Below are 72,089 nucleotides of genomic sequence, written 5' to 3'. Positions count from 1 at the left end.
TAATAACACTCACTTATTGTCTCTGGGCGTTCAGACGTCATCTCCGGTCTTCTCTGAAACGAAATCACTGTAAAATCGCTGTGGACGTGACTAGAAATTACCAAAGTCTCCCTGCTTCCCTCCTCTCCAATCTCTCAAAGCAGAGTGAGCTGTTAGTGTCAGAAGTGACAGGTGGAGGTCACCTGACCCTGACCGACCAATCACTGGAGACTTTCTTCATTTACTTGCACTCCGGCTAAACTGCACGATTTGTGGCTCACAATGACTTTATATTCCTAATAAATTATATATTTTCCGAAAGCAGAGACTCTGGAGAACACATTGATGCTAGTTTCAAATTTTTATCTTACAGCATACTAGCACAGCGGTTTAATAAACCCCCTATTGTTAGTAAAAAAATGTATATAAGTTAGTTTTGATGTATACAAACACTAAAAAATTCTCATTGTTTGATGAAATATAAAAGATAAGGTTGAGCCAAGTACAAACCCAACATGTCAAGCCATAAAATTGAAATGGCAACAAACTTTGATACCCCAAATTATCCATAGGTGATGCTTTAAAGGGCTCTTTGCAGGTCATCAGTTTTGTCTTTTTAGATCTGTCCTAATAAAGAAATGGTTTTATCGGATGGCAGTCATTCCTCCATCCTTAGATCTAAGCTAGACTAGCACTTGATAGTCCTGGCAGACAAGGGTGGACCAGCCTGGAGCAGTAGTTTTGGTGTTCTTCAGTTCACAGTTAACCATGAATGATGGCCCTAGAATTGTTCTCTCATTCATATTTAATATGTGTGATACAATCAGTTTTTCTTTGGCACACTCTACATACGTGTTTACATTTGTATGTGCATGCACTTATGTAGACGGTGGGGGGCATTACCCCTTGGTGACCAAAGGTAAAACAAATGTTAATGCCTGAACACCATTTTGCAACTTTGGCAAGTGTTAGTACAACTGTACATATCGGTGCGACTACTTATTGTATCCAGGTCCATTATACCATGGTGTATTTCAGGACAAATGGGGCTTTCTTATAGTGGTAAATGGTAATGGATAGCTCCTGATTTTTATTTTTATTATCAAAGGGAAACTGATTCAAATTATTTAAAAAGAAAAGCAAAAACTTATTTTTAAAAATTTAGCTTTTGTATTTTTTGCTATTACCATGCTTTACCACCAAGAAACAACCCAAAATAATATCTCCTACTCCTGATGATCGCAGCGATACCACATATGTGTACATTATTTGTTTGTACCTGTAGTACAGCCCATAGACAACAGTGTGTATTTTGCTTTTTTTATCCTACCTAAACAGTACTAATTAATAATTTTAAAAAAAAAATTATTTTTTAAATCCTACTTAAAATATACTGTCCTTGACCTTTTACCTTTACCTTAACCCTAATGCTGACCCTGGCATTGATTTAGATCGTACCATGGTATAGCTAATTTTTTCTTTGTTTTCATTTTTTCTAATATATTTTCTTTACACACATTTGTTTATTTACTTCTTCCTCTCGTGCAAGAAGAGAAAGATACAATGTATCCTCCTCCCACCTAGAGTAGGAAACACATGATCCACAATAATATAAAAATCCTGGGCACATGCTACATACGTGTTTACTTTTAAATATGCGTGGGGGTGGCGGCTTAAAACAATTTTTTTAATTCATTTTTTTCACAGGAACAGGTCTCTCCACTACGCCATTTCATTTCACTTCTTGCTCTAGTGGAAATGCTAACATTCTGCATTTTGTCGCACTTTCTGTCCCAGTGGCAGTGGTCTGCAGGATGCATAGAGAGGGTGAAGGGTGAATCTCCCCAGATGGGGACACCAATAGAAAAAAAGAAAAAGACAAAAATCGAACCCTTCCCCCAGACTATTTCAGTTTCATTCAGTAACAATGGTTGCTAAAACCAATGAAATGCAAAAAAAAAAAAAAATCCTTGCCCAGAGTAGTACAATATTACTATGGTAACATTGTATTGCTTTGGGCACCATGTGTTGAAAATGGTAATAAAATAAAAAAGTAATAAAAAAACTGAAAAAAATAATTAAATTATTATTTATTTTTACATACTGTCACCAGGTCAGTGTCCCTAATCACCACCACACCACTTATATGATAATACTGGACTGGACTGGTGACAATATGTTAAAAAAAAAAAAATATATATATATATATATATTTATTTACAACTTCAAAAAACTTGCCGTGCCTCTTACTAAATAACTTTGGCTGTCTATTTTCCAAAAATGGGTCATTTGGGGTTATTGGTACTGTCCTGGCATTTTTGGGCCTCAAGAATTGAGATTGGCCATCAGTACATTAGAATTGATTGATTGGTAAATATACAGTGGGGATCAAAAGTTTGGGCACCCCAGCTAAAAATTTGTATTAATGTGCATAAAGAAGCCAAGGAAAGATGGAAAAATCTCCAAAAGGCATCAAATTACAGATTAGACATTATTATAATATGTCAACAAAAGTTAGATTTTATTTCCATCATTTACACTTTCAAAATAACAGAAAACAAAAAAATGGCATCTGCAAAAGTTTGGGCACCCTGCAGAATTTATAGCATGCACTGCCCCCTTTGCAAATCTGAGACCTGCCATTGTCATGGATTGTTCTCAATCATCGTCTGGGAAGACCAGGTGATGTCAAGCTCAAAGGTTTTAAATGCCCAGACTCATCTGACCTTGCCCCAACAATCAGCACCATGGGTTCTTCTAAGCAGTTGTCTAGAAAACTGAAACTGAAAATCGTTGACGCTCACAAAGCTGGAGAAAGCTATAAGAAGATAGCAAAGCATTTTCAGATGTCAATATCCTCTGTTCGAAATGTAATTAAGAAATGGCAATCATCAGGAACAGTGGAAGTTAAAGCAACATCTGGAAGACCAAGAAAAATATCAGACAGAACAGCTCACAGGATTGTGAGAAAAACAATTCAAAACCCACGTTTGACTGCACAATCCCTCCAGAAAGATCTGGCAGACACTGGAGCTGTGGTACACTATTCCACTATAAAGAGATACTTGTACAAATATGGTCTTCATGGAAGAGTCATCAGAAGAAAACCTCTTCTACGTCCTCACCACAAAAATCATCGTTTGAACTTTGCAAATGAACATATAGACAAGCCTGATGCATTTTGGAAACAAGTTCTGTGGACCGATGAGGTTAAAATTGAACTTTTTGGCCGGAATGAGCAAAGGTACGTTTGGAGAAGAAGGGGCACAGAATTTAATGAAAAGAACCTCTGTCCAACTGTTAAGCATGGGGTTGGATCAATCATGCTTTGGGGTTGTGTTGCAGCCAGTGGCACAGGGAACATCTCACGAGTAGAAGGAAAAATGGATTCAATAAAATTTCAGCAAATTTTGGATGGTAACTTGATGCCATCTGTGAAAAAGCTGAAGTTAAAGAGAGGATGGCTTCTACAAATGGATAATGATCCTAAACACACCTCAAAATCCATGGGGGATTACATCAAGAGGCGTAAACGGAAGGTTTTGCCATGGCCTTCACAATCTCCTGACCTCAACATAATTGAAAATCTATGGATAGACCTTAAAAGAGCAGTGCGTGACAGACAGCCCAGAAATCTCAAAGAACTGGAAGACTTTTGTAAGGAAGAATGGGCAAAGATACCTCAAACAAGAATTGAAAGACTCTTGGCTGGCTACTGAAGGAATCAGCCTTTCAGCATTACCATACCGCCATTTTGTCTCTTAGCCTAAGCTCTGCCATTTTAAGATAAGTATCCATTTTAAAACTTAGTACTTAAAGATGAATTTGTGTTTTAAGACTGTTTTTTACTTTCGATAAGAGCCTAAGGTTCCTCTTTTCCCTTCAGGTATAACTTCCCTTTTTCTTTTAGCTAGCACAAGACTGAAAGTCTGCGGTTGGATATATCCTGTTGCAAGATTATTAATAATTATAGCCAATGTTAAATAGGGAAATTGTCTACTTTCTATACTGAACAAAAGGTCATGTTTGACGCACTTAATAATAATTTACATAAATGCCAAATGATTGGGCATGACTGACGTATGTAATATTCTGATTGGTTTATGCATATCTGACAATTGATTGGTTCTTCTATTTCCATGCATTGTTTTAAGTTTCATATATAAGTTTAAACACGGAAGAATAAATTCAGTTCCTTCTGAGATACCACCTTGTGTCTGTGTGCATTTCCTGTGTCTCAGAGGGGGCTCCAGGCCTGAGGACAGACACTGATCAAGGCCAGGGACTGACGGGGGTCAGTGGCTCGAGAGGAACGACAGTCAATTCCTTTCAATTGGGGGCTCGTGTCCGGGATGAGATAATCACCCTTCGGTAAGTAAGATTTTTTGTCATTCTGCCAAATAAGTCTCTTGCCGTTAAGGCTCTGATAAAAATTTCATGCCCTATTGTAGCACTGGACCTCACGTCATAAGACGCCAGTGGCCAGGCGCAGAGTGCTGTGGGAAGCACTCTGGAAAGACCGGAGCAGTTTTGGGAACTGCAAGTCTCTTAAGAGAAGGGACTGAAAAGAGTTTCTTTGAGAAGAAACCAGAAAAAGTCCGGGGTTGATCAGTTCTGTCCTGCAACTCTTTGCTTTTCTTCCTATCGCATAGAAGTATAAGATAATTTGTTTGTGTGACACAAGTGTCCAGGTGGTAAGTGTATGGACCAGCGGTTACTGAAGGTATTGTCAATTTCAGTGTGACATGCCCCACCCCTTCAGCTAAACCTTATTGGTTGATGATCTGGATGGGGTGATTGCGTGGCAACACTGAGTTGGGTGCCTATGTAAATGTCTTGTTCAAATTGTGTTGTAGGCTTATTGTTAGAAAAAGTGGGAGGTAGTCAGAGTCAGGATATTATTAGAAGTATTGTATATCCAGGTTATAATCTCCACTTTTGGTCAACCACTAGAGAAAGACCCAATCAATATCTTAAGTCCAGACATTTTTATAAAGTAAATTGTCATTTGGAAGTTGACCCCTGTCTTTTGGGACAGCCTATAGGACAGATTTGTAACACAGACCTTTGTAAGTGTAAAAAATGGGAAGTGGTCGAAGTAAGGATAAACTCCCCCCCCCAAATGTTGGTGAGATATGTAAAGATTATGTAGCCCGTATCTGTGGGACAGATTACTATCTAGTTAACCCCTGGGTGGATAAATTAGCAGACTGGAGTGAATTCATGGGAAGTGTTGACCCGTTTCCCCGTGATGGGAGTAATGATACTTTTCATATGGATATGATTAGGGGTCTCTGTCTGGGGGATAAACAGGCTTTTCCATGGTATGAGGGAGATCCTGCGTGGGATCAGAAATATATGGCCAGAGGAGGACAAAATTGGTTAGAATTTGCCCCTCTCTGGTTTCATAGACAAACTGGGAAACAAAATAAAGCCAAAGCTAGAAATGTAGATGCCACTAAAAGACATGCATTAGAGTCAGAAATAGACAGACCCACACACCCTCTCATGCCATTCCCTCCCCCATATGTCCCACCTGTCCCACAGCCCACAAAACTTTATCCATCTCTAAGAAGATATTGATTTTTTAGCCAGACATTATGCAGTCCAGCACCCCACTGCACCTCCAGCACCAACACTTCCACAGACCCCTCAAATACCTAGTGCTGTTTACATTTGTACCACACAGCCTAGTACAGTTCAAACTCCCGCGCACTCCCAGGGTGTGGTTCAAATTCCTACCACACAGGGAGTGACAGGGGGAATAGCTGTTTCTTCAACTACTGAAGCAGATGACTCACTTGTTGATGATTCCGCTAGTTCAGGCTCTCTGCTGTTCAGAGCAGCTAATAGTCTAGGTATAGTGGACATGCTAAGTCCATCACACACACGCCATAATACCCAATATGGTATTGATTCCAATACACAACAGATGCCCTTCATGACAATAGGAGACAATCTATTAAAGATCCATTGAGATAGAAGACATAAATAGGATTGTCAAACATTGTCCAAGACCCACTGTTTCTTCAACGGCTACTGTGAGCTATTTGAAGAAAGCATGTAAAGGTAGAAATTACACACAAGAGGATATGCGCCTTATCCTCGATGGAATATTGGGACAAACTTCCCCTTGGAATTGGGGTAATGTTGGGACCATATCCATCTTAGAAGCAGGCAACATTACTGCCACAAATTATAAATTAAACACAGAAGATGATAGGGACAATATGTGGAGAGAGGTCTCAGAAGAAATGGAATGAGCTTTCCAATCTAGATCCTCCCTCCCTACCGCAGTAGCCTGCAAGCAAAAGTCAGGAGAAACTGTGTTAGATTTTTGGAAAAGATTTAATGAGACATGGACACAAGAGGCAGGATTGACATTGCAAGACACCATGCATAGTCTACTGATTCAGACTTTCCTGTCCAATCTAAAACCCAGTGTCATGTTAACTGTAAAACAGATGATTTCTGAATGGCCCACTTGTACCAGAGAACAATTTCAATTAAAATTGACTGAGAAAGATGCTGCCGGATGTCTAGAGATACCCAAGGCGGTGGCCACTCATTTTCAGGAAGATCCTTTTCCCCACACAAACCCGCCGTACAAGAGAAGGGGGGGTTTCAATAACCGAGGCAGAGGCCGGTTTAGGGGAAGAGGGAGGAATAATAGGGGACGGGACACGGGTTGTTTCAACTGTGGGGCTGAGGATCATTGGAGAAATCAATGTCCATATGAAACTCAGGACCACGCCCAGCATAGCCCCTCCCCAGGCCAACCACAAAGGGACCTCCCACAGCAGAATGTGAGGTTTCCTATCTCTTGGCAGACACAATCACAAAATAAATGAAGGTGCCCAGAAGGTGGTATCCCAGCATTCCCGCTTGCCTCTCATTCTTATAAGGAACAACCCCTTGTATCCTTACATATACAGGGCAAATTAATCCCATTTTTGTTGGACTCCGGGGCCACTCGTTCGAGTCTGAGTGAGGATTATTATAAGGGAGAGGTAATGAATGCTGAACCTTCCATGGGAATAAATGGGATACTGACCAAGACTTATAAAACACCGCCTCTTCCAATTTTTGACCCCATACAGGGAATCACTCTGCTAGATCACTCATTCAGAATCATACCCAATTGTACAGTTAATTTGTTAGGGAGAGACCTCCTGGGAGAGTTGAACATCAACTTGAAATCCACAAAGAGAGGTGGTATTGTGGCTCACTCTGCCAAAATGCCAATCATCCCTGCCATGACAATGATTACTAAAGAAGACCCCTCATTTCCTGCTGGAATAATTAATGACAAAGTTTGGGCAAAAAGTGCCTTGGATGTGGGATCCATTTCCTGCACTCCATATAAGGCCACACTGAAACCATGGGCTCAACCTGTGTTTCACAAACAATACCCTTTGTCAAAAGAAAAGGAGGAAGGAATAACGCCCATGGTGGAACACTTTCTCAAGGAAGGAGTTCTTGAAGAGGTGATTTCACCATACAACAGCCCAATAAATCCAGTTAAGAAGCCGGACGGCTCTTACAGATTTGTGCAGGACCTGAGGGCCATTAATGATCTTGTGATTCCCATTGCCCCAATAGTGCCTGATGTACCAACACTCATTTCCTCCATCCCAGCTGATGCTGAGTTTTTCACAGTGATTGATCTGACAAATGCATTTTTTTCAATCCCTGTTGCCAAGGAGACACGCCCAATTTTTGCGTTTCATTACAGGAGAAAGACCCTTGCTTGGTGTAAGTTACCGCAAGGGTATGTAGATTTGCCTGTGGTCTACTCTGTCGTCCTCCAGGCTACCTTAAAGCCATGGACTCCTCGCCATGGTTCAGTTTTGTTTCAATACGCAGATGATTTGCTTCTCTGTAGTGTTAATCGGGCAGCCAGCCAGGGGGATAGTGTAGATCTCATGAACTGGTTATATGAATGTGGTCATAAAGTGTCTAAGAAAAAGCTACAATGGTGTCAGAAAACTGTTGAATACCTTGGTTTTGTTCTCACAAAAGGTGAAAGGAAAGTCAGCCACAAAAGAGCTGCGGCTCTTATGGGTCTGCCCCGCCCATTGACCAAGAAAGACATGCTCACCTTTCTTGGTATGATTGGTTACTGCCGCCAATGGATACCTGACTGTTCCTACTATGACAACATTTTGAGACAAGCCACAGGTTCAGAAATGTCAGATCTTGTGAAATGGTCAGATGATATGTGCAATGCTTTTGTGTATCTGAAAAATGCTATGGTAATAGCCCCTGGTCTTGGTCTGCCCGCATATGATCAAATGTTTCATCTGTATGCTAGGGAAAATTGTAAAACTATGGCAGGGATCCTGGCCCAGGAGCATGGAGGAAAACTCCGCCCTGTTGCTTTTTTCTCAAAAATGGTTCCAGTACAGGTCCAAGGCATGCCTGCGTGTCTCAGAGCACTAGCATCATGCGCTATGGTGGTCCAAATGGCTACGTCACTCACTCTGGGACATGAGACCACCTTACATACCACCCACAATGTGTCTATTCTACTCAAGAATATACATACCCAACACATGTCAGCCCAGAGACTTAGTGGATATGAGGTTATACTGTTGTCAAACCCTAAGTTGAGAATAAAATATACCTCTCCCACTTCAGGTCCAGCTCCAATTTTGAATGCCTTATTAGGCTTAAAGGGAGAGCAGGATGAAGTTGTTCCACAGCATGATTGCCTGGAATTGATTCATCAGGACACCTCCCCAAGACAGGATATGTCTTCTGTGGCTCTTCCAGAGGCACAGAATGTTTTTGTAGATGGCTCTTGCTCGAGACCCACTGATACTGTTTACCATGCAGGATATGCGGTGGTGCAGTTGCCAGATAAAGTACTTGAAGCAAAACCCATCCCATACCAGTCAGCTCAGGCCGCTGAGCTGATAGCCCTTACAAGAGCATGTCAGCTTTTTGAGGGACAGGATGTAAATATTTACACAGATTCCAGATATGCGTTTGGCGTGTGCCACGATTTTGGAATAATTTGGGAAAAGAGAGGAAAATCCATCTCACATTCATCTCTGGTGAAGGCTTTACTCAAAGCCATACAACTGCCAAGATCCCTTGCTATCCTACACTGTAGGGCACACACAAATGAACAAACTGATATTGCAAAGGGAAATGCTCTAGCTGACAAAGTAGCAAAAGAGGCGGCCCTTACCCAGCCTGCCATGATCCAGATGCCAATGCTCACCCCTGAAATGCCACTGTTGGATCAAACATTGCAGGATTTACAGACATATGCTACCTCAGAAGATATTAAGCAGTGGAATGCAGCTGGTGTGACCAAAGATCCATAAACTGGACTTTGTGTCACAGAGGGGAGACCATGCATTCCAAAGGCTAGTGCACCTCTGTTCATCTCACAGTATCATGGAGTAGGTCACAGGGGATGGCAGGTTACATGTGAACTGCTGGATAATGATTTTTTCATTCCTGGCCTTCCCTCTTTGGTAAAATCTTATGTGTCTAGATGCATTACATGCATAAGGAATAACCCAAACAATCCTCACAAGTCACAAGGCAAGACATGAACACCTGACATACCCATCAACACCTTTTACCCACCTACAAGTAGACTTTACACACATGCCAAAGGTAGCAAAAAAGACAAGAATATCTTTTGGTAATTGTGGACATGTTTAGCCGCTGGGTAGAAAACTTTGTAACCACAAAAGAAGATGCCCAAACTGTAGTGAGGATCCTCACACGGGAAATTATTCCCAGGTGGGGATGTCCACTCCAGATTAATTCTGACAACGGTCCAGCATTTGTGGCCAAGGTATGTCAGGAATGTCCCACTCCCTGGGCCAGACAGCCACTCATGGTAGAAAGAGGGGATTTGGAATTGATTCAGGAGGAATATGTGAGAAAACGTATTGAAACTTTGGACAAGGTTGAAAGAAATGTTGCTCGCACCTTTCCTCTTTCTTCACAGGAACCAACTCACTCTTTCCAAGTCGGGGACCGTGTGGTGATACAAGCCCTCCATAGGAATCGGAAGCAAGAGTATCCCTTTGGGCCCCCTACTTCTGTGATCGCTGTCACCAGGACCGCTGTCCTGACTGAGGATTCCAAGGCCTGGATCCATGCCAGTCGTGTAAAAAGGGTGAACCAAGCCCCTAAGAAGCAAGACAAAGACACAGATAGAGAAGAAGAAAAAGGAAGTGAAGCCGGTGTAAAAGTCTTTGAAGAAGATGACCTTTCTGATGCTCTCACAGAACTCTGGGCAGACATTTTGCTTCCTCATACTAGCAACCCTGACTGTGTTCCTCCCAGTATGGACAATAACTAACTGTATTTATCACCCAGATGATTATGGAGTGATTAAGAGTATATGTAATACCCCCATCCAAGCTAATGACCCAGATAATGCAGAACCAGTGCACACACAAAACCATAGTACACAACATTCTAGTGTCAGAAAGAAACGAGGTCTAACCCGCACTAAGAGAAGGATGAGAAGAATGTCAATACAAGATAAGGGATGGGGGTTACAGGAAACACCAGTCTTGACTACTGAGGATGTAAATCAGACCATAGTGTTTACTCTGACTAAAAACCAGGTGTTTGACCCGACTAAAGTTACTTATGATATTGGACCTTATAATGTGTACATGTGTGGGAGGAATAAGCCCTGTGGTTACTGGGAGAATATATGGTGGACAACAGACCCTCATAAATGGGAGACCCAATCAGCTAGAATTCCCCTAGAGGACATAGGCACCTATCAAAGAATCTCTATAGCAAAAGGCCAAGGGAATATCATTTTCACAATAAGGAACCCACAGGTCAGAGATAGTGGGGAATATAGGTTGGGAATAACTGTGTCAGGAACAGACCCCTGGGCCAACCTCATATTACAGGTAAAACCCTCCCCAAGAGTCCATGTCAATACCATAGACAATTCATTCCCCAAAGTTAGGGATCGACTGGATAATGAGGTGACAGGAGTAGTGATGCAATCAGAAGACAGATTAAGCATTGAAACTGGTTACTCTGACAAAAATGAATGGATTGAATGGGTGAGATGGACCACTAAGAGCAAGGGACAGGGAGACTGTGTTTCATGTGCCAATCCCCGCCCCCTACTTGCCACAGTTCCTTTGTTAGAAGAAGAAACTAATATGTCCTGCCTAATTAGAATGTATAAAGATAACATCACTGAGAAGGAATGTTCTGATTTTGTTAAGAAGTTCCCTGTTACCGGATTACGAAATTTACCTTTGGCCTCTAAACCGGTACCAGGAAATTTCACCTGCTTTGAACATGATGATGCTAAGGGTAAAGATTTAGGTACATTTCCACCTAATTACTGTATTAAGACCAACCGCACCTCCGCAGAAGGCTACCGGAAGGAATGGTTTCAGGACCACCGGCAGCAACTGTCAGATGTGTGGTGGCTGTGTGGAGATATGAGACTCAGAGCCAGACTCCCCAGCAGATGGAAGGGAAGCTGCGCTCTGACCCATCTTCTCATGCCTTTCTTTATGATCAAAGTAGAAGATGGGATAAGAAGCTTGCCCATCTTGGAAAAATCCAGATCTAGAAGGTATAAAAGAAATGCACCCAGTGGTTCCTTTGACAATAGAGTTTACATAGATGCTATAGGTGTACCAAGAGGAGTCCCTGATGAATTTAAAGCTCAGGACCAGATTGCTGCAGGGTTTGCCTCTATTGCTATATGGGTACAGCCTAACAAAAATGTGGATTGGATTATTTACATTTATTATAATCAACAAAGGTTTGTTAACTATACTAGAGATGCCCTAAAGGGGGTCTCTGCCCAACTTGATGCAACATCCCTTACTGCTTGGCAAAACCGCATTGCTCTTGATATGTTATTAGCTGAGAAAGGAGGGGTATGTAAAATGTTTGGTTCCTACTGCTGTACTTTTATCCCCAATAACACCGCTCCTGATGGAAGCATTACTAGAGCCCTTCAAGGCCTCCAAATGTTGTCTGAAGAATTGGCTGAAAACTCAGGAGTAGAAAATCCACTAGCTGGTTTATTTGAAAATTGGTTTGGTAAATGGGGAACCCTGATGAAAACTATGCTGATTTCCATAGTAATGGCTGCTGCAGTATTAACTCTGTGTGGTTGCTATTGTATCCCCTGCATCCGAGGTTTAATGCAGAAACTTATTGACGCCACCATTACTAGAACCATGTGGAATCAGTATCTTGATAAAGGACCTACTAAGGGCCCCAGGTACCAACCTGTAAAAAAGGTGTAAGGTCACGTGCGTGACCTAAGAGGGGGTTTGAAGGAATCAGCCTCTCAGCATTACCATACCGCCATTTTGTCTCTTAGCCTAAGCTCTGCCATTTTAAGATAAGTATCCATTTTAAAACTTAGTCAGTACTTAAAGATGAATTTGTGTTTTAAGACTGTTTTTTACTTTCGATAAGAGCCTAAGGTTCCTCTTTTCCCTTCAGGTGTAACTTCCCTTTTTCTTTTAGCTAGCACAAGACTGAAAGTCTGCGGTTGGATATATCCTGTTGCAAGATTATTAATAATTATAGCCAATGTTAAATAGGGAAATTGTCTACTTTCTATACTGAGCAAAATTTCATGTTTGACGCACTTAATAATAATTTACATAAATGCCAAATGATTGGGCATGACTGACGTATGTAATATTCTGATTGGTTTATGCATATCTGACAATTGATTGGTTCTTCTATTTCCATGCATTGTTTTAAGTTTCATATATAAGTTTAAACACGGAAGAATAAATTCAGTTCCTTCTGAGATACCACCTTGTGTCTGTGTGCATTTCCTGTGTCTCAGAGGGGGCTCCGGGCCTGAGGACAGACACTGATCAAGGCCAGGGACTGACGGGGGTCAGTGGCTCGAGAGGAACGAGAGTCAATTCCTTTCAGCTACAAAAAGCGTTTACAAGCTGTGATACTTGCCAAAGGGGGCAGTACAAGATATTAACTCTGCAGGGTGCCCAAACTTTTGCAGATGCCATTTTTTTGTTTTCTGTTATTTTGAAAGTGTAAATGATGGAAATAAAATCTAACTTTTGTTGACATATTATAAGAATGTCTAATCTGTAATTTGATGCCTTTTGGAGATTTTTCCATCTTTCCTTGGCTTCTTTATGCACATTAATACAAATATTTAGCTGGGGTGCCCAAACTTTCGATCCCCACTGTATATACCATGGTTTGTGGACTCTATAACTTTCCTACAGACTAATAATATACAATAATTTGGGTTATTTTCACTAAAGAAATGTAGCAGAATACATTTTGACCTGAATTTGTGAAAAAAGGTTATTTATTTAAAACATTTTATAACAGAAACAAAGAAAAATGCGTGGTTTTTTTTTCAAAAGTTTGTGTTTTTTTGTTTATTTAGCAAAAAAAAACTCAGTGGTGAATAAATACCACCATAAAAAGCACCTTACAGCATCTGTCTCCATCCTGGGGATAATGGGATCCTGCCGACATTGGGGATCCCTGTAGACCTGCTCCGCTGCCTGGAGCGGGGAATCGGGTTCTGTTTGACCCCCATCCGTAGAGCTGGAGGTTCACGGCCTACGTGGCTTCCGAGAGGGGCCACACTATATGCCACGGCTCATATATCCCCTCCCCTCGATGTGCTAGTGTCCTGCGATACCATGGGCAGAGTTGCTTCCCTCTGATGTGGGTTCAGTTTCCACCTAGTTTAAACTTATTCAGTAATATTCAAGAAAATATTTTTCCTAACAAATTCATTCAAGACCATATTGCAAAAATGAATACACCTCAATGAAAGTCTTAGACGCAAAGCTAAGTTTTAGACAATAAAATCCTAATTAACAAGAATTCAACTACAGGTGAGTCTAAATATTCATTAAACAGGTGTACAGCAGTTGATTATAAAAGGGCATTACTTAACAAAGAAAACCCCTCCCATTTCATGCTGTCAGCAATGGCACCACATGGAAGAGAAATGTCACAAGGCCTGAGAAAGAAAATAATTTCTTTACACAAGAAAGGTGAAGGCTACAAGAAGATCAGCAACACTTTACTTATCAGTCAGAATTCTGTATCAAAAGTGATACAAAAATTTAAAAAATATGGAACTGCAACCATCTCACAGAGACTTCCAGGCTGTCCACGGAAGTTGACACCTCGACAAGAGCGTCTTCTGATGAGAGGGGTTAAAGAAAATCTCCATGCAAGTTCATTGCAGTTGTCTAAAATAGAAAGCAAAAACTGGGGCAATTGTTTCCTATGACGCAATATGGCGTATACTGCAATGGCATGCATAGGAATGGCATGCATGGGTGTCATCCACATAGGAAACCTCTCCCATGCACAAAAAATCCTGCCTAGAATTTGCCAGGGAGCATACTCAAAAAGAAGACTACTGGGACTCTGTACTCTGGAGTGATGAGACCAAGATAAATGTTTTTGGAACTGATGGCTTCAAAACTGTACGGTGTTGCAAAGGTGAGGAGTACAAAGAAAAATGCATGGTGCCTACAGTGAAACATAGTGGTGGCAATGTCCTTCTGTGCTGCCGCATGAGTGCTGCTGGTGTCGGGGAGCTGAATTTAATTCATGGTATCATGAATTCACTGATGTACTGCTCTGTATTGAAAGAGAAGTTGTGCACTTTTCCAACATGACAATGATCCAAAACACACATCTAAGGCCACTGTTGCATTTCTGAAGAACAAGGTGAAAGTGATTCAGTGGCCAAGTATGTCTCCTGATCTGAACCCAATCGAACACCTATGGGGAAATCTTAAAAGACAAGTTGAGCATCACTTTCCATCCAGCATCCAGGCTCTAAGAGGTTGTTCTCGAAGAATGGAAAAATGTAGATGTTGCAATGTTGCCAACTTGTTCATTCCAAGCTTAGAAGACTTGGTGCTGTCCTTACAAATCATGGAGGTCATACAAAATACTAGATATAGTAGTTTTTGTTGTGGGGTGTATTCATTTTTGCATCAACTAATTGGAGTAAAACTGAAGATTTTGTAATCTACGTTATACTATTAACCTTACTTTCATGTAATGAGCAAAACAAATGTTACATAAAACTCAGTTTTGCCAACATTTTGGAAATTGTTCTTGTGTTGAGATGTTGAATAAAATCTTACTTTTCAAAAGGGGTGTACTCATTTATGCTGAGCACTGCATATATGGAATGCCTTTAAATTCTCAGTAGCACATAATGGTGTGATTTTATATAAGTTTTATTACAGCCCAGTAAACATCAAATAGGAAAGTCCAACAGTTACTTATGGTGTCATTGAGTAAAAATGACAATTTTCAATTACGGAAGGTGTTGTGTAGTCTTTACTCAGTATGGTCTATAACTGAAAACAACCCTCAACAAAGAGCAGAGCCCACAACCCCAATTACCATGGCACTTTGTTGCCATTTTGGTTTGAAGGTCACGCTGCGGACAATAACCTGTACATGAATCCATGTTTCTAGGAAGTAGCAGAAGTCCATGGCCTTATCACACTGGTGTCCCTGTTTTGGCTCTCCTCACTTTAAGCTCCTTTTGGAGCTCATGATCAGATTCCCGTAATCTCCCAATGTCCAGCATGGGCTCTGTTAAAGGCTTTCCTTCTTTCTGCAACTGAGCCAGAGCAATAGCCCTCAGTAGTGGTGGGTATGGCACATAGCGGACAGGTTCTGGCTCCGGCAGAGGGATAAATTGCTTGAAGTTCTCTTCTTCATGCCGTGGTATAAGACGCCAGTCATGGTACATGACTTTGCTGATCTCCTGCTCTTCAGGCACAGTTTTACCTGGGTGAATGAAGAAGATGACCATCAATATAAGATCATCAAGTCACACTACCTAAGATAGGCTCTGCTTATGATCCTGGATGAGAAATACGCTATATGGCCAAAGCTACAAGGACCCCACTCCAAATAATTGAGTGAATGTGTTTTAGTGAAGGGTACTGTTCATTCTACAATTCTCTAGCATACAAAGACATTTAGATTTGGATGTCAAGCCTACTACACACGGGCCAAATGTCGAGCGGTATTTTGGCATCTTCCAATTTTTATTGGATATTTGGCCCGATGTGGTAGCCGGTCTGTCAGAAGCCAGACGTTCGGTCGGCTTCTGTCAAAGAGGCATGATTGAAGAAGGTCTGCTGATCAGCTCCTGATCAGTGCTCTCAGCCAATGGCTGACAGTGTTGACCGAAGTGTTCTGTCCGGGATGGGGGGCATCCCTGTCAGAACCCAATAGCACAGCAGGGGAGCTCGCTGTACCAATATCGGATCATTAGTATACTATGACATACAAAGCCATCCACAACACTGCCCCAATTTACATATCTGATCTTATCTCTATCACCCAAACCGTACTCTTTGCTCCTCGCAAGACCTCCTACTCTCTAGCTCCCTTATCTCCTCCTCCCATGCTCATCTCCAAGACTTCTCCAAGGCATCACCCATTCTCTGGAACTCCCTACCCAAATCTATCAGACTATCACCTACTCTACTTACCTTTAGGCGATCATTAAAATCTCTCTCTTCAGGGAAGCCTATCCCGCCCTCTGCTAATACTGGAATCCTCTATGCTTCCAACCACTCCATCCCCCACAGTTTTACCTATTGTACCACTCACCCCTCCCTCCTAGATTGTAAGCTCCAAGGATCAGGGCCCTCAATTCCCTCTTGTATTGAACTGTATTGTTACTGTATTGTCTCCCACTATAATGTAAAGCGCTGAGCAAACCATTGGCGCTATAAAAATCCTATATAACAATAATAATTAGTACAGTGGCTCCTCCTGAGCTGTCCGTTTTTTTTCTCATTCAGTGTGTACCAGGCTTTAGTGCAAATAAAAAAAGTATCATGGACAATACTCGATTGTTCCTAAAGACATTCAGACAATTACAATCTGGTGGCAATTGTTCAATACGAATACCCTTAATTAACCTGAGATGTCCAACAAACTCATATGGGTTTGATGGTCAATAAATGTCCGCAAATCGTTAACCATATAGTGTACTTCACTCTCTTTCTTAACTACATGCCGACCGCAGATAGCCGAATGACGGCTTCACTGCGGCCGGCCAGTTCTGAGTGGACGTCATATGACGTCCCCCCAGAACGCGCTCTCCTGCGCGCCCCAGGGGGCGCGCACCCGGCGATCTCCGTGATCGCTGTGTCCTACAGACACAGCTGATCACGTGATGTGGTAAAAGGCCAATCACAGCGCCTTTTACCACCTGATCAGCGGTGTCCAATGACACGCTGATCAGAGGGAAATGCAAGTGCCGGTTCTCGGCTGCACTTTCCTCACGCTGTCAGATCGTGAGGAAAGTACTGCCGAGAACCTGCAGTTGTCAGAGCGGGGATCGGCACCGATCATCAGGGCACTGATGATCAGTGCCCTGATGATCGGTGCCCAGCAGTGCCACCCGCAAGTTCCGCCCACCTGTGCCCAGCAGTGCGCCCACTAGCTCCGCCCACCTGTGCCCAGCAGATCACCCACCTGTGCCCAGCAGTGCATCCACCTGTGCCACTCTGCAGTGCCACCTACCTGTGCCCAGAAGTGCCACCTACATGTGCCCAACAGTGCCACCCACCTGTGCCCACCCACCTGTGCCCACCAGTGCCACCCACCTGTGCCCACCCACCAGTGCCACCCACCAGTGCAGCCCAGCAGTGCTGCCAGTCAGTGCCACCAGTCAGTGCCCAGGGGTTGTGCCAGTCAGTGCTGCCAGTCAGTGCCCAGCAGTGATGCCAGTCAGTGCCGTCTATCAGTACCCATCATCAGTGTCACCTATCAGTGCCACCTATCAGTGCTGCATATTAGTGCCGCCTATCCGTGACACCTCATTAGTGCTGTCTATCAGTGCCGCCTATCCGTGCCACCTCATTAGTACTGCCTATCAGTGCCCTTTAGTGCTGCCTATCAGTGCCCATCAGGGCCGCCTATCAGTGCCCATCAGTGCTGCCTCATTAACGCACATCAGTGAAGGAGAAAAAAATGCCTGTTTGAAAAATGTTATAATAGAAACAAAGAAACTTTTTTTTTTTTCAATTTTTTTGCACTTTTTTATTTATAGCGCAAAAAGTAAAGCGCCCAGTGGCGATTAAATACCACCAAAAGAAAGCTCTATTTGTGAGAAAAAAATTATCAAAATTTCATATGGGTACAATGTTGCATGACCGTGCAATTGTCAATCAAAGTGCGGCAGCGCTGAAAGCTGAAAATTGGCCTGGTAAATAAGGGGGTATAAGTGCCTGGTAGGCAAGTGGTTAAACAGCTTAGTTCATCAATTACTTTTCTACACTGTTTACCAAACTATTCACTGCAAACTCTACAAAGAATTAAAAGGAAACAATAGGGGTTATCTACTTAAACTGGAGGGTGCAAAAGCTGGTGCAGCTCTGCATAGAAACCAATCAGCTTCCAGGTTTTGTCAAAGCTTAATTGAACAAGCTGAAGTTAGAAGCTGATTGGCTACCATGCACAGCTGCACCAGATCCTGAACGCTCCAGTTTTAGTAAATCTATTCCTATGTATATGTGTAAGAATGTATACTAGAATTTGGAAAATTAATATAATGAGTTAGTTTGGCCAATTATTTTTTTTTTTCACATTTCATAACCCCTCATTTGCTGTGGCTTCAGTTTGTGTTGCTTGCCTATGAGTAAAAGGTCGGATGTTGCAATCAAATTTTATGGCATACTCCCTTTCAGATGCTATCATTTGAAGGCTGCACTGGGTTCTAAGCAGTCCTGCCAGAAAGACTTGCTTTTTTTTTTTTTCTTCAATAAAGTCATCTGCAGACAACAGGATCTATGAAAACAGAATTATATAACAAAATGCATCCCCAAGATTCCTCTACATTGATATGTTCCCTCAAGACTAGCTGGACGGGATCATCAGAGAGCATGTACGCACGGTTTTAAGCAAACTCCCACACCCCTTCCTTTATAGAAAACAGTATTTTAGATGTCATCCAGACATTTTTACCACCAACCTTAATTATTAAACTAATTGTAAAGGATTGCTTTTTATTTTTTTTTAACCACTTCCTGTCCAGCTGTTGTATATAAACGGCCAGACGGTGGCAGTACAGGGTCGGGTAAACATTTATAAACAGCCTCCCCGCCCCCTGCTTGTGCGCACTCCCTGGGAGCACTGTGATCTAGTGCCCGCTGTGTCCTCCGGACACAGTGGAACACCGATCGTCGTATGGGACCTCTGTGCAAGGTACCGATCATGTAATCACTGATTGGCCAATCAGTGATCACATGCAGAGTATTAAGCAAGATGTTACTTCTGACATCATTGCTTACTACGTGTGAAATCTGTGAATGATCACAGAGGTCACATGGTACAAAGCTATTCACAACAGCCTTGTACCATGTGACAAGCTGTGACCAATCACAGCTCACACAGTAGTTCTCAATGGCTACAAGAATGCAGCCAGAGAGAAGGAGCAATGATTGCTTTTATAGCCTTTATGGGTGTAAAAGCAATCAGTGTAAAAAAAAAAAAAAAAAAAAAAATCTTCATCACCCCCCACAAGTAGTAGTGTCACCATGGTGACACTGTACTGCTAGGGCGACAGTATGTTAAAATAATAATAATAATAATAATAAAAAAATAAAATAAAAATGTACAAACAAATGTTTAAAAATTATAATTTTGGTTATAAACTAATTTGGGTTATTTATTTATTTTTTTTACTAAAAAGATAAACGGAATAAATTTTGGCCAAGATTTACGATGAAATATTATTTGCAAACTTTTGTAAGAAAAACACTTTTTTTCAAAATTTTGGGACTTTTTCATTTACATAGCAAAAAAAAATCTCAGTGGTGAATAAATACCACCAAAATAAAGCTTTATCTGTTTAAAAAAAATGCTAAAAAATTCATATGGGTACAGTGATGCATGACCGCGCAATTGTCATTCAAAGTGTGATAGCACTGAAAGCTGAAAATTGGCCTGGACAGGAAGGGGGTAAAAGTGTCCGGACTTGAAGTGGTTAAATAACAAACATGTTATACTTAACTGCTGTGTGCAATGGTTTTGCACAGAGCAGCCCCAATTCTCCTCTCCGTGAGTTCCCCTGCTGGCACTCCTGGCTCTTTGCCCCCACCGAGTGCCCTCATAGCAAGCATGCTTGCTTCCGAGCTGGCTCTGTGTGTCCATAGACGCACAGAGCGCGGCTCCTCCCTGGCTCTGATTGACAGCAGTGGGAACCAATGAGGAGGGAGAGAGCCAAGAGAACGGCTGCTCCTGTGCACACTGCTGGATTGAGATTGGGCTCAGGTGAGTACAAGGGGAAGCTACATGCAGAAGGTTTTTTTTACCTTAATACACATTAACTTTCCCTTAATAATTTCGTTGAACTAAAATATTAACATGGATTTCTATTAAACTTTTTACAGTATGTTTTTGGTCTGTTGCTTTTTTTTTAAATTTGTAATGACATTTAATGTACCAGGACCTACCGCGATATGTTAAATAACCCCAGGCTTGCCCATGGTCCATGTTCTGGAAGACACAAACACAAGTTAAAATATGTAAATTAAGATTAAAGAATGAGCACACTGTTAACAAAACCTAGCTAGTTTCATATATTATTTAGGAAAATCAAGCAAGTTGGCAAACATAACCTTTCAAATTTATCCATCCTCCTTCGGTCACCTTAGGTCTTCAGAGTTCTTCAGTGGTATTCTAGAATCCTGCAGCTATCTTCACTGGAGTACATCAAAGAAAACACCCCTCTTTATGTGTGCGTGCTCTTAGCTGACAGTCTTTCAATAACAACTCTAAATTATAATCTGTCCCTATCATAAGTATACACTGGAGGTTTAACTAAAGTTCTGCAAGATGTAGCTGGTACATCTATCATGAAATCAACAGCTCTCAGTTTGTGCTATCTAAACATACACTATATTGCCAAAAGTATTGGGACACCTGCCTTTACACACACATGAACTTTAATAGCATCTCAGTCTTAGTCCGTAGGGTTCAATATTGAGTTGGCCCCGCCCTTTGCAGCTATAACAGCTTCAACTCTTCTGGGAAGGCCGTCCACAAGGTTTAGGAGGGTGTCTATGGGAAGGTTTGATCATTCTTCCAGAAGCACATTTGTCAGGTCAGGCACGAATGTTGGATGAGAAGGCCTGGCTCACAGTCTCCGCTCTAGTTCATCCCAAAGGTGTTCTATGGGGTTGAGGTCAGGACTCTGTGCAGGCCAGTCAAGTTCCTCCACCCCAAACTCAATCATCCATGTCTTTATGGACCTTCTTTTGTGCACTGGTGCACAATCATGTTGGAACAAGAAGGGAACATACCCAAACTGTTCCCACAAAGTTGGGAGCATGAAATTGTCCAAAATATCTTGGTATGCTGATGCCTTAAGAGTTCCCTTCACTGGAACTAAGGAGCCAAGCCCAACCCCTGAAAAACAACCCCACACCGTAATCCCCCCTCCACCAAACTTTACACTTGGCACAATGCAGTCAGGCAAGTACCGTTTTACTGGCAACCGCCAAACCCAGACACGTCCACTGGATTACCAGACAGAGAAACATCTCCACTGCTCTAGAGTCCAGTGGTGGCATGCTTTACACTACTGCATTCAATGCTTTGGATTGTACTTGGTGATGTAATGCCCGGATGCAGCTGCTTGGCCATGGAAACCCATTCCATGAAGCTCTCTACACACTGTTGTTGTGCTAATCTAAAGGCCACACAAAGTATGGAGGCCTTTAGCTACTTACTCTGCAGACAGTTGGCGACATCTGTACACTGTGCGATTCAGCATTCGCTGACCCCACTCTGTCATTTTACGTGGCCTACCACTTTGTGGCTGAGTTGCTGTTCTTCCCAGTTTGTTATAATACCACTAACAGTTGACCATGGAATATTTCGTAGTAAGGAAATGTCACGGATGGACTTACTGCACAGGTGGCAACCTATCACAGGACCACACTTCAATACACTGAGCTCCTGAGAGTGACCCATTCTTTCACAAATGTTTGTAGAAGGAGTCTGCATGCCTAGGTGATGATTTTATACACCTGTGGCCATGAAAATGATTGGAACCCCTGAATCCAATGATTTAGAGGGGTGTCCCAATACTTTTGGCAATATAGTGTATATACTGGAGCAGGGTGGATAAAAATCAATGATTTTTTAAAAAAAAATCTGATTTGTTTTTATTTAAATCTGATTTTTTTTATTTAAAATCGGATTTTTTTGAATAAAATGCTTTTTGAGAAAAATATATTACCATCCAAAGGTTATTCCATCATGAAATAAAGATTAGTTTTTTAATTATGTAGAATAAGGCTGTATATGTTTAATTTTTTTTGGTAAATAAATTCCATGACTACATTCACAATGTCATGCTCTTCCAGAGGTTTTTGTAAGATTATTGGGCAGTTTCTCTGCCTACAAGATATTATCACAGATGCTTGGTTTACTTTTGCAGTTCTCAAAACTGAATTTTACTCAGCGGAGATCACATGCCTCTTCTTCACAGCAAAAATGTTATAACATGAACAGAGTTAAGAAAAAGACCTTAATCCTAACTTCTACAAACCTATGAATACAGAATCAACCCCTTCACTGCTAAGTTTCAAGAAGTTCAGTGAATAGAATAGAAACAATATTTTTCTGATTGTTTGGAGTGGAATAGATCTGCACAAGAAGAAAGTGAAACTAAGTGTGAGGAGGAAGGGGCTGACAGTCTAAGTTTCTTAAAATATATATATTTTGTTTAGCCAAATTAGTTACCAAACATGGATGTTTGTTTAAGGAAATCACATATGCTGGAATGTTATTGTTTCAGTTGAATAAATCTATTTAAATTGTTATTATTAAGGTAATGATTATTTTTCTCCTTCCTAAGTACAACAGAAAAGTTGTCCAAATATGAATGATTAACCTATTAAACTGGGGATAAAAAAACTAATATGAAAAGTTGTTATTCTAAAAATCTTCATCTACTTGCATATTAAAGATATACCAGCAAGAATCAGTCTTTATGTAGAAAACTAGGATTTAAATCAAGCCTTACTGACTAGTGATTTAAATTGTGATTTAACTCAGTTTGATTTAAATCAAATCCACCCTGTACTGGAGTATTTGTTACATCTGAACCTATGTCACCATACAATAAATAATTTACTATAAGAATAGTGATATGTAGAACTGTAGGGAAAATTATGGCAATAGATCTAGGAAGGTTCTATGTATTATTAAAAGAGCAACCTCAATGACCCTTTACCATCCCTGTGTTCTATTTTTGTTCCCCTCCTATCTTGTTAGCAGGGTTACCTTCAAAATACATACTTACACATCCAGCTGATATAGTGTTGTCCTGGGTCAAACCACCGATCCACTGCAGCATTCCAGGTCTTGCTCCACCATCTCATTTACTTACAACATCAGGGGGGAACTATCTATTTTGGGTTCTTGTAGCTGGCCTCATGATGGCATGCATGTTTCACTTCATCAGGGGGCTGGCTGCAAGAACCAGAGCCTCAGCAAGCCCCCTGATGACGTGGCATTGTAAAGTACCCCAAGGCCTCCCTCCCTTGATGCACCAGGAGGGAAAAAAAAAATGAAATGAGGTTCCCATGGCATCACCACAGCCCCATATTACACATGACCCCACCTTGGCTTCTAGCCCACAAAAATGAACACAACATGCAGAAGACGTAAGGCAGGCAAGCAAGTGTGCTGTCTTGTCTACCATGTCCATGTGTGCAGTATCCTTAAGGGCTGATTCACACTAGAATGCTGCGCGGGTTTCGTGCACCGCATTCTGAATGCGCTGCCCTTGCGACCTGCAGTGGGTGTCAGTGCAATATTACTGACACAGTAAACAGAGTGCATTGGCCCACACCACATTGCATGGTACAAAAGTACCATGCAATCCAGTTGTAGTGCGTTTACAAAAGTAGTGCATGCACTAATTTAGGTGCAGTGCAGTACAATTTCAGCCCATTTAAAATGAATAGGCTGAAATCGTACTGCACATAACTGCATATGAATCGTACAGGAACGTGCAGCGCATACCGGTGCGATTCCTAGTGTGAATCAGTCCTTAGAGTCTGATGAGCTTAAATACCATGGTGTGTATTCTGGCTAAGATTGTCAGCGCCACTTTCTACCCTCTCAATTTTGCAGGACGGCGGTCATGATCTTCTGAACTCTCCCTCACCTCAGCTCTGTAATCCACTTTGACCTTAGTAATATTCCAGTAGCAAGGCTCATCGAATTGCTCCAGCCAGGACTTCTTGGTCACCTCTATGTTCTTACATGCAGGGTTTACAAACAAATGGGGCACATTGAGAACTGGCTATATATATATATATATATATATATATATATATATATATAGTCTTTTGGCGCAAGCTACCATTTCAGATTAGTGTTTGGCAGCTTTTTTGGAGGACCAGAAGAGGGTATCTGCAAGGTTAGGCCTTGTGTTCTTACATGTAGAGTTTACAAGCAAATTTGACTCATTGAGAGTTGGCACTATATAAATTGTCTTTTGGTGCTTGCTAACATTACAGATCAACTATTTGCATCATTGCAAATCACACATATATGTCTACATTGCGTTGTTGATTGATCTCTTATTGCGCAGGTCTTCTCCAAGATGCAGGGTCAGAAGGTATGCTGGAAGCTCTGAGTTCAGCTGGGTATACTTACTCCTTAGAGCCACACTCTGTGCCATGGAGCATTACCTGGAGAAGAGAGATGCCTGCTGACTGGACATGTGTAGTAAGTTGTGATTGGAACAGACAACACGTTTTTGTATTAGAGCCGCTTATATTTAAAGTGGAAGGATCAGTCAACTCCAAACTGATATTTTAGTTCTTTGTAGGTGCTGCTGAGATAAAATGCCTGTTAGTTCTTTATATCTCCTGGGGATTCTCTTATTGAGATCTTTGTTGAGCATCACAGGTTTTCACAACTGATGTGGCCATTATGAGATGTCCCATTCTCTCTATTGGGTTTTCATATTTATTCTAGACTGCGGAAAACATAGCCAGAGCAAAGGTGGCCAGGAACAGTCATGGATTATAGCAGGAAGATCTCCCTGTAAGAGCAATCAAGATCTAAGAAAGAAACCTGGGGCAGTCTCAGTCTGCCAGACGTCACCTGCAATAAAATATCCATCTGAGAGGGTTAGTCCTATTTGAGGAAATCTGTACTATTATTATTATGCAGGATTTATATAGCGCCAGCAGTTTGCACAAAGGATGACAGTACAGTTACAATACAAATTAATACAGGAGGGATCAGAGGGCCCTGCTCAGTAGAGCTTACAATCTAAGAGGGAGGGTCAATTGATACAAAAAGTAATAACTGCGGGGGATGGGCTGATAGAGAAAAATACATGTACCGTTGCTAGGAGGGGGCAGGATAAGCCTCTCTTAAGAGATGAGGTTTTTAGGGATTGTCTAAAAGTGGACAGGGTAGGAGATAGTCGGACACATTGGGGAAGGGAGTTTCAGAGGATGGGAGTACCTTTGGAAAAGTACTGAAGGCAAGAATAAGAGGAGGTAACAAAGGAGCTGGAGAGCAGGAGGTCTTGGGAGGAAGGAAAAGAACTGGAAGACTGGAATTTTGAGACTAGGTTAGTGATGTAGCTGGGGGCTGAGTTGTGGATGGCTTTAGAAGTTGTTGTAAGTACCTTGAATTTAATTAGTTGAGTAAGCGGAAGCCAGTGGAGGTATTGTCAGAGAGGGGTGGAGGACACTGAATGGAAGCCAGTAGAGGGATTGTCAGAGAGGGGTGGAGGACACTGAATGGAAGCCAGTGGAGGGATTGGCAGAGAGGGGTGGAGGACACTGAATGGAAGCCAGTGGAGGGATTGGCAGAGAGGGGTGGAGGACACTGAATGGGGGCCAGTGGAGGGATTGGCAGAGAGCGGTGGAGGACACTGAATGGAAGTCAGTGGAGGGATTGGCAGAGAGGGGTGGAGGACACTGAATGGAAGCCAGTGGAGGGATTGGCAGAGAGGGGTGGAGAACACTGAATGGAAGCCAGTGGAGGGATTGGCAGAGAGGGATGGAGAACACTGAATGGATGCCAGTGGAGGGATTGGCAGAGAGGGGTGGAGGACACTGAATGGAAGCCAGTGGAGGGATTGGCAGAGAGGGGTGGAGGACACTGAATGGAAGCCAGTGGAGGGATTGGCAGAGAGGGGTGGAGGACACTGAATGGAGGCCAGTGGAGGGATTGGCAGAGAGGGGTGGCAGACACTGAACAATTGGTAAGAGCAAATAGGAGCTGTCAGTACTAAAGTCTCTTTTGGAAATTCTAGTTGCTGGACTATTATGCTAACCCAAAGGCTTTCAGTACTTTGAGTCAATAACTCAGATTAGATGAGCCGTTCTGATTTTTCTCTGGGTTCATTAGCTAAATTCTTGCCCTAGGTTGGAAGTAGAGATGAGCGAATCGAACCAGGCGAAGTGGAATTCGTTTCGAATTTCAGGAAAAATTCGATTCGTGCCGAATCCGAATATTAGCCAACTTCGGATGCACGAATCGAATTTTTCCCGATCAGCCGGCAAAAAGTGTCCCTGCAGAGAGCTCCACTATTTCTGACAGTTCTCTGACAGTTCCTTCACATTTACAGCGGTTGAAACATTGTATCTATTTGTTTCCATTTAGGATACAGATGTTTTTATTCGGAAACAGATACAATGTTTCAACCGCTGTAAATGTGAAGGAACTGTCAGAGAACTGTCAGAAATAGCGGAGCTCTCTGCAGATACACTTTTTGCTGTACTGGAATACTTCTTCTTTTCATTCTTCTTTTCATTCTTCTCATTCTTCTTTTCATTCTTCTTTTCATTCTTCTTCTCATTCTTCTTTTCATTCTTCTTCTTTTCATTCTTCTTTTCATTCTTCTCATTCTTCTTTTCATTCTTCTTCTTCTTCTTCTTTTCATTCTTCTTCTTTTCATTCTTCTTCTTCTTCTTTTCATTCTTCTCATTCTTCTTTTCATTCTTCTTTTCATTCTTCTTCTTCTTCTTTTCATTCTTCTTCTTCTTCTTTTCATTCTTCTTCTTCTTCTTCTTTTCATTCTTCTTCTTCTTCTTTTCATTCTTCTTCTTCTTCTTTTCATTCTTCTTTTCATTCTTCTTCTTCTTCTTTTCATTCTTCTTCTTCTTCTTCTTTTCATTCTTCTTTTCATTCTTCTTCTTCTTCTTTTCATTCTTCTTTTCATTCTTCTTCTTCTTCTTTTCATTCTTCTCATTCTTCTTTTCATTCTTCTTTTCATTCTTCTTCTTCTTCTTTTCATTCTTCTTCTTTTCATTCTTCTTCTTCTTCGTTGTGCCCCGTGACTGCCCAAATGAGTGAAGTGTGCGGTGATTCTAAGATCGACGGCACTCATCTGCATGTCATACTGACTGACAGTATTATTTCTCTTCCCCAGCAGACTCCAAGGGCATTTAAATTAAAGGTACAGTGTTCTGCACTAATATAAAGGCTCTCTGAAGCCTAGAAACCCTTTTAATAAGTTAAATTCGCAGCGAATAAATTCGCATTGAATCAAATTTCTCCCGCAAATTCGGCGAATCAGCCAAATTGAATTTTTGAATAATTCGCTCATCTCTAGTTGGAAGCTCTGAATTTATTGATGCCAAAAATAGCCAAACAACAAACATTTTCAGGGGAAGGTCAGTAATGAAGGCATCCAGGCTGTGTCAGTACTGGTTTCCTTTATGTTATTATGTTAAAAAGAGAATAATACATTCTAATAATTCATATTTTATGAGAAAAGGTTTCCATTGTATTCTTTTTATGGCACCACCTTTGTGCACAAACAGCAAGCCACTGCACACAATGTAATTCTCACACACTGTTTTCTGTAATTCCTTTTACCTATATGCAGAATACATTTTTTAAACCTGAATGCCAAATGCTAAGCATGTATATAATGTCATCATGTAATCTGGTAAGTATTCAGTAAACTATAATCAATGTATCATAAAACTAGCATACAGTGTTAAAGTGGAATTTCACACAAAAGAGGGAGTTCTTTTTTTTTGCCGCCAACTCACCCCCCAACATGTTTGGTCATACGTTGTTACGTTACGGTCATACTGGGGGGGGGGGTCGAGCGGGTATCTAGTTTTGACAGGTATCTGCTCCCACTTCCACTTGGATCGCTTAGGCAATCCGAGTGAAACTTCGCCCAGGCGATCCAAGAGAAACTTCACCCCCACCCCCCTCTTAACCCGCAACATTTTGGGACACATCACAAGTCCCAGAAAGCTGCAAGACCATTCACAAAGTGCAGCTCAACTTGTGCATGCGCAGTAGGTAGCTGGCTGTGAAGCTGTTAGGGCTCACTGCGCACTTCAATTAATAAACATGCTTGCACCGGGCTGCCAAAGACCAGTGAGTAACCAGCCCAGGTGAGGGCGGCACTTGATCCATGGATATCTAAATATCCTTATAATGAAAGTCAGTAGCTACAGTATTTGTAGCTGCTGACTTTTAATTTTTTGGGGGGACTTTGAAAATCCTCTGACTTGATATCAGCCTGCACAGGGGGCACTAAGACTGAGAGAGGTATTCTGAGCTTATCATGGCTAACACTGGGAGCAGCCTCCAAGGGTGGGAATCAGAGGGATGAGATCATCAGTATTGGGCAGGGTGGATAAAAATCAATGCTTTTTTTAAAAAATCTGATTTTTTTATTTAAATCGGATTTTTTTTTAATAAAATGCTTTTTGAGGAAAATATATTACCATCCAAAGGTTATTCCATCATGAAATAAAGATTAGTTTTTTAATTATGTAGAATAAGGCTGTATATGTTTAATTTTTTGGGTAAATAAATTCCATGAATCCATTCACAATGTCTTGCTCTTCCAGAGGTTTTTGTAAGATTATTGGGCAGTTTCTCTGCCTACAAGATATTATCACAGATGCTTGGTTTACTTTTGCAGTTCTCAAAACTGAATTTGACTCAGCGGAGATCACATGCCTCTTCTTCACAGCAAAAATGTTTTAACATGAACAGAGTTAAGAAAAAGACCTTCATCCTAACTTCTACAAACCTATGAATACAGAATCAACCCCTTCACTGCTAAGTTTCAAGAAGTTCAGTGAATAGAATAGAAACAATATTTTTCTGATTGTTTGGAGTGGAATAGATCTGCACAAGAAAAAAGTGAAACTAAGTGTGAGGAGGAAGGGGCTGACAGTCTAAGTTTCTTAAAATATATATATTTTGTTTAGCCAAATTAGTAAATAAACATGGATGTTTGTTTAAGCAAATAACATATGCTGGAATGTTATTGTTTCAGTTGAATAAATCTATTTAAATTGTTATTATTAAGGTAATGATTATTTTTCTCCTTCCTAAGTACAACAGAAAAGTTGTCCAAATATGAATGATTAACCTATTAAACTGGGGATAAAAAAACTAATATGAAAAGTTGTTATTCTAAAAATCTTCATCTACTTGCATATTAAAGATATACCAGCAAGAATTAGTCTTTATGTAGAAAACTCTGATTTAAATCAAGCCTTACTGACTAGTGATTTAAATCGTAATTTAAATCAGTTTGATTTAAATCAAATCCACCCTGGTATTGGGGGATTAAGTAAGAAAATTGTTACTCTACCGGGACCAAAGAAGAGAATTTTTACCAAAACAACAGCAAAATTATACAACAAGAACACAAACAGTAACACTAGCACTGTAATAATAATATGTTATGAGGCAAAAAGAAGTATGTGTGTGTGTGTGTGGGGGGGGGGGGGGGGGATAAGGAGTGCACATAAGACCTACTACAAATATTTACTCAGAATGGTGATATAATGCCAGCTATTGAGAGCTGCTATCTTGGGGTGTCCTCTCTTCCTCTTAGATTTGGTTCACACCTGCAGATGCAACCAAATGCAGGTGCATTTCCATGTGTGGCATGAATGGCAGCCTGTTCATTTCCATGGACTGCTCTACACACGAGAAACACAGAAATTAAGTTCCGAACTCTTTTCATTCAGCTAACACAAAAATATTTATGGATTTTCCAATCGCTGTTTTTATATTCCAGGATGGTCTGGATCTATGTAAAGGGAAAGAAGAGCAAATGCTGATTCTGGTGGAGCCTAGAGAATTTCTCAAGAGTGTCTTCTATTACATTCAGGTAAAATTTGGAAAGGTGAAGAACATGCAGATTTATATATATTCTGTATCTGCCACCCCTCTCTGCCAATCCCTCCACTGGCTTCCCATTGCCCAACGGATAAAATTCAAAACATTAACAATAACATATAAAGCCATTTATAACTCTGCCCCAAATTACATCACCAATCTTGTCTCCAAATATCATCCAAACCGTACTCTCCGCTCCTTGCACGACCTTCTACTCTCTAGCTCCCTTGTCTCCTCCTCCCATGCTCATCTCCAGGACTTCTCCAGAGCTTCCCCCATGCTCTGGAACTCTCTACCCCAATTTATCAGAATATCGCCTACTCTGCTCACTTTTAGGTGATCTCTGAAAACCTATCTCTTCAGGAAAGCCTATCCTGCCCTCAGCTAATAATGGAATCTTCTACTCCTCCTACCAGTCCATCCCCCACAGTTACTAACTTTTGAACCACTAGCCCCTCCCTCTTAGATTGTAAGCTCCAAGGAGCAAGGCCCTCCTATCCCTCTTGTATTGTTGCTGTATTGTCTCCCGTTATATTGTAAAACGCTGAGCAAACTGTTGGCGCTATATAAATCCTGTATAATAATATACTAATAATAATATAGGGACCCATGGGGCATATAGCTCAATATCCATGTGCCATATGTACAATAATTGCATTTGCTGAGGTCAATTATAATAGATGTAAAAAAAGGTTTACAGTATGTGTCCTAGATTTTTTATTTTTTTGTGCTTAAAGTGTTACTAAACCCACAACAGTAAAATCAGTCTGTATATGCAGTAAATCATGCTTGTTATACTCACTGTGGAACCTAAGGGGTTAATCCTCTGCACTGTGTAAAAATTATGTTTGATCCAGACTTCTCTGATCCTCCCCTTCTACTGCTGTCCCCAATCCATCTGCTGATAGAACAGAGCCTTGGAGACAAGCTGCACATGCACAGTTTGGTGTGTATTGCTAGAGACCTTTTTTTATTTTCTTGGGAGAGTGCATATATCCAGCACAGGGTCAATAAGCACTGTCCAGACAGAGGTTTAGGGGTCATGCAGCCTCATAAGTCAGTCGGGAGAATGAAAACTCCTCCTACCATCTTTATCCAGTACTCTGCTGGACATTGATAGAAGTCTCAAGACTGCTCTACCCGCTGATAAAATAAAAGGTACTTAGCAGTTTATATTTACTAAAATAATTATATTTCCATGTTCTATGTACTGTGGGAGGCCAGATATAGTTAATGCAGGGTCCAGGGTTTAGTAACACTTTAAAGTGGAGTTCTACTCACTTGTCAAAAAATAACTCATTAGCTACAAAAACTGCTGACTTTTAAAAAACAGCCATTTACCTGTCCCTCGGTCCTGTGGTGTGTCTCCCGCAGCCCGTTTCACTGGCCGTCCTGGATTCCAGGAGGCCAGCAGGCCGTCATGTATTCCAGGAGGCCGGCATCTTCAGTGTGGGCACCCAGCTGTGATAGCTTGCGGCTTCACAGCCGGGTACCCACTGCACATGCGCGAGTAGTGCTGCACTTCCTGTAGTCTTCTGGGACCTGTCACGTGTCCCAAAAGACTACAGAGAGGGAGGGAGGACAACTTCTGTTTCCAATCGCCTAGGCAATCAGACCGGAAATGGGAGCAGGTACCTGTCAAATTTGGGCACCCAAAGGTGCCAGTCCTTAATGGGGAGCGGGGGAGCAGTCCTTAAAGCGGAACTTCACCTTTTGGGAGGAGCTCCGCCTTAAGGCTCAGTTTACATCTGTGCGTTTAGCTGCGTTTTTATCAAGTTCCTGTGAGTTATGTGTGGATCAGTTTATTAATTTCAGTGGGCTTCCCTACATGTAGGAATCATGGTAAAGAAGCCCCTGACCCCTGTTAAAAATTATGCCGCATCAAAACGTACCCTGCATTTCAGTATGTGTGAAAACAGACGCATGGGAGTGCCATTAGGAGTTGATAAATACTACTACTACTAATAATAATAATTAATTAATTCAGAAATATTGGCACTGCCACGTGTCTGCCAAAGGACAGCCCTTTTGTTACCATTTAGTAACTTATATAAAGAGAAGTACAGACTCCTGTAGTGTTGGCTCTGAAAGAAGAGGTTGTGTCCTCGAAACGCGTTAGCCAGTTGGTCATCCAGGGTTCCATCGTATGGACTCAGATGTTGTTTGGATCATACACCTTGTTCAGTTTGACATACCTGTGTTATTATGTCCATTGTGAGTATGATACCTATTTTTGTTTCTTTAATACATTATTTTAAACGATAATGCACTAGGTCGGTGCGCCCTTTTTCTGTTTCTCCATTTGTATCCAGTGTATTCGGACCACCCCGGTCTGTTGAGGGCAGCAAGCAGTGCATATTCCAGAAAATTCCAGAACATTCTTATTAGGTCTACTGAGTCCTTTCCTAGCGCAGGAGTAAAGTGTTTGTTGTACAGGATGTTTTGCGTCAGGAAAGCGCACAATTTTGTTCACAACCAACAGTAGTGTGAATCTTACCTTAGAGAGACTTGAAGTAGTAAAATGTTGCTAAATGTCTATGTATATTTCAGTTGTTTTCATTTTGGGAGATTATACGTGGAAGTAGTTTAATTACAAAGGAATATGTAAGAAAAGGCATGTACTGTAGATGGATATAGAAAAGATATGAAGTATACAGATAGAACAAAGGGGAAAACAAGGGAGTGATGCGAACTGAACCCACATTTTCTTCCACTCAGGCTTTAGATCACCTGAGCAGCCATTTTTTTTAATAACAACAAAAAGGTACTTTTTTTACTCAAAAGAATGTCATGGTAAAATGTTCCCATATTGATTCATGTGCTTTCTAATTTGTAATGATAGATCCGCTTTCATTGGTATTAAAAGCATGGCATGATCGGGGTGGAGGTTGTGTTTAATCCTTTCACTGGAAAAAACAAGCAAAGGCCTGCATCTGGCCCCCGGGACACAGTTTGGAGACCACTGCCTTAGTCTATAAGCTAATAGCCACTACGCTGATCATGAACTTATGGCAGAGTGGTACCTGAGACTCTCCTAATTCATGAAGGGCCACAATCAGCAGCTGCCGATCATAACCAGTGAAAACATTGCCAAAGTGGTCTGGGTATGTGAGGTGAAAAAATGGACATCGGGCCCAGCAGTGAAAAAGTTAATAACAGCCTTGTAAGATCTAAAGTAGCTGATCCCTCTCCATTCCTGGCTCCTGAAAACGCCATGACTCCGACCTCTGTGTTTGGAATAGATAGGAAGTGTTCTGGAAAGAAGATCAAGTTGGCTGTTTTGGGGCTACATGATTATAGAAGGTAAGTTGGATTACAGACTGCAACTTTCATTAACCACTTGCCTACCGGGCACTTATACCCCCTTCCTTACCAGGCCAATTTTCAGCTTTCAGCGCTGCCGCACTTTGATTGACAATTGCGCGGTCATGCAACATTGTACCCATATGAAATTTTGATCATTTTTTTCTCACAAATAGAGCTTTCTTTTGGTGGTATTTAATCGCCACTGGGCGCTTTACTTTTTGCGCTATAAATTAAAAAAAGTGCAAAAAATTTGAAAAAAAAAAAAGTTTATTTGTTTCTTTTATAAAATTTTTCAAACAGGTATTTTTTCTCCTTCACTGATTTGCGTTGATGAGGCGGCACTGATGGGCACTGATAGGCGGCACTGATGGGCACTGATAGGCAGCACTAAAGGGCACTGATAGGCAGTACTAATGAGGTGGCATGGATAGGCGGCACTGATAGACAGCACTAATTAGGGGTCACGGATAGGCGGCACTGATATGCAGCACTGATAGGCGGCACTGATAGGTGACACTGATGATGGGTACTGATAGACGGCACTGACTGGCATCACTTCTGGGCACTGACTGGCGGCACTGACTGGCACAACTCCTGGGCACTGACTGGTGGCACTGACTGGCAGCACTGGTGGGTGGCACTGGTGGGTGGCACTGGTGGACAGCACTGGTGGGTGGGCACATGTGGGTGGCACTGGTGGGCACAGGTGGGTGGCACTGGTGGGCACAGGTGGGTGGGCACAGGTGGGTGGCACTTCTGGGCACATGTAGGTGGCACTTCTGGGCACAGGTAGGTGGCACTGCAGAGTGGCACAGGTGGGGGCACTGCTGGGCACAGGTGGGGGCACTGCTGGGCACAGGTGGGGGCACTGCTGGGAATGGGTGGGCGGGGCTAGTGGGCGCACTGCTGACCGGAAATGCGGGGGTCACTGCTGGGCACCGATCATCAGGGCACTGATCATCAGTGCCCTGATGATCGGTGCCGATCCCCGCTGTGGCAACTGCCGGTTCTCGGCAGTACTTTCCTCACGATCTGACAGCGTGAGGAAAGTGCAGCCGAGAACCGGCACTTGCATTTTCCTGTGATCAGCGTGTCATTGGACACCGCTGATCACGTGGTAAAAGGCCGGTGGGCTCGGCCTTTCACCACATCTCCTGATCAGCTGTGTCCGTAGGACACAGCGATCACGGAGATCGCCGGGTGCGCGCCCCCTGGGGCGCGCAGGAGAGCGCGTTCTGGGAGGACGTCATATGACGTCCACTCAGAACTGGCCGGCCGCGGTGCAGCCGTCATTCGGCTATGCGCGGTCGGCTAGTGGTTAAAGAGGACCTTTCACTTTTGAAATAATACCATTAGTCTGATTCAAGTTAAACATTTTTATTTACATTTTTTTGTCCAAAAAACTTTCTGTTCAAAGCTACAGTGTTCAATAGTCAGTCTGATTTTAAGATGCAAGTCTGGTTTACAGATTGAAATTTAAAGCAGAACTCCATGTAAAATTTTACTTTCCCATGCAGTGGGGCTGTGCGCTGCATGGGAAAACTGCTCGTTTTGTCCAGGGGTTTAGTGGAAAAGCTATATATATCCCGTCCTCCGATCCTCCGGAAAACCACGCTCCCCCAAGTCCAGCGGTGGACTGTTCCTGCCATCCTCAGGCTCTGAGACGGTCTGTTGGCATGATGACGTCAGGAACAGTCCATTGACAAGACCGCTAGTATGCGGGGGGGGGGGGGGGAAGCGGCAAGGACCAGTGTTGCGCTCTGAGGATCATCTGATTCGGTAAGTATATTTTCACTCTTATGACCCCTAGACAAAAACGAGCAGATGGCCCGTGCAGTATGGGCACAGCACCACTGAATGGTTCAAAAAACATTTTGCCCCGATTTCTGCTTAAAGGTTAAGTGTTGAAGGTGAGGTTGCACACACATTAATAAAATCAAAAATGTGCATTTATTAAAAGAGAAGTATGGGCTATACAAAGAGAAAATCTTCTACTCACCTAGGTTGATGCAGCATCAATCTGATGCTGCATCTGTCCCCCACCGGCTATCCACTGAGAATTAAGTGATCAGACACTGCTGATCGCTCAGTTCTCCCCTCCACTCTGAGAAGGGAGCAGTGATTGTCAGTGACTGGCTCTCTGCTCTGCCCCTCCAGCACTCACTGGAGTGATAGGCGGGGGTGGGAGTGGCTGGCTCAGGATATCAGTGGATTGCTGAGAAGCTGAGTCAGTTGCCGGTCCAGGATTCTGGGTGGATTCCAACCATGTGGTTAGGATCTTTCGGAGCCTGGACTGGCTCTGTGAGGTCAGAAAATGGATCACAGGAGTGCAGAACAAGCTGCACACCTATGATCCATAGGAGACGATTGGCAATGCTTCTCTTTTAAATATATGCATTCAGTCCTGCAGAGCATTGCAAGTGTAATCAGTGCATAGTGGGTGTAGTTCACAGGCACCTGCATTATTTACCCCAAGTCCTCAGTTTTTTGCTAAAAACCGTGCACTAACAACACCAGACTTCTGGTTCCAAAAGCTAACGTAACAAAGAGGTGGGTTCTCTTTTTATAGTAAGTAAAGTGCAGCACTATAAATAAGTAAATAAATTATAATAATGTCCGTATAAATGAATATTCTTATGGTGACAATCCGTGTGTAGAGTACCCACTATGGCGGTACTTCAGTGCTTGTGCTTTTAAAAGTGGGGTAAGAATACGCACTCACCAGATGCGTAAATAAATTACGCATATAGATCAATGATCGGAGGTCCCCTTTAATGAAGTGGAGTCATTGATTTCCTAGAGCTCACCCCTGAATCAAGATCTACCTTATTACACAGAGGAGGGAGTTCCTGCTACACAGGTTGCTACACCCACTCATCCCTTAAAGGGGACCTCTGGTTTACTGGATCCATATACCACCCAGAAGTGCCTGACATACCACCCATACAGAGGGAGGATATCTCTATACATGGCTTAATCCGCTTCCTTAAAGGGGACCTCTGATGATTGATTTAAATGCGTAATTTCTTTACACATCTGGTGAGTGCGTATTCTTACCCCACTTTTAAAAACACAAGCACTGAAGTACCGCCATAGTGGGCACTCTACACACGGATTGTCACCATAAGAATATTCATTTTATACGGACATTATTATCATTTATTTAATTATTTATAGCGCTGCACTTTACTTACTGTTTTGACTGAAGTTTTATTTGGTTACCTTTAGTGCATAGCTGCTGACGTTGAAAGCACTCACTTTTTTATTTATTTATTTGGGGTTCTCTTTTTATGCTTGAAGACGGAAAACACTGAGATGGTATAAGTGAACTGACTGAGCTTTAATAGTAAATGTTTTTTTGACCACCAGATGTCAAAGACTATCGCGTAAGATGGAGAGACACTCTCTAGAGCCAAGCCTTTGCTATGATGAACAGCCAGAAAGCCAAGTGACCAGGCGACATATAGATGAGGTTGGTAGCTAATCTACATTTAAATACCAGTCCTCGGTTAAAGACTTCTCCATACATCATCTTCTTTAGTATCATCTTCTAGGATTAGTTTTGGAAACTAAATTTTGAATACAATTTTTTGTTTTAAGCAAGAGCCTAAAATGAATTTTGTTTTGCTACATAGTTCTTTTACTTTGCTGCATTGTGTCCTAAAGGGGGGGGGGGACTATGTGGCCCAGTGAGCTTATGCAATACATTTTTGTCTTAAAGTGGAGCTAAAGGCACACGTACTTACCTTAGTTCTAGTTCCAACAATCTGACACCCATAAAGTCCCTGCTCGGCGCTGTTCTCTTCTCCCTGGGTTCTTTTGGACCCTGGTTTTTGTTTGTTTTGATTGGCTGATGTGGGATGACATCACTCCCATACATGTGCAGGAGTGCAGTCATCCGGGCACGCTGGGAGTTTGCCAGTTTGTGCAGTTCAGTGTACATTCTACAGAGGACTGCAAATAGGCAGGAAAGTGTAACATTGCATTTTTTTTCTGCAATAAAAAGACTGCCTGTTCACAAATGTTTCTATTTTACATTTAGTTCCACTTTAAGTTTACATGTTCCAGACACCTCAGGTCCCATGCACACTAGACATTTAGCAACGAAGCATGAGATCCCAGCATCTTGATGCGGGCGGAAGGCAAAGGTTGCACCATCCAGCCTCACTGTCGGCAACTTGTAAAACTCTATGAGAGGCTGAAAGCTGCTGCGGCTGGACAGGCCTGGATGTTGCACTGAGTGTTCCTAATGTTTGTGGCAGTATCAGGGGTGGACTGACAACTCATGGGGCCCCCGGGCAATAGGGGATTATGGGGCCCCTGTGTCCTTGTCCAAACTCAAAAAAGCCTATGAAAAAGGTACCAGGGGCATCTCATGGGGCCCCCTACTGACCCCGGGCCCTCGGGCAGTGCCCGAGTTTCCAAATGGTCAGTCCGCCCCTGGGCAGTATGTGGCCAAGGATGAATGCTGGGAGTGCACACTGCATGTATTCTGGGTATTCGTTCCTGGGAACATACTGCCCTAAATGTTAGTACCACTCTGCGCACCATCCAGTCCCATCCATCCGCAGCAGCTTTCAGCCTCTCATAGATTTTTTCAGACTGTCAGCAGTGGGGCTGGATGGTGAACTTTTCATTTGCACCAAAATGCCAGAATTTCAGGCACGGGGGGCTAAACACCCAGTGAGCAATGAGGCTTTTATGTTGAAGCCATAATATATTTTTCAAACTAGCTTCTGGGGAGAATTTACTAAAGATTTGTCACTTTATTTAACCTTCCTGTGTAATTTACAGTAGAAACTGAGTTATTGTCAAAACTTTTTGCAAACTTACTGCCAAGTGGCAAGATCAGCCCTCTTTCTGATCAGTTTCAGAGCTGTAATAAGAATCTCAGACCTTCTCTGCATCAGTGGCCCCGGCTTAGGTGTTTTTTTTTCTTTTGTTTTTTTTTTTACTTTTTGTAGTCATGAATGTAAAATTATTTTGTAAGAAAAGGAGCGACCTTTGCATCTCTTTACAAGATCCTTTTAGATTGGGGCAGCACCTAAATATGGGCGTAACATGGTGCAAAAAGATGGAGTTGCCCTTTAACTCTGATTTTTCTCTAGTTTATTATCACTGTTAGGCATGCTGTCAAATCTAAATTTTAATGTGAAAGCATTATGTATATTCTAATAAAGTTTTCTCTGTGATGTCACCTTCTTTGATAACTGTTATCCTCCTCTGTGGAGGTAGGCACTTATCTTTCTACAGCTGTACCATGAGACCGAAGTCTTATTCTTGGATACATGGAGAGAACTGGGGCAACATGTGTGTGCTGTGACCAAGAGTATAGCTCAGCGCCCGTTCCGGTGAGTTCACAAAAAAGTGACTGGACAATGTAAATTCCTTGTGAGTGAAAGGTTATACAAGTGACATGAGCAGCCTTATAATCATTGCCCTGCTTTAATGGATTATTTAGATTTCTGTTTTTCAGCAAATCAGCATTTTCAGGTGGTATAAAGGAAAAAGAATTTACATTTAAAATGAATTGTCTATTTTGAATCCACTGAATGCCTACTAAATTATTTCCGTTTTAGGTGTACGCCAATAACCAAACTGCAACATCTTGAAATAACATACACTTAGAGCAGAGCTAAACCCTCTTGCCCTTTACAGCCAAGGAAGCTATTTTCTTAGCCTCTGTTTAATCATTTGACCTCTCGAAGGTTTTACCCCCTTCATGACCAGGGAATTTTTTTTATATTCACCACTGTGCTACTTTAACTGGCAATTGCTCAGTCATACAACACTGTACCCAAGTGAAATTTGAGTCTTCTTTTGGTGTTATTTTTTATTATATAAACAAAAAAAAACCCAAAAAAGTTTGGGGAAATAAAACACAATATTTTCTACTTTCTGTTATAAAAAATAAAGAAATGTAAAAAATCTAATTTCTTCATAAATTTAGGCCAAAATGCTGCTACATGTCTTTGGTAAAGGAAAAATCCCACTAAGTGTATAATAATTGGTTTGTTTGAAAGTTATAGCATCTAAAAACTATGGTGTATATATACTGGAATTTACGCAGCTTTAACGCTGTGCTGGTGATCAGTGACTTACAGTTGGACTGTGATAGTGTGGTGGGCAATCTAGTGCTAACAGACCGTCACTGGGAGGTAAATTAAATGACACTGACATCACTAATACAGTGATCAGATATAATACTTTACACTGTCCCTGTACTAATTACACTGGCTTGGAAAGGGTTCACATCAAGGGGCAGTCAAGGGGTTAACTGTGTGCCTAACAAGTGTTGTATGTGTAATATGTGCTGCTTTTACTAAGGCCCCTTTCAGACGGGGTGGACCAGTCAGCGGATCAACTGTCTTCTATGAGCGGTCGAATGGAAAACAACCGCCTGTGTGTTTCCATCCAACTGCCATCCCATCCGATCCGGTGGACAGAAGGGGAATCCCCATCCATCTCTTTTCGACGGATCAAATCGGATTGGATGTCGTTGGGTGTAAACAGACACATGTCCATTTACACCCGCCGCTCCATAGAGGAGAATAGAGGTTTCAATGGGTCCACCTGAAAAACGGGCAGATGGACCCGATCAGAACGTCTATGTGAAAGGGGCCCAAGAGATCTGGCTGTTTTTTTTCCCTGCTTTTCAGGGAGAAGAAACAGACAGATCGCTGTTCTGTGTACAGAGTCCTGTGTGTTTGTAAACACAGGGCTGTGTGCTGTGAATGGATACAGCCAATCAGCAGGTGTCAGCCATAAATCATTGGATGAAACCTGCTGACAAAATTGCACAGTGTCCAGTCTCAGTGGGGGTCAGCAGTGGGCACACGCATGCATGCCCCAAATTTTTCTTTTCTTTGCAGCAAACATTGAGGTCAGATGACCTATAAGTGATGGTGCAGCAAGGTGGACCGTGGTAAACAACGTTCTCTCTCTGTCTGCAGGTTGCACTGGGAGGCTCAGAGCTACTCCTTCTGCACCTCAGCAGGCACCTGGCGAGGGTGGGGACCCAAAGGATCGCTCACTGGCTTACCATTGGCCTGGAAGAGACAGATTCAGCAGTTTAATAGAGTCAGTCCAGCAATGGCTGCAACTATAACAGAGGCCTATCCTTCTCCACAACTCCTTATGCAGGTCAGTGTCTTTGTGTAATGTGTTTTCTGCCCAGGATCCACATGCAATGGGGGAGATTTACTAAAGCTGGTGCAGCTGTGCATAGTAACCAATCAGCTTCAATCTTCAGCTTGTTCAGTTATCCTTTGACAATAAAACCTAGAAGCTGATTGGCTACCATGCACAACTGCACCAGATTCTGTGTGCACCAGTTTTAGCAAATCTCCCCCACTATTTTTCACACTAAAGGGAAAGCTTGAGCATCTGCAGATATTAGACAGAGGAGTGTATAGCCATAGGGATCATTGGTCACTCCTATCAAAACAATGGACCATCTTCTAAGGCAGGGTCTCCAAACTTTCCAAACAAAGGGCCAGTTTAACCTCTTGACACATGCAAATGTGCGGCCTCCCGGTGTCTGGGCCTAGACGCTGAGCGGCCGCACATTTGCGTTCTATTAAAAAAACATATGTGCTGAGAGCACACGCCTGCGCACTCCCAGCACACATGTCCAGTACTCATGGAAAGGTCCCAATCTCCTCTTTCGATCGCGACCTTTCCCGATCATGTGACAGTGTGTCACGGCGGTCACATGACGCTAAACCCTGCCCCGCCTCCCGACTTCTGAAACCCTTAAAGTGCCAGGAGGCGCCGGTGCCAAGGGGTAATGTCCTTTAGACTTTCTGGGGGCTGGATTAGGAGTAAAAAAAGTCCCTGATGTTAGTGGGGAAAAGTCATTGACGCCATCTTTGGTGTCATTGGGAGGAAATTTGCCTCATCATTGGTATCAGTGAGATAAATTCTGTCCCATCTTTGGTGTCATTGGGAGGAATTGTGCCTCATCGTTGGTGTCATTGAGATGAATTGTACCCCATCATTAATGTCATATGGCCCTATTGTTAGTGTCATTGGGAGAAATTGTGTCCCATCCTTGGTGTCATTGGCAGGAATAGTGCCCCATCATTGGTGTCAGTGAGGGTAATTATGCCCCATTGTTGGTATCATTGGATGAAATAGTTCCCCAAGGGCCAGATAAAAGCAAGTAAAGGGCCACATCTGGTCCCCGGGCCACAGTTTGGAGACCACTGTTCTAAGGCATGCCGTAGAAAAGCACATATCTGAAATTGACTGGAAGTAAGACATTTACTTAGTTACATCAAGCTGATGTACAGTATATATAAAAATAGACCTTGTTTTTTAATTGCTTGTATAAGATGGTTTTGAAATTTTACAATCTTTCCCAAAGCCCCTCTCATCTACTATTCCCCACTGACAGGTAAGCTCAGTGGCCAATAGGGAGGCACAGGAGCCAGGAGAGGGGGAGGGGGTGTCAACCCTCACCATTACTCTTTTAAGGCAATATTTGCATATTCGAGCACCCCAGAATATGGGGATCTCTGGTGGATCTGGAAAATATTAAAAGGAAAGTGCTTCAAGTATTTCTTAGACTTTACCATACTAGTCTGGAAGGTATTAAAAGGAAAGTGCTTCAAGTATTTCTTAGACTTTACCATACTAGTCTGGAAGGTATTAAAAGGTAAGTGCTTCAAGTATTTCTTAGACTTTACCATACTAGTCTGGAAGGTATTAAAAGGTAAGTGCTTCAAGTATTTCTTAGACTTTACCATACTAGTCTGGAAGGTATTAAAAGGTAAGTGCTTCAAGTATTTCTTAGACTTTACCTTACTAGTTTAATAGAAACATACATTGATGCTGTTCTGTAATCATTATTACATCATATTAATGTATTTTTTTCAGTGTCAGCAGTGTAAGCACCATGTTTGGCTTGGTATCAGCCTGCATTCCCCTGTACAGCAGAGCTCAGAAAGGAGGAAGCACAATCAGCCAGGTGTTGCTGCAGTGCAAAAGGAGCATGCTGATAAAAGAGCAGTGATGAAGGGATGAGCGCAGTGTGCTGCTTCTCCTTTCATTGCCCTGACACAGGGTGGGGTGGAAAATAGATCTGTAAGTAAAAATGAATCCACAGCAGAGACAAATCAAGTCCCCTCCCCTTCCAGGCAGGGATGTGCTGTGAGGCAGAGCTGTGTAAATGGTAAGACCGGATGGACAGAAACACAAATCCTTTAGCAGGTAAATAAGCTCACATGTACGCATTTCATCTGTTCCGTATTAATTCTAGTAGTCGGTGTATAAAGCTGATGTTATTCAAAGAAAGTAAATTCTGTATCTTTTCTCTCTATCCAGGCATATGTGGCATGTAATACTGATAAAGAGAGACTATCTCTCCTCAGTAACCTGAGGGTACCACGTGCTGGAGGTGCCACAGATGATATGGAGTATCCAGATGAAGATGTCACACAGTCTAATGACCAAGACCAGACAAGAGAGAGGCGCATTGGTCCTGATTTGTCACGACGCATCTGGCTGTTCATGACCTCAACCAATCCAGAACTGGTATTGGACTTAAATTCCTAGTACATAATCACTGGTGCTTTTGTACTGTTATTTGGCAGTAAAGTATTTATAATAAAAATATGTTTCCAATCATTGCAGTAAGGAAAATGTGCCTGTGTGTTTTAATGACTGGCTCATTCGCACCCTATGGAAAGATCTATAGTCACTTTTAGAGATGAGCGAAGAAATGAAAAATTCGATTCGACTGATTCGGCGAATTCGTGGACAATATTCGATTCGAGTCGAATAAATTCGCTGTGAATTTAACTTAAAAAAGGGTGTTTCTAGGCTTCAGAGAGACTTAATATTAGTGCAGAACACTGTACCTTTAATTTAAATGCCCTTGGAGTCTGCTGGGGAAGAGAAATAATACTGTCTGTCAGTATGACATGCAGATGAGTGCCGTCGATCTTAGAATCACTGCACACTTCACTCCTTTGGCCAGTCACGGGGCCAAAACCAGTGTTTGGAGCCACAGTGTGGCGGTGGAGGCAGCAGCAATGGGAGGCCATACAGCAACCTATGACAAAATGGAAACCAGCAGGAGCGTGAGGAGACCTGAAAGTGGCACATGGCAGAGTGGGAGCAATGGGAGGCGGTACAGGGACCCAGGTCACACTGTGGGCCCAGCAGCAGCGTGACCAGGCGGTACGGGGGCCCATGGCCGATATGGGGCTTGGTGGCACCTATGGAAGGCCTGTAATCTGCCAGCAACCTATGACAAAATGGACAACCGCAGGAGTGTGAGGAGATTTCAAAGTGGCACATGGCAGAGTGGAAGCAATGGGAGGCCGTACAGGGACCCAGGTCACACTGTGGGCTCAGCAGCAGCGTGACCAGGAGGTACGGGGGCCCATGGTCGATATGGGGCCTGGCGGCACCTATGGAAGGCCGCTAATCTGCCAGCAACCTATGACAAAATGGACAACCGCAGGAGTGTGAGGAGATTTCAAAGAGGTACATGGCAGAGTGGAAGCAATGGGAGGCCGTACAGGGACCCAGGTCACACTGTGGGACCAGCATCAGCGTGAACAGGCGGTACGGGGGCCCATGGCCGATTTGACCTCATTCATCCCATAGTCCTGCCGACTCACGAATAGCGTGGCCTCCTCAAAGGGCCTGAGCAAGCGCAGGTGTCACACATGAGCTGACAATGGCTGACATCTAAGTTACACAGGGAGTACCTTTATCCGCTTTTAACATCAGGAAATCTGTGATGGCCTTTAGCTGTTCGTAAAGGCGGTCTAACATATGTAGGGTTGAATTACACCTTGTTGCAACGTCACAGCATGAGGAGTCGGTACGGGGGCCCATGGCAGATTACATGTCTGGCAGCAGCAATGGGAGGCCCGTAATCTGCAAGCACCCTATGTCAAAAAATTTAACACACCAGCAGTGTGAAGAGACCTGAAAGTGGCACATGGCAGCAGAGTGTGGCGATGGAGACAGCAGCAATGGGAGGCCGTACAGGGACCCATGAGAGACTCTGGACTTGGCAGCAGCATGAGGAGGCGGTATATAGGGGCCCATGGCAGATTAGGGGCCTGGCAGCAGCTATGTGAGGCCCGTAATCTGCCTGCACCCTATGTCAAAAAATTAAACACACCAGCAGTGTGAAGAGACCTGAAAGTGGCACATGGCAGCAGAGTGTGGCGATGGAGACAGCAGCAATGGGAGGCCGTACAGGGACCCATGAGAGACTCTGGACTTGGCAGCAGCATGAGGAGGTGGTATATAGGGGCCCATGGCAGATTAGGGGCCTGGCAGCAGCTATGTGAGGCCCGTAATCTGCCTGCACCCTATGTCAAAAAATTAAACACACCAGCAGTGTGAAGAGACCTGAAAGTGGCACATGGCAGCAGAGTGTGGCGATGGAGACAGCAGCAATGGGAGGCCGTACAGGGACCCATGAGAGACTCTGGACTTGGCAGCAGCATGAGGAGGCGGTATATAGGGGCCCATGGCAGATTAGGGGCCTGGCAGCAGCTATGTGAGGCCCGTAATCTGCCTGCACCCTATGTCAAAAAATTAAACACACCAGCAGTGTGAAGAGACCTGAAAGTGGCACATGGCAGCAGAGTGTGGCGATGGAGACAGCAGCAATGGGAGGCCGTACAGGGACCCATGAGAGACTCTAGACTTGGCAGCAGCATGAGGAGGCGGTATATAGGGGCCCATGGCAGATTAGGGGCCTGGCAGCAGCTATGTGAGGCCCGTAATCTGCCTGCACCCTATGTCAAAAAATTAAACACACCAGCAGTGTGAAGAGACCTGAAAGTGGCACATGGCAGCAGAGTGTGGCGATGGAGACAGCAGCAATGGGAGGCCGTACAGGGACCCATGAGAGACTCTAGACTTGGCAGCAGCATGAGGAGGCGGTTTATAGGGGCCCATGGCAGATTAGGGGCCTGGCAGCAGCTATGTGAGGCCCGTAATCTGCCTGCACCCTATGTCAAAAAATTTAACACACCAGCAGTGTGAAGAGACCTGAAAGTGGCACATGGCAGCAGAGTGTGGCGATGGAGACAGCAGCAATGGGAGGCCGTACAGGGACCCATGAGAGACTCTGGACTTGGCAGCAGCATGAGGAGGCGGTATATAGGGGCCCATGGCAGATTAGGGGCCTGGCAGCAGCTATGTGAGGCCCGTAATCTGCCTGCACCCTATGTCAAAAAATTAAACACACCAGCAGTGTGAAGAGACCTGAAAGTGGCACATGGCAGCAGAGTGTGGCGATGGAGACAGCAGCAATGGGAGGCCGTACAGGGACCCATGAGAGACTCTGGACCTAGCAGCAGCATGAGGAGGCGGTATATAGGGGCCTATGGCAGATTAGGGGCCTGGCAGCAGCTATAGGAGGCCCGTAATCTGCCAGCACCCTATGTCAAAAAATTAAACACACCAGCAGTGTGAGGAGACCTGAAAGTGGCACATGTTTGAGGCATGATTCATGGCGGATTTAGTCAGTTGTGTCAGGAACTGGTGGTTTGAAATCCAGACTAATCCACGCCTGATTCATTTTCACAAACGTGAGTCTCTCCACACTTTGGGTGGACAGTCGTGTCCTCCGCGGAGTTACAATACCTCCTGCCGCACTAAACACGCGCTCCGATGCCACGCTACTGGCCGGGCATGACAGCCTTTCAAGGGCAAATTCAGCTAGTTGGGGCCAAAGGTCAAGTTTCGTTGCCCAGTAGTCAAGGGGATTGTCTACCTCGGTTGGCAGGGTGCTGTCCAAGTAGGCCCAAGCCTGTTGTTTGAGCTCCTGCTCCAGGTCCACCTGATGCTGCTGCTGCTGCTGCGGCTGGTTAGTAGTTTCCTCACTGCGCTGGTGAAGAAAGCTACTCATCATCGACTGCAGACTGAGGCAGCCGCTGCTGGTGGAGCTGCCACTGCTCCTACCACCCCACCCCTCCCCTGCTGCCATGCCAGCGGAACGCGAGCGCACAGGGCCCACAGTGTCTGAGGATGGACGTTGGCGCACAAAGGCAGAGACCAACTGACTACATAGGTGGTTTTTATAGTACGTAATTTTGGCCTCCCTCTCAGCAGGTGTGAAAAAGGCCACCATTTTGGACCGGTAGCGAGGGTCCAACAAGGTGGACAGCCAAAAGTCATCCCTCTGTCTGATGGTTATTATTCGGCTGTCGCTACGCAAGCAACCGAGCATGCTATGGGCCATTTGTGCCAAGGAATGCGAGGGACTCCCTGCCTCCATCTCCACAGCATACTGCCACGGTGCGTCTGGGTCCTCTGTCTCCTCCTCCTCCTCCTCTACCAGATGCTCCTGCTCCTCCACTCCTGTCCGCTGAGTGGAAAAACCACCCATTTCACTCAATAATTCCTGAGCACAAATGTCCTCCTCTACCTCCTCCTCTTCTTCCTGTCCTGCCCCCACAGGGGTCATGTGGCGTTGAGATCTGTGCGCCACGTCTACCGCACCCTGACCAGCCATTGTTAACAGCATTTGTTCCAGGACGTGCAACAGAGGAATGACGTCGTTCATCCCATAGTCCTGCCGACTCACGAATAGCGTGGCCTCCTCAAAGGGCCTGAGCAAGCGGCAGGTGTCACGCATGAGCTGCCAATGGCTGACATCTAAGTTACACAGGGGAGTACCTTTATCCGCTTGTAACATCAGGAAATCGGTGATGGCCTTTCGCTGCTCGTAAAGGCGGTCTAACATGTGTAGGGTTGAATTCCACCTTGTTGCAACGTCGCAGATCAGGCGATGCTGTGGAATTCCGTTCTGCCGCTGCAGCTCAATGAGGGTGTTCTTTGCGGTGTAGGAATGGCTGAAATGCATGCACAGTTTACGTGACATTTTAAGGATGTCTTGCAGTGGGATGGTGGATTTTAGGAACCGCTTGACAACCAGATTGAACACGTGAGCCATGCATGGCGCATGGCACAACCTTCCTTGACGCAGAGCAGACACCATGTTCTTTCCGTTGTCAGTCAACATGGTTCCGATTTTTAGTTTGCGCGGAGACAGCCATCTGTCGATTTCTCTGTTCATTACACTCAGCAGTTCCTCCCCTGTGTGACTACGTTCGCCAAGGCATACCAGGTGCAGCACAGCGTGACACCGTTGCGCCCTGCACATGTGATATGCCGGTCGGGTAATGGGACTTGGCACGGGGGTGGCGGCTGAGGACACGGCGGAAAAAGAGGTGGTAGAGGCGGACATGCTTGCTGGACCAAGGACGTGCAAACGTGGAGGCAAAAGCTTCGTGACCTGTCCAAGTTGCTGGTGCGGCTGTGCCGGCACCACGTTCACCCAGTGGGCCGTAAATGACATGTACTGTCCCTGACCGTAGTTACAGCTCCACACGTCGGCGCTGCCGTGCACTTTGGCAGAGACCGACATGCTCAAAGACTGGCCCACCATCTCTTCTACATGTGAATGCAGGGCTGGCACTGCCTTTTGGGCAAAGAAATGACGGCTTGGCACTCTCCACCGCGGCGCGGCACAAGCCATCATTTCTCGGAAAGGTGCTGAGTCCACCAGTTGGAAAGGGAGGGACTGCAGCACCAGCAACTTGGACAGGAGGACGTTCAGCTTTTGCACCGTCGGGTGCGTGCTCGCAAACTGTTGTCTCTTGGATACGGATTCCAAGAAAGACTGTTGACGGAATCCGAGAAGAGGAGTAGCAGGAGAAGGAGCATCTGAACGAGCGGAAGATGCCAACGAGCGACAACTCCCCTCAGCAGAGGTGTTGGAGCCTTGACTGGCTGATAGAGGGCGATTGACGACGTCGGGTGACGGAGCAAGTAACGGAGCGGGTGATGGAGCGGGGGCTGGGGCAGGCAGAACCGCCGTATGTTTATCACGGTTTTCCCAGGCCACCGAATGGTGACGCTGCATATGCTGACGCAACGCTGTAGTCCCAACATGGGCCCCCTGGCCACGCTTGCATTTCTGGCCACATAGTCGACATACGGCTACGTTTACTTCCTCGGGCGGCTTGAGGAAAAATTGCCACACCACCGAGTAGGAAACTTTGCCCCCGCTACTCTTCACTGGCTGACTGCTACTTCCTCCGTGCGCACCGGCACCACTACTGGCCGTGGTGGTAGGCTGCAGTGGAGCTGGTGCTCTACTCCGTGGACGTTTGGCTCCACTGACACTGATGCGACCCTGCTGCTGTCTCCTGGGCAACCCACCGACTGTTTTGCTCGCTGCCAAGCTGCCACCCTCTTCTCCTGATGATGCGGAAGAAATTGCCTGATGACGACGAGGCTGCCAAGTGCGATCAACCTCCTCATCATCAAGTAGGGTCTCCGCCTCACTACTAGCCCCCTCGGCTGCGTCTGGGTCAGGAGACAGACCTGTCTCTAGACCGGCTACCGAGCCACTCTCCTCGCCAGTACTTGTTCGCTTGGCTGCTGAAAAGGCCGATGTCTCCCCCCGTTCCTGACCGCCCTCTGTTAGCTCTTCCTCACTGTACAGTGGGGCTGAGCCCACAGCATGCGATACTTCGCTTGGTGAGGGAACAGCAAAGGACAGGGGCAGGTAGAGGACACGTGATTTCAGTGGGCTTGCTCCCGGGCCATGCCAACTAACGGTTGTGTCTGACGTACCCACCGACCGTTGGCTGTAGGTGTCAGAGGTGACCTGGGAAGAGGAAGACGACCGAGCCAACCAATCAATGACGGCAGGGTTGTCGGTGGAGACACGACCGCTGGATGACACCGGGAGCACTGGCCTCTGGCTGCGAATACTGCTGCCTCGACCCCTTCCTCTGCTGCCACGTCTGCTCGCTCCTAAAACATTGCCTCCTCTGCCACTCCTCTGCATGTTGTCTGACATACTATTTAATTCAACGATTAGGTGTCCCTGAGTAACAATTCTCTGGCACTCAGTAACAATTCTGTCTGTCCCTGAGTATGAATTCTGTGGCCCTGAGTAACAATTCTGTGTCTGTGCGAGTAACAATTCTGTGTCTGTGCGAGTAACAATTCTGTGTCTGTGCAAGTAACAATTTTGTGTCTGTGCGAGTAACAATTCTCTGGCACTCAGTAACAATTCTGTCTGTCCCTGAGTAACAATTCTCTGGCACTCAGTAACAATTCTGTCTGTCCCTGAGTAACAATTCTCTGGCACTCAGTAACAATTCTGTCTGTCCCTGAGTATGAATTCTGTGGCCCTGAGTAACAATTCTGTGTCTGTGCGAGTAACAATTCTGTGTCTGTGCAAGTAACAATTTTGTGTCTGTGCGAGTAACAATTCTCTGGCACTCAGTAACAATTCTGTCTGTCCCTGAGTAACAATTCTCTGGCACTCAGTAACAATTCTGTCTGTCCCTAAGTAACAATTCTCTGGCACTCAGTAACAATTCTGTCTGTCCCTGAGTATGAATTCTGTGGCCCTGAGTAACAATTCTGTGTCTGTGCGAGTAACAATTCTGTGTCTGTGCAAGTAACAATTTTGTGTCTGTGCGAGTAACAATTCTCTGGCACTCAGTAACAATTCTGTCTGTCCCTGAGTAACAATTCTCTGGCACTCAGTAACAATTCTGTCTGTCCCTGAGTAACAATTCTCTGGCACTCAGTAACAATTCTGTCTGTCCCTGAGTATGAATTCTGTGGCCCTGAGTAACAATTCTGTGTCTGTGCGAGTAACAATTCTGTGTCTGTGCAAGTAACAATTTTGTGTCTGTGCGAGTAACAATTCTCTGGCACTCAGTAACAATTCTGTCTGTCCCTGAGTAACAATTCTCTGGCACTCAGTAACAATTCTGTCTGTCCCTGAGTAACAATTCTCTGGCACTCAGTAACAATTCTGTCTGTCCCTGAGTAACAATTCTCTGGCACTCAGTAACAATTCTGTGTCTGTGCGAGTAACAATTCTGTGTCTGTGCAAGTAACAATTTTGTGTCTGTGCGAGTAACAATTCTCTGGCACTCAGTAACAATTCTGTCTGTCCCTGAGTAACAATTCTCTGGCACTCAGTAACAATTCTGTCTGTCCCTGAGTAACAATTCTCTGGCACTCAGTAACAATTCTGTCTGTCCCTGAGTATGAATTCTGTGGCCCTGAGTAATAATTCTGTGTCTGTGCGAGTAACAATTCTGTGTCTGTGCAAGTAACAATTTTGTGTCTGTGCGAGTAACAATTCTCTGGCACTCAGTAACAATTCTGTCTGTCCCTGAGTAACAATTCTCTGGCACTCAGTAACAATTCTGTCTGTCCCTGAGTAACAATTCTCTGGCACTCAGTAACAATTCTGTCTGTCCCTGAGTATGAATTCTGTGGCCCTGAGTAACAATTCTGTGTCTGTGCGAGTAACAATTCTGTGTCTGTGCAAGTAACAATTTTGTGTCTGTGCGAGTAACAATTCTCTGGCACTCAGTAACAATTCTGTCTGTCCCTGAGTAACAATTCTCTGGCACTCAGTAACAATTCTGTCTGTCCCTGAGTAACAATTCTCTGGCACTCAGTAACAATTCTGTCTGTCCCTGAGTAACAATTCTCTGGCACTCAGTAACAATTCTGTCTGTCCCTGAGTATGAATTCTGTGGCCCTGAGTAACAATTCTGTCTGTGCGAGTAACAATTCTGTGTCTGTGCAATAACAATTTTGTGTCTGTGCGAGTAACAATTCTCTGGCACTCAGTAACAATTCTGTCTGTCCCTGAGTAACAATTCTCTGGCACTCAGTAACAATTCTGTCTGTCCCTGAGTAACAATTCTCTGGCACTCAGTAACAATTCTGTCTGTCCCTGAGTAAGAATTCTCTGGCACTCAGTAACAATTCTGTCTGTCCCTGAGTAACAATTCTGTCTGTCCCTGAGAATGAATTCTGTGGCCCTGAGTAAGAATTCTCTGGCACTCAGTAACAATTCTGTCTGTCCCTGAGTAACAATTCTCTGGCACTCAGTAACAATTCTGTCTGTCCCTGAGTAACAATTCTCTGGCACTCAGTAACAATTCTGTCTGTCCCTGAGTAACAATTCTCTGGCACTCAGTAACAATTCTGTCTGTCCCTGAGTATGAATTCTGTGGCCCTGAGTAACAATTCTGTCTGTGCGAGTAACAATTCTGTGTCTGTGCAATAACAATTTTGTGTCTGTGCGAGTAACAATTCTCTGGCACTCAGTAACAATTCTGTCTGTCCCTGAGTAACAATTCTCTGGCACTCAGTAACAATTCTGTCTGTCCCTGAGTAACAATTCTCTGGCACTCAGTAACAATTCTGTCTGTCCCTGAGTAACAATTCTCTGGCACTCAGTAACAATTCTGTCTGTCCCTGAGTAACAATTCTCTGGCACTCAGTAACAATTCTGTCTGTCCCTGAGTAACAATTCTGTCTGTCCCTGAGAATGAATTCTGTGGCCCTGAGTAAGAATTCTCTGGCACTCAGTAACAATTCTGTCTGTCCCTGAGTAACAATTCTCTGGCACTCAGTAACAATTCTGTCTGTCCCTGAGTAAAAATTCTGTGGCCCTAATAACGTTTCTGTGGCCCTAAGTAACAATTCTCTGGCACTGAGTGAAAATTCTGTCTGTCCCTGAGTATGAATTCTGTGGCCCTAACTAGCGTTTCTTTGTCCCTAAATAACGATTCTGTGGCCCTCATTAACAAGACTGTGTCCCTGAGTAATGGTTCTCTGTCCCTAAGTAACTTCTCTCTGTCCCCAATTCTCGTTTCTGTGGCCCTAACTCTGTCCCTGTCCCTAGTACAGAGCGGTCTGCCTCTGTTCAATGACTGCAGGCAAATGAAGATTTCCAAAATGGCCGCTATATATACCTCGACCATTACACAGTGCTGGCTGGCTGGCTGCTGATTGGCTGATGCGATCACATGTCGTTGAGGAATGCATTATGGGGCAGCGCGCCTTGTCTGCGCGCCTTCCCCGACATCCCCGCTCCGTCGTCGCACATGTCAGCCGCCATTTTCGGAAAAATTTCGATTCGCGCGTCCGAATTAGGCTGTTTTTCGGATTCGGCACGAATCGAAATTTTTCCGATATTCGACTCGAATTCCACTTCGGATACTTCGATTCGCTCATCTCTAGTCACTTTAGATCAGTGGTTGTCAACGTATGAGATAAAGGGGGCATCAAATGTGGCCCCTGACATCACCAAAGGACCGCACATACTGTTCAATATATGTAATGCTTGAGTGGACTGTCGGAGACTTCAGACTTTAATAGATGAAAATGAGGGCTAGAGAGTGTAGACGTGCCACATTTTGGGCTGGGGGTGTGCTTTTGAAGACAATAGAAAACAGGGAACACGTTACATGAAACTAGTAAACATCAATTCTATTGCCCCAATCGATGTTTCCACTATAGACCACTAAGGTCTGAGGGCCACACATCATATATGAAAGGGCCACATGCCTACAGTCAATAAAGTGGTACTTTAGCTAAAATAATAAAAATGGGCAAACAGGCAGGAAGTTTAATGCAGAAAAGACATGCTTTGTCTCTTCTGCACTGAAGTTACTTACCTGCTGATGATTTTTAGGTGACAGGTTCTCAGTCTAAAAGATGTCTCCTCTGTACTTCACTGAGTGTACTGCAATGCAAATCGCACTGCAATACATTCCTTCCCGACTCTGCTAGCCAACGAAAGTGACAAGTGACCTGGAAAAGATGTCATACACATAGTTTTCTGGGTCACAGCAAGAAGGGGAGGAGAGTGGACGTGTGTCCACTCTCCTCCCTCCCCTCCACCACATAAAATACCCCTCAAAATAATTATGAGGCCACTCCCATATACACTATATTGTCAAAAGTATTGTTCGGCCTGCCTTTACACGCACATGAACTTTAATGGCATCCCAGTCTTAGTCCATAGGGTTCAATATTTAGTTGGCCCCGACCTTTACAGCTTCAACTCTTCTGCTGTCCACGAGATTTAGGAGGGTGTCTATGGGAATGTTTGACCATTCTGCCAGAAGCACATTTGTTAGATCAGGCACTGATGTCGAACGAGAAGGCCTGGCTCACAGTCTCCGCTCTAATTCATCCCAAAGGTCAAGACTCTGTGCAGGCCAGTCAATACCTTCCACCCCAAACTCACTCATCCATGTCTTTATGGACCTTGCTTTGTGCACTGGTGCGCAGTCATGTTGGAACAGGAAGGGGTCATCCACAAACTGTTCCCACAAAGTTGGGAGCAGGAAATTGTCCAAAATGTCTTGGTATGCTGACGCCTTAAGAGTTACCTTCACTGGAATTAAGGGGCCAAGCCAAACCCGTGAAAAACAACCTCACACCATAATCCCCCCTCCACCAAACTTTACACTTGGCACAATGCAGTTTGCCAAATACCAGTCTCATGGCAACCGCCAAACCCATCGGATTGCCAGACAGAGAAGCGTGATTGGTCACTCCAGAGAACACATCTTCACTTCTCTAGAGTTCAGTGGCGGCATGCTTTACACCACTGTATCCGATGCTTTGCATTGCGCTTAGTGATGTAAAGCTTGGATGCAGCTGCTCAGCCATGGAAACCCATTCCATGAAGCTCTCTACACACTGTTGTTGAACTAATATGAAGGCAGCCTTTAGCTATTGACTCTGCAGACAGTTGGTGACTTTGCGCACTGTGCGCTTCAGCATGCACTGACCCCGCTCTGTGATTTTACATGGCTTAATTGCTGTTGTTACCACTTTGTTACAATACCACTAACAGTTGACCGTGGAATATTTAGTAGCAAGGAAATGTCACGGATGGACTTATTGCACGGGTGGCAACCTATCACGGTACCACACTTGAATTCACTGAGTTCCTGAGAGCGACCCATTCTTTCACAAATGTTTGTAGAAGCAGTCTGCATGCCTAGGTGCTTGATTTTATACACCTATGGCCATGGAAATGATTGGAACAGCTAAATCCAATGATTTGGAGGGGTGTCTCAATACTTTTGGCAATATAGTGTGTATGGAGGGAGGGGTGTAGAGGTGAACAGAGGAAGGGAGTGGCTGCAGAGGTGAGCAATGGAGGTGATATGGGGGGTGCAGTGGTGACCAGTGGATGGAGGGTGGTACAGAAATGACCAATAGAGGAAGGATGCAGAGGTGACCAGTGGATAGAAGAGGGGGGGGGTTGCAGAGATGACCAACGTATGAAGGTAAGGGATGCAGAGATTGCTGGTGAATGGAGGTGGGGGTAGAGGTGACCAATGGATGGAAAAGGGGTGCAAAGGTAAGCAGAGAAGGAAGGAGGTACAGCAGTGACCAGCGGATGGAGAGGGTGCAGAGATGACCAGTGGATGGAGGGGGTGCAGAGGTGACCAGTAGATGATGGGAGGTGGGTAAAGAGGTGACCAGTGGATTAAGGAAAGAGGTGGAGAGGTAACCAGAGGATGGAGGTGGGGGAAGAATTGACCAGCAGGTGGAGGGGGTGCAGAGGTGATCAGTGGATGAAAGGAGGTCGGGGCAGTGTAGGATCGTCTTTAAATTTTAAGTCAATGTAGAACTCTCCATTTTTTTTCTGTGGTCAGCGTAATTGCTCCATTACATTGGTGGTTAATGTAAATGTTCCATTATATTGGTGGTCATTGTAATGCTCAGATTACATTGGTGGTCGGGGTAGAAAGCCCTCATACTGACCACCAATGTAAAGGGGGATCTGAAGATTTTACACTTTGAAAAAAAAACTAATTTGCTCATGTTCGCCAGGGCAATCTTCTTCCTACTGACCACCAAAGTCAGGGCATTCTTCTTCCACCAGACAATGATGCCAGATATTCAGCCTCCCACTAACCACAAGTATTTGTTTCTAACCACTGAAGCTAAGGCATTTTCCCCTACTGACCACTGCTGCTGAGGCTTCTTCCTTCCACTGATGCTGGGGTATTTGTTCTGCCATTGACCAGAAATGTAAGTACATTCTCCAGCACTGCTATGTACATTGCATAGTCCTGACCGCTATGCTCTATATACGGTTTAGAGCAGTGGTTCTCAACCTTCCTAATGCCGTGACCCTTTAATACAGTTCCTCATGTTGTGTTGACCCCCAACCATAAAATTATTTATCCAGTAATTATAATTCATGAGTGTCGTTTTACCTCCAATACTGCTGCTTTCAACACAGCAGCTGCTTTCTACACAGTAGCTGCTCTTTACACATCGGAAATATGTGTTTTCTGATGGTCTTAGGGGACCCCTGTGAAAGGGTCGTTTGACCCCCAAAGGGGGCGCGACCCACAGGTTGAGAACCACTGGTTTAGAGCGTCACATAGACCTGATATGCTATGTTATGTTTTACATACAGTAATTATGCATAAAGTGTTTATTTTCTCAAAAGTTGCTCATTGCTGTGTAGTTTGTAACTATTTTAAACCAATACTAAAGGATACTTTTTTTGCTTTAAAATAAAAAAAGATGTTATACTTCCCTGCTCTGTAGAAGGATATTCTGTGATATTGCACAGAGCGGCTCCTTAACTCCTCTTTTGGGGTCCCCTGCCAGTGCTGTCTGCTCCCCTTTCCTCTGGGTGCCCCTTCAGTAAGCCGTGTGCTAAGGGGGCACCCGTGCAGCAGCGGTTCCGAGCAAGGCTGTATGCATCCATAGACACACACATCACTGGTAAGCCACATCTGTGCTCCCTCCTCAGAAGTTTGATGACAGCAGTAGGAGCCTTTGAACCCAGGAAGTGGAGGGGCAGTGCTGCAGCCAAGACAGCACGGGATTGGTGAGATGAGCCAGCTAGATGTTTAGGGACAGGGGGGCTAGGACAGGTATTGCAGTACTTTTTTAACTTTAATGGTAAAAAAGGTTTTGCGTTTAGAAGCACTTTAATGAAATTCTTCTTCAAGGTAGGCTCAGACAAAGTGTTAGCTATCTGTCTATATTCTGTTTCATTTCAGTAAAATATTCCTTTAAGTTAAAGTGGAACTACACTGCATTTGAGCACCACAAACCAAGATCGCTATTTAATTCATTTTTATTATGCAAAGCAAACTCCCCCATCAAGCCATGTCTCCATGGTTTATTGTCCTTTTATAAATCACTTTGAAAAACAACTCCCTAGCGTTTCTGGCTGCTGCCATCTTGAGTAAGGGCAGATGATTCATGTAACATTCACTTCCTGGAATTTATCTGCCCTTAGCTCAGGGATACAGGCAGGAAGGTGTGCTTAGCTGAGAAAACCCCTCCTCCCCTCCCGAAGACTCCTGGGATGTATGACCTCATTTGCTGGCAGCAAAAAAATTAAAATAATCAATGTTGAGAAAGTGGAGTTCCACTTTAAGCAAGGTGGGTGGGGTGAGGGAAAGTAAGTAAACATGTCGCTTTTCATAAATTACACTACATGGCCCCCATCCTTTATTTTCCATACATGAGCATCCATTACCTGTGATTGTGCAAACCAGGACATCCTGGTATATGTTGGGCAGCACAGTGGCTAAAATGTTAGCACTTCCACCTGGCAGTACAGGGTCGTTGGTTCAAATCCAAACCACAGCACCACTTGCCTGGAGTTTGCATGTTCTCCCTGTGCCTGCTTGGGTTTCCTCCGGGTACTCCGGTTTCCTCCCACACTCCAAAGACATGCTGGTAGGTTAATTGGCTCCTGACTAAATTGTCCCTAGTATGTGTATGTATGAATGTGAGTTAGGGACCTTAGATTGTACGCCCCTTGAGGGTTAGCGACTGATGTGAATGTACAATATATATGTAAAGCGCTGTGTAAATTGATGGCACTATATAAATACCTGGAATAAATAAATATGTGGAGATTATATTATTATTATTATACAGGATTTATATAGCGCCAACAGTTTGCTCAGCGCTTTACAATATAACGGGAGACAATACAGCAACAATAAATAAAGAAAAATAGTGAAGCGCTTACATTACATAAAAATTAATATAAAATAAAAAGTGCCTTCAAAAATTATAATAAATATAATAATATGTGACAACTCTATATAATATACGCTAATATCTCCCTCTAGTGGAGGAAGAAAAATGGTGCAACCAAACTTATTAAATTGGTGAATTAACACACACTGTGAAAGATACTATTTTGCAGGGCATATAATCAAAAGGACTCCACAAATCAAATTAAGAGTGAATATACAAGTGAATAAAAACTCATATAATATATCAATTAACCACTAAAATATCGTGCCTAATTTACACACATTATATATACATCATAGGTGATAAAATGTCCATGCATGTGACTCTGTGCTTTTAAAACCACTCGTGTTCTCCACTTCTAGGTGTAAAATGAATCCTCCAAATGGCAGCAATGCCTGCTCACCTCCCCTCCTTGACCCTCACAGGGCCGCAGAGCTGTTTCCACCTCAGTGGTATATCCCTCCTGGCAAACTCCTTATTCCTTCTCCTCTCTTAGTTCTCCACTCCAAACTCTTGCACAGGCTCTACAGTCCATTGGTCCGCCACTCATGCTGGTAGGTTAATTGGTTCCTGTCTAAATTGGCCCTAGTGTGTGTATGTATGAATGTGAGTTAGGGACCTTAGATTGTACGCCCCTTGAGGGTTAGCGACTGATGTGAATGTACAATATATATGTAAAGTGCTGTGTAAATTGATAGTGCTGTATAAGTACCTGAAATAAATAAATATGTGGAGATTATATTATTATTATTATATAGCCAACAGTTTGCTCAGCGCTTTACAATATAACGGGAGACAATACAGCAACAATACAGTTCAATACAAGAGGGTTAGGGGGGCCCTGCTCCTTGGAGCTTACATTCTAAGATATCGTCTGAATCAAGGAGCACTACAAGCCCCAGCAGAGCCAGAATTTCCCACTAAGTGCTTTAGAGTCCAAGTCTAAGAGTCCGCTGAAGTCGGTGAGTGAGTGGGATCATTGGTGGGGAGCACAGCATGTGAATTTGCCACTAATTGTATGGAGAACAGCACACTGGCACTGATATTAATGTACTTTTGATATGATGGACTTTTTATAGTGATATTTGTTTACACGTTGTGTTGCACTTATGCGTTTGAATATCCAATAAGGCAACGCTTATCTACCCGTATTTGTACAAGTTTACTGCTGGCTGAAGGTCAGAAGTAAAGAATCACCAACCCAAGACAAGAATGCGGATCAGGTGCTGTCATTTTTTCTACCTCTCTGCTTATTTCAGGCCAGTGGCTCAGTATTGACACCATCTGGAGTCCTTGAGAAGTCACCTATTCCTGAGATTTCTTTCACTTTCATTTTGCTCTGTTTAGTATGGCGTCTGCTGCTATGAGAGAAGAACTGACTTGTGGTATCTGTCTGGAAATTTACATGGATCCCGTATCATTGAGATGTGGTCACTACTTCTGCCATGACTGCATAGTGAAGGCACTAGACACCCAGGAAGGGGGTAGATCTTATACCTGTCCTGAATGCAGAGGAAAGTACCCAAAGAGGACTTGTCTGAAGAAGAACAGGAAGCTACGTAATATAGTGGAATACTTCAGATCAATGCAGAGAGAACAGGAGAAAACCGGGGTATCATGTATGTATTCTATTTCATTTTCTGTTCCCGTGTTTGTATCCTTAAGTCTGTTGGTATGAGATCACATGGAAGTCTTTATTGTCTTTTGTGCTCAGGGAGTGTTTCTCCAGCTTTAGCAACCCCACAACCACTTTAAGCAGGGCTCTCATTCTGAACCCTGGTCTCAGATAAGTAGATTCTAGTATTGGAATCTTAGTCTTGTGTTCCAGTATAGAGGCTCCGAGGCAGAGGATGATGTGAATATAATGCGGAGTAAGTAGTAGAGTTTAGACTAGGATCCAAACACACCAGAGTTCATCCCTATTTAGCACTACCTTGCTGTGCAATAAAATTGTTAAATGTCCCCCACAATGTATGAAGAGGACATGCCAGGCTGGTGATTTAGGAGCTCACTGGCCAATTTAAATAGCTTCTTGTTGTTTCTTAGATTGTATTTCTGGCATACCACACCTTGTTCGCAACTCACCTGCATCTATCCATGAATTCTCTGTTTCCTGTCCACAACTTGTTCATCTCTACACAACCCTTCTCCATACACCCTCTGCTCCCTGACCACACGTAATCTACCAATGCCCAACACCTCTCCATGAACCCCTGCTACCAATTCTGTTCTGTATATATTTGTCATAAGGGTATTCTGCCTGTGTTTCCATTTTTGCCCTCCACTCTCCTTCTGTAATCTCAATCAGTGCTCTGCTACCTGTCCCCACCTCGCTCACCTCTTCTCAACATCTCCCTATGAACCCTCTCCAACTTGTTCCCACCTCTCACCTCTCCCACCCGCTTTCTTCCTGCCCACACTTCATTCACCTCTCCCTGTTTCCTCTCCATGAACCCTCTGCCTGCCCACACCTTACTTACCTCTGCCTGACACCTCTTCATGAACCCTCTGCTTGCCATCTACACCTCACTCACATCTCTTTGTTTCCTTTCTATGAACCCTTTGCTGCTTGTCCACACCTCCCAATACTAGCTATTTTATGCCTTGTCCACATCTCACTTGCATTTCTCCATAAACCCTCTGCTGCCTGACCACAACTGACCCACTTCTCCCTAACACCTCTCCATGAACCCCTGCTGCCTGACTACACCTTATTAATTTCCTATATGTCCTATATTTTTTACTTTAAGAGCATTCTGCTCATGTTTCCATTTTTGCCATCCACTCTCCTTCTCTAATCTCAATCTATTGCTTGCCCACTTCTCGTTCACATTTCTCAGGAGCCCTCTTCCTACCTGCCCACACCTTGCTTACCTCAACCTGACACCTCTTCATGAACTCTTATTTTTGTGTCCACACATCACTCACCTCACTCATCTCTACCTGTCTGTTCTCTGTGAACATTCCGCTGCCTGCCTACAACTTACTCTCCTCTTCCCGACACCTCTTTGTGAACCCTCTGATTCGTGTCCCCACGTCACTCACCTCTCCGTTTCTATTCCAGGAATCCTTTGTTGCCCAACCACACCTTGCTTACCTCTGTCCTACACCTTTCCATGAACCCTTTACTACCTTACTACACATCACTCCTCTATTTCTGATACAGAACTTCTCCATGAAACCTGTGCTGGCTGTCCACACCTAAATCACATTGACCAACACCATTTCATGAACCCTTTGTTGCCTGACCACACCTCACTCACTATTTCCAGGTAACTCCTCATAAACCTTCAATGACCCCATATAACTCACCTTGTCATCTTTCCTACTTGTACAATATTCCTTTGGCCACCTAATCTTCACCTTTTGATCACTTTCGTCCCATGTAATTCTCAGAATATTTTTCACATTTCCCTTGTGTTTCCAGTTACCATTTCCAGTCTGATGAGTGAATTCGTTCAGTTGGCCATAGGGCTGCCTATCAGATTTGTCAGAGAGGCAGCCAAATGGACAACTAAGGCAACTTGCACAGCAGACTGACAATGCCACTGTCAATTGGAAGATAGTGGCTTAGCACTATCAGTCTGCAACCTTCAGGTTGCTAGGGCTTGGTTTGCTTTGATATGATTGAAGACTGTTTTGTATTTAAGTTAAATCAAGAGCCTTCCCCGACAGATTCAAGGCAATGCTTGGAGCATAAAGCTAACACTTTGTTGTAGGTTTTTTGTTTTTTCTGACTGCACTTATTAATTTTTGATTGAAGTGGGTAAGTTTTTGTCAGCTCTCTCTATGTCTGCCCCATGTCTTTATTGCTTATACACTTTATTGATTGAATAAAGTATGCTTTATTTTTAGCGTATGTACTTTACAGTGTTTGGATGTCTTCTTTCCATTCTCCAGTCCCCTTTACAGGCTTGGGTTCACCCGGTAGCCACAACTCCTACCACTGAAACCAGCACAGGTACACTTTCCTCAATGGGAACCAGAACCTTTACTGGCCTAGAACGTTGCAAGCTTATCCAGCAGCAGTTGGTGTTATTGCTACATGCACACAAGTGTCAACGACAGCAGAAAGGCAGTGGTGTCATGCATGTATGCAGTCTTCCCCATTGTCTTACCATGAAGAATGTTCTGAATCACATGCCACATTGTAAAGCTGGGAGAACCTGCCAGGGTAAGCTGTTATCAAATGTACCAAGTTGTTAAAATAACCTTTACTGCTGCTCCGTATTCACTGTACCATGTTCCCAACTAGAGATGAGCGAATTATTCAAAAATTCGATTCGGCTGATTCGGCGAATTTCAGGAAGAAATTCGATTCGATGCGAATTTATTCGCTACGAAGTTAACTTATAAAAAGGGTTTCTAGGCTTCAGAGAGCCTTTAAATTAGTGCAGAACACTGTACCTTTAATTTAAATGCCCTTGGAGATGAGGAAGGAGAAGGAGAAGGAGAAGGAGAAGGATGAGAAGAAGGAGAAGGAGAAGGATGAGAAGAAGGAGAAGGAGAAGGATGAGAAGAAGGAGAAGGATGAGAAGAAGGAGAAGGAGAAGGAGAAGGATGAGAAGAAGGAGAAGGAGAAGGATGAGAAGATGGAGAAGGAGAAGGATGAGAAGAACGAGAAGGATGAGAAGAAGGAGAAGGATGAGATGAAGGAGAAGGATGAGAAGAAGGAGAAGGATGAGAAGAAGGAGAAGGATGAGAAGAAGGAGAAGGATGAGAAGAAGGATGAGAAGGAGAAGGATGAGAAGAAGGATGAGAAGAAGGAGAAGGATGAGAAGAAGGAGAAGGAGAAGGATGAGAAGAAGGAGAAGGATGAGAAGAAGGAGAAGGATGAGAAGAAGGATGAGAAGAAGGATGAGAAGAAGGAGAAGGATGAGAAGAAGGACAGTTCTGTGACAGTTTCTGTCTATTTCTAACAGTTCTGTGACATTCACTCCATACAGCGGTTTCAACCGCTGTATGGAGGGAATGTCACAGAACTGTCAGAAATAGCCTATTTCTGACAGTTCTGGGACATTCACTCCATACAGCGGTTGAAACATTGTATCTATTTGTTTCCATAAATGAATCCATTTATGGAAACAAATAGATACAATGTTTCAACCGCTGTATGGAGTGAATGTCCCAGAACTGTCAGAAATAGCCTATTTCTGACAGTTCTGGGACATTCACTCCATACAGCGGTTGAAACATTGTATCTATTTGTTTCCATAAATGACATTCTGCAGATACACTTAGAGGAGCTCTGCAGATACACTTTTTGCCGGCTTGGAATTATTCTTATTTTCATCCTACTTCTTCTTCTTCTTCTTCATCCTCATCCTCTTCTTCTTCTGAGGATGAGGATGAAGAAGAAGAAGAAGTAGGATGAAAATAAGATTAATTCCAAGCCGGCAAAAAGTGTATCTGCAGAGCTCCTCTAAGTGTATCTGCAGAATAGAGGAGCTCTGCAGATACACTTTTTGCCGGCTTGGAATTATTCTTATTTTCATCCTACTTCTTCTTCTTCTTCTTCTTCTTCATCCTCATCCTCATCCTCTTCTTCTTCTTCTTCTGAGGATGAGGATGAAGAAGAAGAAGAAGAAGAAGTAGGATGAAAATAAGAATAATTCCAAGCCGGCAAAAAGTGTATCTGCAGAGCTCCTCTAAGTGTATCTGCAGAATAGAGGAGCTCTGCAGATACACTTTTTGCCGGCTTGGAATTATTCTTATTTTCATCCTACTTCTTCTTCTTCTTCATCCTCATCCTCAGAAGAAGAAGAAGAGGATGAGGATGAGGATGAAGAGGAAGAAGAAGAAGTAGGATGAAAATAAGAAGAATTCCAAGCCGGCAAAAAGTGTATCTGCAGAGCTCCTCTATTCTGCAGATATACTTAGAAGAGCTCTGCAGATACACTTTTTGCCGGCTTGGAATTATTCTTATTTTCATCCTACTTCTTCTTCTTCTTCTTCTTCATCCTCATCCTCATCCTCTTCTTCTTCTTCTGAGGATGAGGATGAAGAAGAAGAAGAAGAAGAAGTAGGATGAAAATAAGATTAATTCCAAGCCGGCAAAAAGTGTATCTGCAGAGCTCCTCTAAGTGTATCTGCAGAATAGAGGAGCTCTGCAGATACACTTTTTGCCGGCTTGGAATTATTCTTATTTTCATCCTACTTCTTCTTCTTCTTCATCCTCATCCTCAGAAGAAGAAGAAGAGGATGAGGATGAAGAGGAAGAAGAAGAAGAAGAAGAAGTAGGATGAAAATAAGAATAATTCCAAGCCGGCAAAAAGTGTATCTGCAGAGCTCCTCTATTCTGCAGATACACTTAGAGGAGCTCTGCAGATACACTTTTTGCCGGCTTGGAATTATTCTTATTTTCATCCTACTTCTTCTTCTTCTTCTTCATCCTCATCCTCATCCTCTTCTTCTTCTTCTGAGGATGAGGATGAAGAAGAAGAAGAAGAAGAAGAAGAAGAAGAAGAAGAAGAAGTAGGATGAAAATAAGAATTCCAAACCGGCAAAAAGTGTATCTGCAGAGTTCCTCTATTTCTGACAGTTCTCTGACAGCTCCTTCACATGTACAGCGGTTGAAACATCTGTTTCCAAATAAAAACATCTGTATCCTAAATGGAAACTAATAGATACAATGTTTCAACCGCTGTACATGTGAAGGAACTGTCAGAGAAATGTCAGAAATAGCGGAGCTCTCTGCAGGGACACTTTTGCCGGCTGATCGGGAAAAATCCGATTTGCGCACCCGAAGTAGGCAAATATTCGGATTCGCCGCGAATCGAATTTTTCCTGAAATTCGTATCGAATTCCGGTTCGCCTGGTTCGATTCGCTCATCTCTATTCCCAACCTTTGACTCCCTACTTTTAGATATTTTTTTCCATTGCCTTCAGTGCAAAAACTGTCAGGCTGCTCAGTCATTGTAGCTTCTGAATGTGACATCATAGTGCCTGTAAAATATGAAATTAAAAGAAAAAAGATGCAGAATGTGAATAGGATTCCAATATGTAAATCTTAGCGTTCAGGAGCCAGCTATTAAATCATTTTCGATGTCTTTACTGTATATTTCTTGGTTCCATAAAATTGCTGCTGGAAACCAAATTTGACTCTTCAATTCTACATTAAATAGCCCACCTTGCTTATGATTTGGTTGCCCGTTTGAGATGAAACAATTTTAAGCTTTTAGGTAGGCTAAAACTGAATGTTTTAAGAGTGTTTTATTTTATAACAGAGCTTTGTCTAAAGAATTGTAGGCTTCTTCTTCAACTTTTGAAATAAACCTGTGGGATTCACAAACGAAGATATAGGTCTAAGTGAATTCTCCCTTTGAGGTAGACCGACGGTGCTCCAAAGGACAGTGTCTTCTTGGCACTTTAAATAGCATGAGAGTATAAGGTGAAGAGCCAGCAATCGCTCTCCAGATAAAACTACTTTATTAACCACTTCCAGTCCGCACACTTTTACCCCCTTCCTGTCCAGGCCAATTTTCAGCTTTCAGTGCTGTCACACTTTGAATAACAATTGCGCGGTCATGCAACACTTTACCCATATGAATTTTTTAGCATATTTTTGAGACAGATAAAGCTTTATTTTGGTGGTATTTATTCACCACTGGGATTTTTATTTTTTTTTGCTATGTAAATGAAAATGTCCAAAAATTTTGAAAAAAAGTGTTTTTCTTATAAAATTTTGCAAATAAATAGTATTTCATCATAAATCTTGGCCAAAATTTATTCCGTTATCTTTTTAGTAAAAAAATAAAAATAACCCAAATTAGTTTATAACCCAAAATTATAATTTTTAAACATTTTTTTTATTTTTTTATATTCTTTTTTATCGGTTTTTTTTACATACTGTCACCTTAGCAGTACAGTGTCACCATGGTGACATTGTACTACTTGTGGGGGGTGATGAAGATTTTTTTTTTTTTTACACTGATTGCTTTTACACCCATAAAGGCTGTAAAAGCAATAATTTCTCTGTCTCTGTAGCTGCATTCTTGCAGCCATTGAGAACTACTGTGTGAGCTGTGATTGGTCACAGCTGTTGTAAATAGCCTTGTACCATGTGACCTCTGTGATCATTCACAGATTTCACACGTAGTAAGCAGTGATGTCAGAAGTGACATCTTCCCTACTACTCTTGCCAATCAGTGATCACATGATCGGGACCTCGCACAGAGGTCCCTGTAACAGCGTATACCCAGAAATGGACGCAGTTCAACCATTTTGGCTTCAACCTCCATCTTGGCAAAGGGATTAACCATCCTGACAAATATATTTCTCCCTCATTCTTCCCCCCTACCTTTCTGAGAGTCCCAGCGACATTTGGCCAGTGTGTATGTGTGTCACAGAAGGGTCATAGGAGCTATAAAGCCCCCCAAGGGAGCCGGGGCCTCCCTGTCCAAAGATCCTGAAAATTGTAACACCTCAGAAGAGATAAGGTAAGCTTTCCCAGGAGTTGAAAGAGATTCCGACCTAATAAACCTAACTCAGCGTATGTGACAGAATCAGATAACCATTGTTAAAATCCATTTTCCCCCTATGTCTCATATCTTGGAATATGAGAGACTTACATAAAAACCTGACATATCGTCAGATTGGCTACAAAAAGGCGAACAGTTTGTTGGATTACTTGCCTTGTCTCGAATACACAGGAAAGCAGAAAAGTAGATCTCGTGAACCGTTCAGTATAGAATTACATATTTCACCTCTAATCAATCCTCAGACGTGTCTGCATAATAATCTACCTGCGGGTGGAATGTCACTTGTGCAGATGGAAAGTTAAGGGCCAAAATATGAGTAACGGGAGATTTTGGCTCTAGTTGAGGTATCCACCCATACCTCCACGCCCTACACGGGGTATTGGTCCTTGACTTCAGAGACACCCCCTGCTGGGGACTACAAAATAGGCTGTCAGGCCTAAGAGTGGGAGTTGAAGACGTCTCCCATTTTAACATCAATGCCACCTGGGGAGACCCGTGCCCTTTTGCTCTGAAACTTGGATCTGCTAACCCAGGATTTTGGCAAGTACCTTAACCCTTTCACCTCTCTCTGATATCTCTTTGCTGTGCTGTTGGTCTCTGTATGTTTATATATATATCTTAGTTACCTCTTTTCTGTAAATATTTTTATTGCACCCGTTTGACCTTTTAGTAATAAATCTTTCCTTCTGAAAGTGTTGAACTGTTTCTATAGCGCTTTTATTGCAATTTACGAATTCCTGCCTCTAAAGAAAATGCTGCTGTTTGTTTAATCCTCTGTATAACTGTGTTATGCAGACGATTACCTCAACCATTATAGTGTTATTGCTGAGATTTCCGAGGTTCCTCTTTCTCTGTACAAAAAGGAGGTAGTGGCAGTGTGAAGGGTTAATTGCGTAATTAACCTGACCCAGTAACAATCGCTCAGGCTGCCGGTACATCGATTGTGGTCCAATTAGCTGGAAAATCATTGTGCAGGGTGCAGTTGGGTGTGGCATTGTTACGCACGTGACATCGCGGTTTTAGATCAGCTAGTCCTTCGGTCACAAGTTTAATGAGAAGGCCTGGGGTCTGACGCCGCGATCGTGACAGTCCCATCTGACGATCGGTGTTCCACTGTGTCCGGAGGACACAGCGGGCTCCAGATCGTGGTGCTGCGTGCTCCCAGGGAGCGCGCACAAGCAGGGTGCGGGGAGGCCGTTTATAAACGGCCACTCCACCCTGCACTGCCACCGTCCAGCCGTTTATATACAACAGCAGGACGGGAAATGGTTAATAAAGGGTACAGTGTGCAAGTTACAGCAGCTTACACATTTTGGTAAAAAAACATTATTCATAGCCATGGCTATGAATAAAGACCTAATAAAGACTGGTCACTGCTAATCTCTCTCCCTGTGCAGGGTGACTAGTCTTGTATCTGCCCCTATTGTATTTTGCAGGCAGCGTGTAGTGGGTGGGCCACATTAAATGAAATAAAGTTTTTATTTATATCTTACCCTACAGTATGCACTTACAGAATATTGTGCCTTTTCATCCCTTAGTTCCCCACTGCGCTTCCTCCAGGCAGATAATCTCTCATTGGAAGAATTGCACACGACGTGACTGTCCTGTGTGCGCACCTGTAGGGAATGCCAGAAGCAACAGGAACCAGCTGTGTAAGTGTATTCATTGCCCATGTATTCTTTGGTGATATAGAACAATGTCCCACAAAAGGGCATAATTGTGAGCCATATCTGCCCTTACTGATGATAGAATATTGTGCATATGATATGTTGCAGAGCAAATGCAATTCCAAGCTTTAAAGTGACCCTGTTGTAATACCAGGATATAAACCCAAAGTACTCTGTAAAAGAAGGAGCTGAATACTTTCCTGTCCGGTGGGCAGAGAGTCCAGTATTTGTTTTATTCCAGAGCTAAAGGGTGCTGCTGCTATCTGACACTTCTGGGTGTGTCAGATAGTGTGTACTCACTGCACTCTGTGGTTCCATCTGCTGGTCACTATGTCACTCCAGCACCTTAAAGTAGTGTAGGAGCAGATAGGTGATACTGCAGAACACGGCAGGGAAAACACTAACCTACAAACCCGGAAGTGTTGAAAAACAGTGATGCCACTAGCTCTGGAAGAGAAAGAACACTGAGAAGCTAAATACTGTGTTTCCCCGAAAATAAGACACCGACTTATAGTTATTTTTCCTCAAGAAGACACACTATGGCTTATTTTAAGGGGATGTCTTATTTTTATTAAGTATCGTACAGCAATCTACATTTATTCAAATATAGTTAAGTTGTCTTAAGCTGAAGCTTTTCCCCTATCCCCTGGTGTTTGTGGGGGGTGAGAGAGACCCACAGACTGTTGCTAGTCGGTGCTGGGGAGCAGCAGCTTTACTGGTGTTTGTGGGGGGTGAGAGAGACCCACAGACTGTTGCTGGTCGGTGCTGGGGAGCAGCAGCTTTACTGGTGTTTGTGGGGGTGAGAGAGACCCACAGACTGTTGCTGGTCAGTGCTGGGGAGCAGCAGCTTTACTGGTGTTTGTGGGGTTGAGAGAGACCCACAGACTGTTGCTGGTCGGTGCTGGGGAGCAGCAGCTTTACTGGTGTTTGTGAGGGTGAGAGAGACCCACAGACTGTTGCTGGTCATTGCTGGGGAGCAGCAGCTTTACTGGTGTTTGTGGAGGTGAGAGAGACCCACAGACTGTTGCTGGTCGGTGCTGGGGAGCAGCAGCTTTACTGGTGTTTGTGGGGGCTGAGAGAGACCCACAGACTGTTGCTGGTCGGTGCTGGGGAGCAACAGCTTTACTGGTGTTTGTGGAGGTGAGAGAGACCCACAAACTGTTGGTCGGTGCTGGGGAGCAGCAGCTTTACTGGTGTTTGTGGGGGGTGAGAGAGACCCACAGACTTTTGCTGGTTGGTGCTGGGGAGCAGCAGCTTTACTGGTGTTTGTGGAGGTGAGAGAGACCCACAAACTGTTGGTCGGTGCTGGGGAGCAGCAGCTTTACTGGTGTTTGTGGGGGGTGAGAGAGACCCACAGACTGTTGCTGGTCGGTGCTGGGGAGCAGCAGCTTTACTGGTTTGTGGGGGGTGAGAGACACCCACAGACTGTTGCTGGTCGGTGCTGGGGAGCAGCAGCTTTACTGGTGTTTGTGGGGGTGAGAGAGACCGACACTGTTGCTGGTCGGTGCTGGGGAGAAGCAGCTTTACTGGTGTTTGTGGGAGGTGAGAGAGACCCACAGACTGTTGTTGGTCAGTGCTGGGGAGCAGCAGCTTTACTGGTGTTTGTGGGGGTGAGAGAGACCCACAGACTGTTGCTGGTCAGTGCTGGGGAGCAGAAGCTTTACTGGTGTTTGTGGGGGTGAGAGAGACCCACAGACTGTTGCTGGTCAGTGCTGGGGAGCAGCAGCTTTACTGGTGTTTGTGGGGGTGAGAGAGACCCACAGACTGTTGCTGGTTGGTGCTGGGGGAGAGAGACCCACAGTGCCGAGTAAAACAGCAGGCACAGCTTTACTTCTTCCCCGAGGCCACACAATATGGTACCTAAAGCAGAGCGTCCTGATCCTCACTTCACTGAGAAGACTTTTACTTTCACTTTCTACCTCTTCACCATCTCCCTCTATGAATTGGCTTGCAGCACGCACAGAATGACTGGGAGCCGACCTTGTTCATGGGGCTGCCCGCAACCTCTCCATTCACCTCCGAGATAGCAGCTGTCACAATGGGGGAGATGAGAAGGGCTGCCCGGCTCCGCGCCCGTACACTGCATAGCCACGCCTATCACTGTCTTATTTTCGGGGTATGGCTTATATTGCGCAAATGCTTAGAAATCCTGCTATGGCTTATTTTATGGGTATGTCTTATTTTCGGGGAAACACGGTACTTACCTATCCAGTGGGCACTGAATCCAATTTCAGGAATTTTTTATTATAGCGGCACATTCACTTTAAGGCGCACATTCCGGAAACTCTCCATGTGCATTCTTGAAATGCTCAAAAAATGTGTTAAAAATGCACATCACACTTGTTTTGCCATTAATTGTTAATGGTACCCCAAATATGGCTAGCAAACACGTGTTTTGCGGCATGGTAAAACGTGTGCGAAACTTAATGCCCGAAAACGTCCGAGAGCTTCTTTTGGCACGTTTGTCCCCCATAGGGCAGCCCATTCAAATGAATAAACTGCCATATTCTGTTGCGGAAAAAGCACAGAAAAACATGGGTGACAAATGTGACATAGCACTGTGAATGGGACCTTGAATGTGGCATGCATTCCTGCAATATTGCACTCTCTGCTGTGGAGTATAATGGAATGCCCATCTATCTACAGACATGCAGGGAGGCAGGCACTCTTTTATACTCTATGGCATGCCTGTATCCAGAGGTGTACCTACAGGGGTCGCAACTGAGACCTGGCCCCATGCTTCAGGGAGCCCATGTGGTCAATTGTACGCCTGGATAGGAGGAGAGGCAGGGCAGCTTCGACCGCAGGAATTCAGTGGTTACAGGAGGAAAATCGAGAGATCATTTCCTCTATATGCAGCTTCCCCCTTATCTCCTCCTATCCAGCTTCTTTCTGCTTTGTCATTTAGCGGCCCTTTCATTTTCTCAACAGACAGTTAGTGATCAGTACCAATCACTGACTCTATCTATTCATAACTGAAACACAGTAAACTGTGTTTACTATGCTTCAGTTTATGAATGGGCAGGGACATCTGTACAGACCTATTCCTGTCCATTCATTCTGTGCAGCTGAGGATGCAGAGAATGAGATTGAGGGCTGTCTCCTTAATCTCATTTCTCTGTCCCAAAGGTGGAACATCAGAGGTCTGTTTAGACCCCTGATATCTCACCAAAGCCAAAGAGCTCCTAAAAACAAAATTGTAAAAAATAATTTAAAAAAATTTAAAAATGGTAAAAAGAATAATAAATAAAATAAAACAACAACAATAAAGAAAACTACTGACACCAGTGGCGGAACTACCAAGGTCGCAAAGGTCACACTTGTGATTGGGCCCTTGCGCCCCCCCCTTAGCTATTTCTCTAATGATTGAATTAATTTTTTTCCCTAATTATTTTATTATCACATTAAAAATGCTCCAAATGAAAAAAAAAAAAAACTTTTATTTTGATTATAAGTAGGTCCACCAATGCTTTGTTCTATTATTGTAAGTTTAGTGTTGTTATAAATTGGACAAATCAAAGAACAATGTAGACATTTTTATCTACTACACTAGTTGTTTTAAAAAAATACTTTTCAAAGTAGAAAACAAAACAGTTTATATATATATATTTATTTATTTATATTCTATCCCTGGCCATGCGGGATTTCCTGCATGGTAGGGGTTGGGGAAAGACCTGGAAACCTACCCTGTACAATAATTGCTAAGAGAATTCATGGAAGAAGTCGCTTGCGAGTGATGGTCCATGCAATTGCCAAGGGTCGGATACAACTGAATGGATAGATAGATATTCTATGGATTTAAAAGACAATAAAATATTTTTTTGCAAGACAATATAATCAAAAGAAAGTGTTGTTTGTGCTAAAAACTGTATTGTTTTGTTAAATTCTATGCAGCCATCCAATCAACATATGGATATAAATTTGACCCTTTGTCTATTTTAAATAGTGCTTATGTAGTGTGCAAAAATGCCTATAAAAATGTGATATCAGCACCAATATAACCACACATACATACATAGTATACATCTTCTTTATAAAATGCATTAGACTATTGGTGGTTTATGTGGATCCTCTGAGATCTATGCAAAGCAGAATGGGCCCCAGGTCAGTAAAGATGCAGATACATATGTATGTCAGTAAGAAGATATGAACCAGGCTGGGCTGCAGGCAAATATCCCCTCTTCCTTTGTGTCCCTATCTGATAAATAGGTCTGAATGTGCAGTTTATAAGCATGATGTCCTTTTCCTCAGGAGACTTTATATAGTCATCATACAGGGTTTTTTAGTCTGGAGACTAAAGCTTGCCATAGATGGATCAAAATTTGACCAGTTCAGCAAGGACCGGACAAATTTCAATTAGTGTGAGACCTTCCCTTAGATTGATGACTGTCAAATGAACAAGCCGGAAAACTTTTGATGATCAACTGCTGCAGTCAATTGGCTGCAGCTGCTAATTAGTGTATTCTGACAGCGCCGGGCCCCACTGTCAGAATACAATATCCCAGTTGGGTAGGAGGGGTTGATGGATTCCTCCATCCAACCCGTTTGTGTAGTTGGAGGAACTGTCTACGGTCAGCTTTAGTTAACAATTTCTAACACAATAGTTTGGATTGTC

The 72,089-nt window shown here is 43.6% G+C and overlaps 2 protein-coding genes across 2 annotated transcripts; one reads left to right on the top strand and one right to left on the bottom strand.

The window, feature by feature from the left end:
* Positions 1-15,484: 15,484 nt before the first annotated feature.
* LOC149473079 (small ribosomal subunit protein mS34-like) lies at positions 15,485-24,292 on the bottom strand (the record flags this gene model as incomplete). The annotated part of the gene is made up of 3 exons (XM_089683713.1): positions 15,485-15,777; positions 20,466-20,508; positions 24,194-24,292. Coding segments are annotated over 3 exons (435 nt in total), but the record flags the coding sequence as incomplete, so codon positions are not given.
* LOC149473078 (structure-specific endonuclease subunit EME2-like) lies at positions 24,292-43,026 on the top strand. The gene is made up of 8 exons (XM_089683701.1): positions 24,292-24,298; positions 24,623-24,759; positions 30,062-30,153; positions 33,361-33,465; positions 36,838-36,940; positions 38,704-38,819; positions 40,422-40,611; positions 42,796-43,026. Exons 1-8 carry the CDS (start codon positions 24,292-24,294, stop codon positions 43,024-43,026), a joined length of 981 nt encoding a protein of 326 aa, XP_089539827.1.
* The last annotated feature ends 29,063 nt before the right edge of the window (positions 43,027-72,089 follow it).

The sequence above is a fragment of the Staurois parvus genome, unplaced genomic scaffold (genome assembly GCF_062004578.1).
Source record: "Staurois parvus isolate SC_StPar_1 unplaced genomic scaffold, SC_StPar_1.0 ptg000018l, whole genome shotgun sequence".
Taxonomy (NCBI): Eukaryota; Metazoa; Chordata; class Amphibia; order Anura; family Ranidae; genus Staurois; species Staurois parvus.
Note: the sequence above shows the minus strand (reverse complement) of the source record. Positions and strands in the feature narration are given on the sequence as shown.

Excerpts from the sequence above, each read along its gene's own strand:
- LOC149473078 (XM_089683701.1), top strand. Across the intron at positions 30,154-33,360 it reads AGTGTCTTCTATTACATTCA|GGCTCCTGAAAACGCCATGA; the intron begins GGTAAAATTTGG and ends CTCTCCATTCCT. Across the intron at positions 36,941-38,703 it reads CCAGGCGACATATAGATGAG|GCACTTATCTTTCTACAGCT; the intron begins GTTGGTAGCTAA and ends CTGTGGAGGTAG.